The 68,897-nt window shown below is 49.2% G+C and overlaps 5 protein-coding genes and 1 pseudogene across 8 annotated transcripts; 3 read left to right on the top strand and 3 right to left on the bottom strand.

The window, feature by feature from the left end:
- Positions 1–1,448: 1,448 nt before the first annotated feature.
- On the bottom strand, positions 1,449–2,323 carry LOC132319380 (feather keratin 1-like; annotated as a pseudogene).
- Positions 2,324–5,722: 3,399 nt separating this feature from the next.
- On the top strand, positions 5,723–7,348 carry LOC132319379 (feather keratin 1-like). The gene is made up of 3 exons (XM_059830191.1): positions 5,723–5,749; positions 6,527–6,679; positions 7,022–7,348. Exons 1-3 carry the CDS (start codon positions 5,723–5,725, stop codon positions 7,346–7,348), a joined length of 507 nt encoding a protein of 168 aa, XP_059686174.1.
- Positions 7,349–19,720: 12,372 nt separating this feature from the next.
- On the top strand, positions 19,721–20,470 carry LOC132319511 (feather beta keratin-like). The gene is made up of 2 exons (XM_059830469.1): positions 19,721–19,756; positions 20,144–20,470. The coding sequence occupies exon 2, from the start codon at positions 20,165–20,167 to the stop codon at positions 20,468–20,470; it is 306 nt and encodes a 101-aa protein (XP_059686452.1). The 5' UTR covers positions 19,721–19,756; positions 20,144–20,164.
- Positions 20,471–26,243: 5,773 nt separating this feature from the next.
- On the bottom strand, positions 26,244–33,459 carry LOC132319378 (feather beta keratin-like). Its single transcript, XM_059830190.1, has 4 exons — positions 33,372–33,459; positions 32,737–32,795; positions 26,967–27,068; positions 26,244–26,579 (listed from the first exon to the last, which is right to left on the bottom strand). Exons 1-4 carry the CDS (start codon positions 33,457–33,459, stop codon positions 26,244–26,246), a joined length of 585 nt encoding a protein of 194 aa, XP_059686173.1.
- A 2,263-nt stretch (positions 33,460–35,722) lies between these two features.
- On the top strand, positions 35,723–41,614 carry LOC104263449 (gametocyte-specific factor 1). The gene is made up of 6 exons (XM_059830189.1): positions 35,723–35,741; positions 36,535–36,632; positions 38,854–38,980; positions 39,966–40,052; positions 40,496–40,556; positions 41,467–41,614. Exons 1-6 carry the CDS (start codon positions 35,723–35,725, stop codon positions 41,612–41,614), a joined length of 540 nt encoding a protein of 179 aa, XP_059686172.1.
- Positions 41,615–51,735: 10,121 nt separating this feature from the next.
- GOSR2 (golgi SNAP receptor complex member 2) lies at positions 51,736–67,456 on the bottom strand. Of its 4 annotated transcripts, none has more exons than XM_059830418.1 (6): positions 67,424–67,456; positions 64,544–64,608; positions 61,663–61,771; positions 60,495–60,627; positions 57,520–57,660; positions 51,736–53,917 (listed from the first exon to the last, which is right to left on the bottom strand). In XM_059830418.1, exons 1-6 carry the CDS (start codon positions 67,450–67,452, stop codon positions 53,756–53,758), a joined length of 639 nt encoding a protein of 212 aa, XP_059686401.1. In that variant the 5' UTR covers positions 67,453–67,456; the 3' UTR covers positions 51,736–53,755. The 4 variants fall into 4 exon arrangements, with proteins under 4 accessions (XP_059686401.1, XP_059686402.1, XP_059686403.1 ...); XM_059830419.1 differs by having other exon boundaries at positions 61,663–61,768; XM_059830420.1 differs by lacking the exon at positions 57,520–57,660.
- Positions 67,457–68,897: the final 1,441 nt, after the last annotated feature.

Here is a 68,897-nt window from a genome sequence, read left to right as displayed (position 1 = left end):
GGGCTGCAGTGAAAGAAGCGTGGCCAGCAGGTCGAGGGAGGTGATTCTCCGCTTCTAGTCTGCTCCCGTTAGATTCCACCTGGAACACTGCATGCAGTGTGGGGTCCCCAGTACAAAAAAGACATGGACCTGTTAGAGCAGGTCCAGAGTAGGCCTACAAAAAAGATCAGAGGGCTATGCCACCCCTCCTATGAAGAAAGGCTGAGGACGTTGAGGAGAAGACTTCTCAGCCTGGAGAAGACATGGCTCTGGGGAGACAGCATTGCAGCCATTCAACATATAAAGGGGACTTACAAGGAAGTCAGAGAGGGACTTTTTATCAAGGTCTGTAGTGATAGCACAAAGAGCAACAGTCGTAAACTCAAGTAGGGTAGACGTTGATCGGACATAAGGAAGACATTTATTATGAACAGGTTAGAGCGACACTGGAAAAGGTTGCCCAGAGAATGATGGGATGCCCCATCAGTGAAAGTGTTCAAGGTCAGGTTTGATGGAACTTTGAATAACGTGCTCTAGTGACAGATATCCCTGCCCATGGCCGGGGGGGTTGGACTGCATGATCTTTAACGGTCTCTTCCAACCCAAACCATTCTACGATTCTGTGCTACTATGGGTCTACGATAAGGCAGCCCACTGCACTGTGTCCCTCCCTTTGAGAACGCTGTGGTTAGGATGGCTTCGCCTGGCCTCTCCTGGGAAGCTAGCGCCTATGTCTTGCCAATACCACCTTCCCTCCTGACTACTTGCATCACAGTGTTGAGCTCACCGAGGAAAAAGAAAAGGTGTGCACAACAAAGTGGATGGGAGGCACTGAACTATGTCGGGTCATTCTATCCAGACCCAAATAGGGAGAAAGCTTTAGAAAGCATAGGGTCACCTGATGCATCACTAAGCATACTCAATGCAAGCCTGTGTTCACAATCAGTGCAAAACCATCCCCAGCAGCACCCTCCCAGAACCATCCCTGAGCAACATCTCTCTCCCTGGGCATCATGCGACAGGGTCTGCAGAGAAAACGATAAGACAGAGGCATGGGCTGGGATGCAGCACAACTTTAATGAGTCAAAGAGGAAAACGAGGTTGATGCGAGTGGAGGCCCCAGACCAGGGAGCACCAGGGGCACAGCTGTGGCGGAGATCCCGACAACTGTCCCTCTGCCGGACCCACAGCGGGACCAGGGCCAGCAGGATCTCCCTAGGCTGCCTTTGTGGGGCAGACAGCCCAGTGGAGCACAAGAGAACGAGGACACGGGCGGGAAAGGAGAGAGTGCAAGAGGGGAAAGGCAGGCATGGGCTGTGCTTTTGGAGAGCTCAGGCTGGCCCCGTCTTTTTGCAAGGGCTGCTGGGCTTGCTCAGACCCTCGGGAAGCAACAAGCCGATGCTCCGTCCCCAGTCCAGTACCTTCTTGTGGGTCCCTGGGTGGCTTCCCCAGGGCCATCGCCAGCAGCTTTAGCAGGGGAGGCACCTCCTGCCGCAGTAGCGGCTGCCAAAGCCAGAGAGGCCAAAGCCCCCGGAGGAGATGGGCACTCCCTCAGAGCTGAGGATGCTGCCAACGGCAGCGGAGGTGGAGGATCCCACGGCGGTGCTCTGCGGGAAGGAGCTGAGGATGGGTCCGGGCAGGGTCACCACCACGGGGGAGGGCTGGATGACGACGGTGGAGTCCTGGCACTGCCTGACACAGGGCTCATTGCAGCTGTTGGCCAGCGGGGTGGGGCCGCAGGGCTGGCATGGCAGGCACTGGTTGTAGCAGGACATGACTTGTGGCTGGAGGAGCACCTGGGAGAGAGGGCAGGGGGAAGCAGAGCATGAGGGCGGGGTGAGGAGCTCCCTGTCACCCCACTCTGATTGATACAAACCACCAGCTAGACATGAGAGCTGGAGGCTCTGTAGCTTCTCCTTCCACTCACGCCAGAAGAGCCCTGCCATGTGCGACCAAGCTCAAGGAGGTCCCTTCCTAGCCATATCTCAAGAGAGCCTGCAGCCAAGCGCCAGCCACTCTCCATGCCACAACTTCTACCCCTTTTCCTCTACCATGATTAGCGGCTCCAAGACCCCGCATGGGACACAGGGGACGGTATGGGCTGAGAAATCCCAAATGCGGGAGGAGGAGAAAGAGCGTCAGTCTCACCTTGTTCCCAAGGAGATGGAGGCGAGAGGAGTGGATGAGAGAGTGAGCAGAAGGGCCCGCTTTTATACTGCTCCTGCACCGCCCCAGGCCCACAGTCACTGCACACGGGCAGTAACTTTCCAAACGACTCACCTCCAACGCAAAAAAACCTTCCTAATGGCACAGGTTGTGTTTTGGTTTTCGTCAACACCGTCATTTCATTTCCTCATTGCTGACATGACCATTAGGCCACAGAGGCTCTTTTGAAGTATCGGGATGAGAGGCCCAAGGATTTCCTGAGCAGGATCGTCTCAGTACAGGCAGAAGATGTGCTCCCGAGTGCTGGAGGGGTCTGTGCAGACCGAGGACATCGCTCTCAGGAAATCTGGGGAGGTTGTTTCCAAACCTCTGTGCAGGAAGGTGGGCATGTCTTCCCACCAACGCAGTCCTCTCCTGGGTGCACCAAGGCTTCTGCCAATGAGGACATGCAGCATCCTTCTCCCTCCGTGACTGCCTCCCTGAGCGCTCCAGCAGTCACTGGTCATTGCCTCTATAGGCAGGTGGGTTGTGCTACTGATTTCAAATGCCTTCGCCCAAGGAAAGCTTCTCTTTCCTGGAGACATTTGCTAGTTTCTTTGGCAAAGTCGTCCCCTCTCATGGCAGTCTCTGGGGGTCCCCAGACAATGCCATCAACAGGCTTGCAGAAGGAGAACGTTGCCCTCCCAAAATCCCTGATTCCTCAACAAGCCCTCAACAAGTCGGGTCCCTCCTCACTGCCGGAGGGATGTGTTGGGGCTTGGGACAGTGCCTGCTCTCCTCACACCACCATGCAATTTGGCTGCACGTGTTCGACCCTCACCTGCAGGAAACACAATGGCCTGGCCTGGAGCTGTGTACTCAGGTACAGCCCAGTGCTCAGAGCTCGTTTTCCCTGGGCAGGGATGGAGCTGCCCTGGCCGCAGGGAATTCAGCCCTGTGTGGGACATGGGCCTGCAGACAGCACGCACTCCTGACTTGGCCTCACACCAAAAGGCTGACACACGGCTAATCCAAAATTAGAGTGTGACTCGCCATGGGTAGGGAGAGTCTATCCCAGGAAGCTTGCCTACTCAAGGCATTCCATTGCCTTCCTGGGACGCGTCCTAGCTGTCTCCATGTCTGCAGGGCAGGGAAGTACATCGCCTCCTCGATGGAGTCTGAGAGCTGGTTTTGTACCCAGGGCCCTTCTGAGCACATCCCATCCCTGAGCATCCCCAGGCACCGGGCTCTGCGGGGTCCTGCCAGCCCTCACTCCTTGGGGACTTGGGGGAAGTTTCCTTGCCTCTCCAAGGGTGCTGGGTTGTGCTGCAGGCTGAGGAGGCCTTTGGGGCATGGGAAAGAAGGCGTGCAGAAGCACAAACGCCAGGAGAAGACATAGCGCCTGGGACCCAGGGATGAGTCGCAAGCAGTGGGGAGAGGTTTTCTGCAACCCTTTCTTTCCCTCCATGGAGCATTCAGGAGAGCTCCTCACTGCAGCCGGGTCTCTTTGGGCAGGAAGATGAGGCCTGTGTGTCCGTTCCCTTCCACCCTCCAAGGCTCTCCCCAGGGCTGATTCTGAAGCCGAGGGTCAGGTCTACCCAGAGGAAGTTTCAGGGCTCTAAGATCCTAGCATAGCTCAGTCCCCAGTCCATACTGAAGCAATAGGTTCTTCCTTTCCAGGTGCAGGACTTGCCATTTGTCCTTCTTGATGCCATGGAGGTTCCTGTGGGCCCAGTCCTCCAGCAGGTCTAGGTCTCCCTTCCCTTTACAGCAGCCCTGCCCTGGAGCACATCAGCTGGCGTGTACGGGTCAACATTTCTCAGGCAGTCCTTGACTTGGTGCCCACCTACTACTGGGAGGGCACCCCCTCCTTCCTTCAACTCTTTCAGAGAGCACAGCAGCCTGGGAGACCTTGTAGGTGAAGACTGAGAGAGACAAGCCATTGACTCCCCGCAACCTGCTCTCTGACCACTCTTCAGGAAATCAGCCACCCCAGTCAGCAGCGGGCCCACATTGTCCTCCATCAGTCTTCAGCTACTCTTGTAGGGGTCGATGTTGTTCTTGATGCTTGTTGCCTGTTGCTCTTCTTGCCCCTTGCAAGACTCAAGGCAGGCTGAGCTTTGGCTTTCCTAACAGCATCCCAACATGCCTGGGAATTATTTCCGAATTCCTCTTTCACAGCTCATCCCTACTTCACCTCCGGGATGCGGCCTTTTGCATTGCTGCTCCGCTGTAGTACCCCGCTTAGCCAAAGCTGATCTGCTGACACGTCTGCCTGTTTTCCCAGGTACTGGGCTGGACCGTTCTTGCTCTTGGACCATGAGGTGCCTAAGGCACTGCCAGCTTTTCTGAGCTCCTTTGCCCTTCACAGCTGCCTCCATGGCATCCTACCTACCAGCTGCCTGTCTGGGCCAAGGCAGCATGCCTGAAGTCCAGGGGCTCTACTCTGCCACTCAATTTCCTTCCTGTCTTCAGGTCTTAAACTCCAGTGTTTCTCAGGTGTGAGAGCCAAGGCTGCCCTTGATTCCAACATTCCCAACCAGTTCTTCCTTCTTAAGGGGCAGCTGTGCATCACCCATCTTTTGCCCATCTTTTGCCCATGACAGAATTGCAGCATCCTTGATGTTGGAAGGGACCTCTGGAGACCGGCTAGTCCAACCGTCCCTGCTAAAAGCACGGTCAGACTTTGGAGGACACTCAGGGCCAAGACCTGTCAAGCTCTGAATGCCTACACGGGTGGAGAAGCCACAAGCTGTCTGGGCACCCCTAGCTGCTACTTTACCACTCTCACATTAACAAAGACTTTTCTTATGTTTCCGTGGAATTTCCCGTACTTCGACATGTGCCTATTACCTCTTGTCCCTTCACTGGATAAGACTCAGCACAGTCTGGCTCTATGTTCGTGACGCCCTCCCGTCAGCTCTTACCCATTGCTAGGAAGCGTGCCCCAGGGCCTTCTCTTCTCCAGGGTGAACAACCCCTCCTCTCGAAGGCCCTCCTGCCTCAGGGGCTCCAGGCGCTTCAGGGGCTCCCTGGCCCTTTGCTGGACTCGCACCAGCATGGCTCTGCCTCTCTCTCATACTGGGGAGCTGCTGTTTGTGGCAGCTGTTGTCTCAGCAGTGTTGAGCAGAGAAGAGGGATCACCTTCCCTGATCTGATAGAAACCCCCTTCCTAATGCAGCCCAGGATGCTGTCGGACGCCATTTCTGCAAGGGTGCCGGCTGCCTCATGGTGTCCACCAGGACCCAGGTCCTCTGCTGCAAAGCTGTTTGGCAGCCCCTCGGCCCCAGACTGTAGCGATGCAGAAGGCTCTTCCTGCCCCACTGCAGGACTTTGCGTAAAGGGGTTAAAAACTATTGGCCCCAGTCTGGACCCCTGCCGTGACCCAGGAGTGAGGGGCCGCCAGACAGCCTTCATGCCACTCATTACAACCCTTGGAGAGCAGCAGCCATGCCAAATTGCCATCCCATGCGCCGCCCTCTTCCCCAGCCTGTATTCTGTCAGTTGCTCTGTAAGGATTGTTACAGGAGACAGCGTCAAAAGCCTTGGTTAGGTGAGGTTAACAACTTTTGCTGCACTTCCCTCACTCACCGGAGCCATGCACATCATCAAAGAAGGCCGTGAGGTTGGTCAGGCCTGCTTTCCCCTCCATAAATCCATGCTGACCACTCAGAATCACCTTCTTGTCCTTTCGTCGTGCAAAATGGCTTCCAGGATGATTTGCTCCATCACCTTTGCAGGCATCGAGTGAGGCTGACCAGCCCGTGCCTTCCTTCGTGCCCTTCCTGAAGACAGGAGGCCCATTGGCTTTCTTCCAGTCCTCAGATGCACCCCCTGACTGCTGTCACTTTAAAGCGAGTTGAGAGCAGCTTTGTAGTGACACCAACCAGTTCCCTCGGGTGCATGGCATCAGGTCACTTGCACTCATGTCAGGCCAATCTGTTTAAATGTTCACGGACCTGATCCTCCTCTACTGTGGGTAGATCTTCCCTGCTCCAGACATTCTGAGGAGCGTCTGGAGCCCGTACTCTCGACAGCAAATCCTGACAGTGAAGACCAAGACCAAAACCCTTGAAGTACCATGAAGTGTTGCATGTAACCCCTGTCCGCAGCAAAGCTGCCCAGTTCAGCGCTGTGGCTGTCTTTGACCAAGCCTCGCTACTGACCTGCCTGGAAGAAGACCTTCTTCTTGACCTCCACATGATTTGCCTGATGGACCAGGCAGACCCCTCCAGCACTTAGGAGACATCTTGCGCCCTCACTGACACGACCCTGTCCGGGATATCCTTGGGCCTCTCATCTCAGCACATGAAAAGAGCCTGCATGGCAGACCAGGCATGCCAGAAATGAGGAAATGAAATGGCAACGTTGATGGAAACCAAAACACAACCTGTGCCACTAGGTAGGATATTTTGCTTTGGAGGTGAGTCGTTTGGAAAATTACGGCCTGCGTGCAGTGACTGTGGGCCTGGGGCGGTGCAGGAGCAGTATAAAAGCGGGCCCTTCTGCTCACTCTCTCATCCACTCCTCTCGCCTCCATCTCCTTGGGAACAAGGTGAGTCTGAAGCCCTTTCTCCCCCTCCTCGTTTTCCTTTGGGATTTCTCAGCACATACCTGCTCTTTGTCCTACACTGGCTCATGGGGCTACTTATGGTGAGAGAGGAAAGGGGGCAGAGGGTGCGCCATGGAGACAGGCTGAGGGTTGCCTCAAGTGAGCGATGGGCTAGGAGCCTCTTGGCAGGGGTCTTTTGGGATGAAGGGAAGGTGAAGCCTGTGGCGCTCCCTAAAATGCCTCCAGCTCTCATCTCCAGCTCATGGTTTTTCTCCCTCGTGGGGGGGTCACAGGCGTCTCCTCAGCCCCCCCTCATGCTCTGCTTCCCCCTGCCCTCTCTCCCAGGTGCTCCTCCAGCCACAAGTCATGTCCTGCTACAACCAGTGCCTGCCATGCCAGCCCTGCGGCCCCACCCCGCTGGCCAACAGCTGCAATGAGCCCTGTGTCAGGCAGTGCCAGGACTCCACTGTCGTCATCCAGCCCTCCCCCGTGGTGGTGACCCTGCCCGGACCCATCCTCAGCTCCTTCCCGCAGAGCACCGCTGTGGGATCCTCCACCTCCGCTGCCGTTGGCAGCATCCTCAGCTCTGAGGGAGTGCCCATCTCCTCTGGGGGCTTTGGCCTCTCTGGCTTTGGCAGCCGCTACTGCGGCAGGAGGTGCCTCCCCTGCTAAAGCTGCTGGCGATGGCCCTGGGGAAGCCACCCAGGGACCCACAAGAAGGTACTGGACTGGGGACGGAGCATCGGCTTGTTGCTTCCCGAGGGTCTGAGCAAGCCCAGCAGCCCTTGCAAAAAGACGGGGCCAGCCTGAGCTCTCCAAAAGCACAGCCCATGCCTGCCTTTCCCCTCTTGCAATCTCTCCTTTCCCGCCCGTGTCCTCGTTCTCTTGTGCTCCCCTGGGCTGTCTGCCCCACAAAGACAGCCTAGGGAGATCCTGCTGGCCCTGGTCCCGCTGTGGGGCAGGCAGAGGGACACCTGTCGGGATCTCCGCCACAGCTGTGCCCCTGGTGCTCCCTGGTCTGGGGCCTCCACTCGCATCAACCTCGTTTTCCTCTTTGACTCATTAAAGTTGTGCTGCATCCCAGCCCATGCCTCTGTCTTATCGTTTTCTCTGCAGACCCTGTCGCATGATGCCCAGGGAGAGAGATGTTGCTCAGGGATGGTTCTGGGAGGGTGCTGCTGGGGATGGTTTTGCACTGATTGTGAACACAGGCTTGCATTGAGTATGCTTAGTGATGCATCAGGTGACCCTATGCTTTCTAAAGCTTTCTCCCTATTTGGGTCTGGATAGAATGACCCGACATAGTTCAGTGCCTCCCATCCACTTTGTTGTGCACACCTTTTCTTTTTCCTCGGTGAGCTCAACACTGTGATGCAAGTAGTCAGGAGGGAAGGTGGTATTGGCAAGACATAGGCGCTAGCTTCCCAGGAGAGGCCAGGCGAAGCCATCCTAACCATAGCGTTCTCAAAGGGAGGGACACAGTGCAGTGGGCTGCCTTATCGTAGACCCATAGTAGCACAGAATCGTAGAATGGTTTGGGTTGGAAGAGACCGTTAAAGATCATGCAGTCCAACCCCCCCGGCCATGGGCAGGGATATCTGTCACTAGAGCACGTTATTCAAAGTTCCATCAAACCTGACCTTGAACACTTTCACTGATGGGGCATCCCATCATTCTCTGGGCAACCTTTTCCAGTGTCGCTCTAACCTGTTCATAATAAATGTCTTCCTTATGTCCGATCAACGTCTACCCTACTTGAGTTTACGACTGTTGCTCTTTGTGCTATCACTACAGACCTTGATAAAAAGTCCCTCTCTGACTTCCTTGTAAGTCCCCTTTATATGTTGAATGGCTGCAATGCTGTCTCCCCAGAGCCATGTCTTCTCCAGGCTGAGAAGTCTTCTCCTCAACGTCTTCAGCCTTTCTTCATAGGAGGGGTGGCACAGCCCTCTGATCTTTTTTGTAGGCCTACTCTGGACCTGCTCTAACAGGTCCATGTCTTTTTTGTACTGGGGACCCCACACTGCATGCAGTGTTCCAGGTGGAATCTAACGGGAGCAGACCAGAAGCGGAGAATCACCTCCCTCGACCTGCTGGCCACGCTTCTTTCACTGCAGCCCAGGATACGATTGGCTTTGTGGGCTGCAAGCGCACATTAGCTGGCGCATGTCCAGTTTTTCATTTTCCAGTATCTGCAAGGCCCTTGCACTTGGCCTTGCTTAAATGTCTTCTTGAAGTTCCTGAGTTTCACATGAGACCATTCCTCAAGCCTGTCAAGGTCCCTCTGGACAGCATCCTTTCCCTCAGGCGTATCAGTTGTGCCCCTCGGCTTGGTGCCACGCACAAACGTGCAGAGGGTGCAATCAGTCCCACTATCATCTATGTCATTGATGAAGATATGAGATAGTATTCGTCCCAGTACGGACCCCTGAAGGACACTACTCACCACTGGTTTCCACTTGGACCTTAAGCCGCTGACTATAACTCTTTGGATGCAGCCAAAGTGCCCTTGGGGCACTGTCAGTTGCAGGTGAGGAAGGCATCCATGACTCCACCAGAGCCCCTGGCCATCAGGCCCAGCTTTGCTGAGCCTCTGCCCAGACGTGCCCTCTCGGCCTTCGTGCACATGCTGTGGAAGGAGCGTGTGGCCACTGCTGACGTCGGTTGAGGAGCCTGGGCTGTGGTAGGCGCTGGGAGGGCAGCAGCCCCACAGGCTCCTAGGAAGCAGACAGGAGGGGAGAGGAAGAGCGAGGAGAGAAGGGGCGGCAACTCCTCTTGCTGTGGCTGCCACTATGCTGGGGGAGGAGGCTCGAGCAGAAAATGGCCCCAGAGGGCAACAGGAGAGGGAACGGGGGAATCAGGCTGTACCAGAGGTAATTGTCTTCATAGCAGCCCATATGGTGCTGTGCTTCAAATGTGTGGCTGAAACACCACGGAAGACACACCAACGCTTTAGCTATCGCTGCGCAGTGCTTGCACACCATCAAGGCCGTCTCTCTTTCTCACTCTGCACCCCCCGCAGTGGAGGCTGGGGGTGGGCAAGCAGCTGGGAGTTGACACAGCCAGGACGGCTGACCTGAATTGACCAAAGAGCTATTCCATGTCGTGTAACATCACGATCAGCAATAAAACTGTGGGCATTGGCCTGCTGGTGCTCGGTAGTGCACGACTGCCTTTGCATCACTTACACTTGCCTTTCCCTCTTAGACTGTCCTGGTCTTGACTCAAGGGTATCTTGCTCTCTTGCTCTTCGAATTCCCTCCCCGATCCCAGTGTCTGTGCCTAGGTCTTCCCGGGGAAGTGTCTGGAGAGAGGGAGGCAGGGAGAGACTCAGGGCAGGAAGAGAGGTAGCGGGTGCAGCCAGACTGCTGCTGACGAAAGAGAGCTGCTGAACTGCTGCAGGACACAGCTGGGCATGATGATACACATCGTCCCAGAGCTCAGATCAACAGCTGGCTTGGTAGCAACCAGCCCTGCCTCCCCACACATCCTTCAGCCCCTGACAAGCAACAGCCCAAAAGCAGGGCCAGGGAAAGGTGCTTTTGCACTAACCCCACCAAACCAGGTGTGACTCCCAGGAATGTTTTCCGGGACACCAAGGACTGTCATCAAGAACCTGGGCTATCAGAGCAGGAGCATAGCCAGGAGATCGATGGGAGCAACGATCCCAGTTTGTTCAGCACTCCCCTGATGGCATCTAGAACACCGTGCCGAGTTTTGGGCTCTAATGTTAGAAAGACCTTGAGCAAGTGGTGCGACTTCAGTGGACAATGAGCAGGATGGTGAGAGGGCTGGAGCACTTGGTTGGGCAGGTAAGGCTGAGGGTGCGGGGCTTGCTGAGCGTGGAGAAGCGAATGCTCTGGTGCAAGACCTTAAATCATCTTTGGAGCAGCTACGGTCATAGAACTGCTTTGGGTGATTCTCTCCAGCCCCTGATAGGCAGAGAAGTTCAGAAAGCAGCTGGTCACGCTAAGCATGTCTATAGATACCGAAAGCAAGCCTGTCTTAAAAATCACGGCATAACCATCACCAACACCCCGCTTCCTGAACCACCCCTGAGCAACATCTCTCTCCCTGGGCATCGTGGGAGAGGGTGTGCAGGGGAAAGGATGAAACGGAGGCGTGGGCTGGGATGCAGCAGAACTTTAATGAGTCAAAAGAGGGAAACGAGGTCGCTCTGAGTGGAGGTCCCTGTGCAGGGAGCACCAGGGCCATATAAGAATCTGAGCCATACGGCTGTGATGGAGATCCCGACAGGTGTACACCTCCCTGCCCCATAGATGGAGCAGAGCCAGCAGGTCGTCACTAGGCTGGCTTTGTGGTCTTCACAGTCCCGGGGAGCACAAGAGAACGAGGACACGGGAGGGAAAGGAGAGATTGCAAGAGGAGAAAGACAGGCATGGGCCATGCTTTTGGAGAGCCCAGGCTGGCCCCGTCTTTTGCAAGGGGTGCTGAGCTTGCTCAGACCCTCTGAAAACAAAAAGCCGATGCTCCGTCCCCAGTCCGGTACCTTCTTGTGGGTCCCTGGGGGACTTCCCCAGGGCCATCGCCAGCAGCTTTAGCAGGGGAGGCACCTCCTGCCGCAGTAGCGGCTGCCAAAGCCAGAGAGGCCAAAGCCCCCGGAGGAGATGGGCACTCCCTCAGAGCTGAGGATGCTGCCAACGGCAGCGGAGGTGGAGGATCCCACGGCGGTGCTCTGTGGGAAGGAGCTGAGGATGGGTCCGGGCAGGGTCACCACCACGGGGGAGGGCTGGGATGACGACGGTGGAGTCCTGGCACTGCCTGACACAGGGCTCATTGCAGCTGTTGGCCAGCGGGGTGGGGCCGCAGGGCTGGCATGGCAGGCACTGGTTGTAGCAGGACATGACTTGTGGCTGGAGGAGCACCTGGGAGAGAGGGCAGGGGGAAGCAGAGCATGAGGGGGGGCTGAGGAGACGCCTGTCTTCCCCCACGAGGGAGAAAAACCATGAGCTGGAGATGAGAGCTGGAGGCATTTTAGGGAGCGCCACAGGCTTCACCTTCCCTTCATCCCAAAAGACCCCTGCCAAGAGGCTCCTAGCCCATCGCTCACTTGAGGCAACCCTCAGCCTGTCTCCATGGCGCACCCTCTACCCCCTTCCCTCCCTCACCATAAGTAGCCCCATGAGCCAGTGTAGGACAAAGAGCAGGTATGTGCTGAGAAATCCCAAAGAAAACGAGGAGGGGAGAAAGGGCTTCAGACTCACCTTGTTCCCAAGGAGATGGAGGCGAGAGGAAGTGGATTGAATGGTAGAGAGTGAGCAGAAGGGCCCGCTTTTATACTGCTCCTGCACCGCCCCAGGCCCACAGTCACTGCACGCAGGCCGTAATTTTCCAAACGACTCACCTCCAAAGCAAAATATCCTACCTAATGGCACAGGTTGTGTTCTGGTTTCCATCAACGTTGCCATTTCATTTCCTCATTTCTGGCATGCCTGGTCTGCCATGCAGGCTCTTTTCATGTGCTGAGATGAGAGGCCCAAGGATATCCCGGACAGGGTTGTGTCAGTGAGGGCGCAAGATGTCTCCTAAGTGCTGGAGGGGTCTGCCTGGTCCATCAGGCAAATCATGTGGAGGTCAAGAAGAAGGTCTTCTTCCAGGCAGGTCAGTAGCGAGGCTTGGTCAAAGACAGCCACAGCGCTGAACTGGGCAGCTTTGCTGCGGACAGGGGTTACATGCAACACTTCATGGTACTTCAAGGGTTTTGGTCTTGGTCTTCACTGTCAGGATTTGCTGTCGAGAGTACGGGCTCCAGACGCTCCTCAGAATGTCTGGAGCAGGGAAGATCTACCCACAGTAGAGGAGGATCAGGTCCGTGAACATTTAAACAGACTGCCTGACATGAGTGCAATTGACCTGATGCCATGCACCCGAGGGAACTGGTTGGTGTCACTACAAAGCTGCTCTCAACTCGCTTTAAAGTGACAGCAGTCAGGGAGGTGCATCTGAGGACTGGAAGAAAGCCAATGGGCCTCCTGTCTTCAGGAAGGGCACGAAGGAGGGCACGGGCTGGTCAGCCTCACCTCGATGCCTGCAAAGGTGATGGAGCAAATCATCCTGGAAGCCATTTTGCATGACGAAAGGACAAGAAGGTGATTCTGAGTGGTCAGCATGGATTTATGGAGGGGAAAGCAGGCCTGACCAACCTCACGGCCTTCTTTGATGATGTGCATGGCTCCGGTGGGTGAGGGAAGTGCAGCAAAAGTTGTTAACCTCACCTAACCAAGGCTTTTGACGCTGTCTCCTGTAACAATCCTTACAGAGCAACTGACAGAATACAGGCTGGGGAAGAGGGCGGCGCATGGGATGGCAATTTGGCATGGCTGCTGCTCTCCAAGGGTTGTAATGAGTGGCATGAAGGCTGTCTGGCGGCCCCTCACTCCTGGGTCACGGCAGGGGTCCAGACTGGGGCCAATAGTTTTTAACCCCTTTACGCAAAGTCCTGCAGTGGGGCAGGAAGAGCCTTCTGCATCGCTACAGTCTGGGGCCGAGGGGCTGCCAAACAGCTTTGCAGCAGAGGACCTGGGTCCTGGTGGACACCATGAGGCAGCCGGCACCCTTGCAGAAATGGCGTCCGACAGCATCCTGGGCTGCATTAGGAAGGGGGTTTCTATCAGATCAGGGAAGGTGATCCCTCTTCTCTGCTCAACACTGCTGAGACAACAGCTGCCACAAACAGCAGCTCCCCAGTATGAGAGAGAGGCAGAGCCATGCTGGTGCGAGTCCAGCAAAGGGCCAGGGAGCCCCTGAAGCGCCTGGAGCCCCTGAGGCAGGAGGGCCTTCAAGAGGAGGGGTTGTTCACCCTGCAGAAGAGAAGGCCCTGGGGCACACTTCCTAGCAATGGGTAAAAGAGCTGACGGGAGGGCGTCACGAACATAGAGCCAGACTGTGCTGAGTCTTATCCAGTGAAGGGACAAGAGGTAATAGGCACATGTCGAAGTACGGGAAATTCCACGGAAACATAAGAAAAGTCTTTGTTAATGTGAGAGTGGTAAAGTAGCAGCTAGGGGTGCCCAGACAGCTTGTGGCTTCTCCACCCATGTAGGCATTCAGAGCTTGACAGGTCTTGGCCCTGAGCGTCCTCCAAAGTCTGACCGTGCTTTTAGCAGGGACGGTTGGACTAGCCGGTCTCCAGAGGTCCCTTCCAACATCAAGGATGCTGCAATTCTGTCATGGGCAAAAGATGGGCAAAAGATGGGTGATGCACAGCTGCCCCTTAAGAAGGAAGAACTGGTTGGGAATGTTGGAATCAAGGGCAGCCTTGGCTCTCACACCTGAGAAACACTGGAGTTTAAGACCTGAAGACAGGAAGGAAATTGAGTGGCAGAGTAGAGCCCCTGGACTTCAGGCATGCTGCCTTGGCCCAGACAGGCAGCTGGTAGGTAGGATGCCATGGAGGCAGCTGTGAAGGGCAAAGGAGCTCAGAAAAGCTGGCAGTGCCTTAGGCACCTCATGGTCCAAGAGCAAGAACGGTCCAGCCCAGTACCTGGGAAAACAGGCAGACGTGTCAGCAGATCAGCTTTGGCTAAGCGGGGTACTACAGCGGAGCAGCAATGCAAAAGGCCGCATCCCGGAGGTGAAGTAGGGATGAGCTGTGAAAGAGGAATTCGGAAATAATTCCCAGGCATGTTGGGATGCTGTTAGGAAAGCCAAAGCTCAGCCTGCCTTGAGTCTTGCAAGGGGCAAGAAGAGCAACAGGCAACAAGCATCAAGAACAACATCGACCCCTACAAGAGTAGCTGAAGACTGATGGAAGACAATGTGGGCCCGCTGCTGACTGGGGTGGCTGATTTCCTGAAGAGTGGTCAGAGAGCAGGTTGCGGGGAGTCAATGGCTTGTCTCTCTCAGCCTTCACCTACAAGGTCTCCCAGTCCGCTGTGCTCGCTGAAAGAGTTGAAGGAAGGAGGGGGTGCCCTCCCAGCAGTAGGTGGGCACCAAGTCAAGGACTGCCTGAGAAATGTTGACCCGTACACGCCAGCTGATGTGCTCCAGGGCAGGGCTGCTGTAAAGGGAAGGGAGACCTAGACCTGCTGGAGGACTGGGCCCACAGGAACCTCCATGGCATCAAGAAGGACAAATGGCAAGTCCTGCACCTGGAAAGGAAGAACCTCTTGCTTAGGATCTTAGAGCCCTGAAACTTCCTCTGGGTAGACCTGACCCTCGCTTCAGAATCAGCCCTGGGGAGAGCCTTGGAGGGTGGAAGGGAACGGACACACAGGCCTCATCTTCCTGCCCAAAGAGACCCGGCTGCAGTGAGGAGCTCTCCTGAATGCTCCATGGAGGGAAAGAAAGGGTTGCAGAAAACCTCTCCCCACTGCTTGCGACTCATCCCTGGGTCCCAGGCGCTATGTCTTCTCCTGGCGTTTGTGCTTCTGCACGCCTTCTTTCCCATGCCCCAAAGGCCTCCTCAGCCTGCAGCACAACCCAGCACCATTGGAGAGGCAAGGAAACTTCCCCCAAGTCCCCAAGGAGTGAGGGCTGGCAGGACCCCGCAGAGCCCGGTGCCTGGGGATGCTCAGGGATGGGATGTGCTCAGAAGGGCCCTGGGTACAAAACCAGCTCTCAGACTCCATCGAGGAGGCGATGTACTTCCCTGCCCTGCAGACATGGAGACAGCTAGGACGCGTCCCAGGAAGGCAATGGAATGCCTTGAGTAGGCAAGCTTCCTGGGATAGACTCTCCCTACCCATGGCGAGTCACACTCTAATTTTGGATTAGCCGTGTGTCAGCCTTTTGGTGTGAGGCCAAGTCAGGAGTGCGTGCTGTCTGCAGGCCCATGACCCACACAGGGCTGAATTCCCTGCGGCCAGGGCAGCTCCATCCCTGCCCAGGGAAAACGAGCTCTGAGCACTGGGCTGTATATGAGTACACAGCTCCAGGATGCCCTAATGGCGATTGCCCTCAGTGTGACCTTCTTGTCGGAGCTCCCACAGCTCGGGGTGCTCACAGAATTATCAGTGTGTTTGTAAAAGTGGCCAGGCCTTTGTGTCTCTTGCTGGTCATTGTCAAAATCGTGTGGCCAAAGTGCATGGTGGTGTGATGAGAGAGGGAGGAATGAGGTGCTGTCCCAAATCCCAAAATACCCTTCAGGCAGTCAGGAAGAACCCAACTCCATGGGGCTTCACTTGGGGCTTGTCTTCTGCCCATACTGATTTCCTGCACAGGAAATCTCATCCCAGTACTTGAAAGGATCTTCATGGCCTAGTGAGCATGTCAAAAATGAGGAAATGAAATGGCAACGTTGGCAGAAACCAAAACAGAACATATGACATTAGGTAGGATATCTTGCTTTGGCGGTGAGTGTGTCAGAAAATTACTGCACATGGTGGTGCAGGAGCAGTATAAGAGGTGTCCCTTCTCACTCTCTCATCCACCCCTCACACTTCCACCTCCTTGGGAACAAGGTGAGTCTGAAAGCTCTTTCTCCTCATTCTCCTCCTCCTCCTTTGGGATTTCTCAGCATATACATGCCCCTTTGGCCAGTGTGCAGTCTTGGAAATGCTTGCTGTGGGAGAGGGAAGGGATCAAAAGGTGTAGGATGGAGACAGACTGGGTCTTGACTGAGGTGTCTGCTGAGTTATGGGCTAGGTGGGGATCTCCTTAGGCTTGGTTGCTCTTGGCAGGGTTCTTCTGAGGGAATGGAGTAGCCTGTGGGCCTCCCTACACAGCCAACTCTTGTCTGCAGTTCATGCCCTTGGTCCCACATGGTTTTTCCTAATATCCAGCCTAAACCTTCCCTGGCACAACTTGAGGCCATTTCCTCTTGTCCTGTCACTTGTCACTTGGGAGAAGAGACCAGCACCCACCTCTCTACAACCTCCTTTCAGGTAGTTGTAGAGAGTGATAAGGTCTCCCCGAGCCTCCTCTTCACCAGACTAAACAACCCCAGCTCTCTCAACCGCTCCTCATAAGACTTGTGCGCCAGACCCTTCACCAGCTTCGTTGCTCCTATTTGGACACACACAAGAACCTCAATGTCTTTCTTGTAGTGAGGGGCCCAAAACTGAACACAGTATTCGAGGTGCAGCCTCACCAGTGCTGAGTACAAGGGTACAATCACTTCCCTAGTCCTCTTGGCCACACTATTTCTGATACAGGCCAGGATGCCACTGGCCTTCTTGGCCACCTGGGCACACTGCTGGCTCATATTCAGCCAGCTGTCAATCAACACCCCCACATCCTTTTCCACTGGGCAGCTTTCCAGCCACTCCTCCCCAAGCCTGTAGCATTGCATGGGGTTGTTGTGACTCAAGTGTGGGACTCGGCACTTGGCCTTGTTGAACCTCACACAGTTGGCCTCGGCCCATCCATCCAGCCTGTCCAAATCCCTCTGAAGAGCCTTCCTACCCTCAAGCAGATCAACACACCTGCTCAACTTGGTGTCATCTGCAAACTTACTGAGGGTGCACTCGATCCCCTCGTCGAGATCATTGATAAAGACATTAAACAAGACCGGCCCCAATACTGAGCCCTGGGGAACACCACGTGTGACCAGCCACCAGCTGGATTTAAATCCATTCACCACAACCCTTTGGGCCCGGCCATCCAGCCAGTTTTTTACCCAGCAAAGAGTGCACCTGTCCAAGCCATGAACAGTCAGTTTCTCCAGGAGAATGCTGTGGAAAACGGTGTCAAAGGCTTTACTAAAGTCCAGGTAAACAACACCCACAGCCTTTCCCTCATCCACTAAGCGGGTCACTTTGTCATAGAAGGAGATCAGGTTAGTCAGGCAGGACCTGCCTTTCATAAACCCATGAACTTTCCCTCAGAGTCTCTCCAGAAACTTTCCGCAGGAAACCCACAACATAGATGGAAGTAGGACGACATGCACTGTGAGCCTATTCACCTCATTCTCACTCCTTCTTTTATCTGGGACCATTTTCTACCTGAGCCTTTCTGCCCCAGCACAGAGGCATCCAGAACAAGAGGTATTCCCTTTGCTACCCTCCTCAAGACCTTGTGGGGTTGCTGCCCTCCCAGCGCCTTCCACAGCCCAGGCTCCTCAACCAATGTCAGCAGTGGCCACACGCTCCTTCTGCAGCATGTGCACCGAAGCCAAGAGGGCACGTCTGGGCAGAGGCTCAACAAAGCTGGGCCTGATGGCCAGGGGCTCAGGAGGAGTCACGCATGCCTCCTTCACCTGCAAGTGACAGTGTCTGAAGGGAGCCCACTGCACTATGTCCCACCCTCACCCCCCTTTGGGAATGGTGAAGCCTCTCCATGTGCCCCACGCACCCCTAACTTCCCCAGAGAAACGCCCTTCCTCCTGACTGTGTGTGTCTGGAGTGTCCAAAGAAGGAAGGACCATGCAGCGACAGTTAACAATCATTGTGTTAACAACCACTGCAAAACCATCTCCAAAAACCGCTTCCCAAAAACCACCCCTGAGCAACATCTCTCTCCCTGGGCATCACAGGAGAGGGTCTGCAGGGGAAAGGATGACACAGAGGCATGGGCTGGGATGCAGCAGAAATTTAATGAGGCAAAAGAAGGAAACGAGGTTGCGCCGAGTGGAGATCCTGGTGCAGGGAGTAACAGGGGCAGAAAGGAGTCTGCGCGCCATGGCTGTGGTGGATACCTGCCCTGCTCCCCGCCGCGCCCCGCCCCCACCCCACCCCCCCCCCCTCCACCCCCCCCCCCCCCCCCCCCCCGGCTCCCCGAGAGAGCAGGGCCAGCAGGTCTTCCCTAGGCTGGCTTTGTGGGCCAGATGACCTAGTGTCACTGTGCTTTGAGAGGAAGGACAGACCGTCTAGGCTGCAAAGGGACAGCCAAACAGCTGACAACCCGTTTGGTCTTCAGCCACACAGAGCTTTTATGTCCTGCACCGAAATCCTATTCTGCCAGGAAGTGCCTGGGACAGAAGGATTGTCTGACTCATGGCCACACTCCCCAAATGCTGCTGCTATCCTATGAGGAGTGTCAGGAGAAAAACTCTTTCCTTCAGAAACTGTTGGCAGTGAAAGGAAGGGCACTGCAGGAGAGGGGGAAATGCTCTCCCTACTGGGAACTGCTTCTGCAAGAAACTTCTCCTTTGTGTTTTACCTTGGGCTGTTCTTCTCAGTAACCACCTTCCTCTCTTCCAGCCAGGCTTTCCATGTCTCTAATCACTGCACAGTGGTGCTTGCTGGTGGGGAATGGGGTGTGCAACAGCAGAGACAAATTCTTTACCTGTGACTGAATCCCCTCTTGCCCCATTCCTCCATGTTCCCTGAACACTCCTGGGCACAATTCTGCTCACACCCCCTTTACCTTGACACAGGTAAGGAGCATTGTCTTTGGGCTGCTGAGAGGCTCCAAGAGGCAGGCTCTCACTCTGCTGATTCCATTCCCAAGACGTTTTACCCAGTCCCTGAGATACGGAAGTGGGAATCCTGTCACCTCTGGGTGCTACAGCCACTTAGATGTCCCAGGCTGGGTTGCACACATAGAGAGAGACTGGACAGGAGAGGAGGCTGAGAACGTGGGGAAATTTCTCCTCAAACCAAGCAGTATAAGGAGAAAGAGAGCTGAAACCAGAAGTACAGCCCACCAGCCTGAGAAGTGACTACCACTGACTGTCAGAGTGAGCTGGGATAGAGCGAGACGGAAGGACGGAGCAAGTCCTTGTGCATGGGAACCTGTGGGTGTACAACTGAGGACTGCAACACTTGGAGTACCTGGACCCTTACTGAAAAAAGAGTTGAAAATGAGCCCACCAGGGAACCCCAAGATGGTATCCCCTGCCTGTGTGGGACCTCTTCAGCACGTGAGTTCTCTCCTCAGCACTGTTGCATTCCTGCCCCAGAAGTTCTTGGGCCTCCCATTCCAGCATTTGACAGAAGCGTCTCTGGCACAAAGGGCATTTCAGAAATGGGGAAGTGAAAAGGAGGCAATGAAGGAAACCAAATTACAAGCTGTGTGATTAGGAAGGGTATTCTCCATTTAAGATGAGTCTCTTGGAAAATTACTGCCCGCGCAGAGACAGCCTCATGGCCTGGGGTGGGGCAGGAGCAGTATATAAAAGTAAACCCAAAGCCTTGTTCTCTCATCCACTTCTCTTGCCTTACTCTTCTTGGGAACCAGGTGAGTCTGCAGGCCTTTCTGCTTCTCATCCTTGCCCAGGCTGAGGTCTCACACCAATGGACACTTCAGCCGATGCCTGCTCCATCATGCCACAGCAGGACGTGGAGGTCCTTGTCATAGAAGTAGGAAGGAGGGAGAACGTCTAGCATGGAGAGACACTGGGTCTTGGCTGAGGTGTCTCCTGAGCTATGGGCTAGGTGGGGACCTCCCTGGGCTTGGCTGCTCTTGGTGGGGTACTTTGGGGCTGAGGGGAAGGAGAAGCCCGTGGGTATCTCTATGGAAACTCCAGCTTTCCACCCAATGTGTGCCTTGGCTCTCTCAGAGTGGGGTGACAGGCTGCTCCTCACCCATGTCCACTCCTCTGCTTTCCCCTGCCCTCTCTCCCAGGTGCTCCTCCAGCCACAGGACATGTCCTGCTACAACCAGTGCCTGCCATGCCAGCCCTGCGGCCCCACCCCACTAGCCAACAGCTGCAATGAGCCCTGTGTCAGGCAGTGCCAGGACTCCACTGTTGTCATCGAGCCCCCTCCTGTGGTGGTGACCCTACCCGGACCCATCCTCAGCTCCTTCCCGCAGAGCACCGCCGTGGGATCCTCCACCTCCGCTGCCGTTGGCAGCATCCTCAGCTCTGAGGGAGTGCCCATCTCCTCCGGGGGCTTTGGCCTCTCTGGCTTTGGCAGCCGCTACTGTGGCAGACCATGCCTCCCCTGCTAAAGCTGCTGGCGATGGCCCTGGGGAAGGCCCTCAGGGACCCACAAGATGGTACCGGACTGGGGACGGAGCATCGGCTTGTTGCTTCCAGAGGGGCTGAGCAGCCCAGGCACCCCTTGCAAAAGATGGGGCCAGCCTGAGCTCTCCAAAAGCACAGCCCATGCCTGCTTTCCCCTCTCTCACTCTCTCCTTTCCCTCCCATGTCCTTCTCTTGTGCTCCCCCGGGCTGTGAGACCTGCTGGCCCTGCTCTCTCGGGGAGCGGGGTGGTGGGGGGGGGGGGGGCGGCAGCAGATGAACACCTGGCATTATGTCCGCCACAGCCAATGGGGCGCAGACTCCTTTCTGCCCCTGTTACTCCCTGCACCAGGATCTCCACTCGGAGCAACCTCGTTTCCTTCTTTTGCCTCATTAAATTTCTGCTGCATCCCAGCCCATGCCTCTGTCTTATCGTTTTCTCTGCAGACCCTCTCCTGTGATGTCCAGGGAGAGAGATGTTCCTTGGGGTGATTCTGGGAGGGAGTTTTTGGAGATGGTTGTGCACTGTTTGTTAACAATTGTTAACTGAAAGACTGTGGGCAGTTTTTCCAAAATAGTTGTTCTTCAGAGCCTGTCTGGGCATTGGTCTGCTGGTGTGAGGTGGTGGGTGATTGCCTTTGCATCAATTGTTTTTTTCTCTTTTTTCCCTTCCGCTCTCAGACTGTCCTGATCTCAACCCAGTGGTGTTTTGCTCTCTTGCTCTTCCAGTTCTCCCCCCCCCATCCCACTGAGTCAGTAGAGTGAGAGAACAGCTGGTGGGTACTTAGTACTTGCCAGGGTCAACACACCACACAGGCCCAAAGGCAGTGCATGTCCTCCTTGCCCTGCTCCTTCCCTGTGTGTGCCCAGGGCTTCCTGGGAAAGTTTCTGGGGAGAGGGATGCAGGGAGAGACTCAGGGCAAGAAGAGGGGCAGTGGGTGTGAGCTGAGTATCTCAAAGGACTGTCCAGGAGCTGTCCAAGGCAGTGTGGTGACCAGCAGCAAAGGCTGCAGAGAGGGTTGCAGTTCATGAAGAGCAGCTGCTGAATTGCTGCAGGACACAGCTGGGGAAGATAACACATGTTCACCCAGAGCCACGAATGGCAGATGCCTTCATACCAACCAGCCCTGTCTCCTCACAATCTTTCAGCCCCCAAGAAGCAGCAGCCCAAAAGCAGGGCCAGGGAAAGGTGCTTTTGCACCTGCATCAAAGGTGCTTTTTGCACCTGCATCAAACCAGGCATGACTCCCAGTACTGTTCCTGGACACCAAGGGCTTTCATCAGCATCCTGGGCAATGTGAGCAGGACCTGAGCTAGGAGATAGAGCATAGTGACTATCCCACTCTGCTCAGCAAGCACTTGATGGTATCTAGAACACTGGTCTAATACAAGAAAGATGTAATGGAAGAGACGTGGACCAAGCGGAGTGAGTTCAGCAGAGGGTGTCCATGATGGTGAGGAGCTGGAACACTTGTTTGGGGAGGAGAGGCTGAGGGCACAGGGCTTACTGAGCGTGAAGAGAAGACTTTGGGGAGAGACCTAAGAGCAGCTTTGGACTAGGTACGGTGAGGTCCCCCAGAACACAGATCCGGGCTCAACACTGTGGCAGTGCATGGTTGGAGGACTAGAGACAATGGGCTCACATTGAATGATGAGAGATTTGGACTCCATAGGAATAAAATGGTTTTCACCAAGAGGAGAGTCAAGCAGTGGAACAGGTTGCCTGGGAAGATTGTGCAGTAACCCCCTTGGACGCTCGTGGCTGACTGAGCTTGGAGCAATGGGTTGGGCCTGATGACCTCTGTCCTTTCCAACTTGATTATGCTATGATCCTATGGTCCCAGGGCACTTTTTTGTGCTTCTGCCCACTGGGGGTAGGGCCAGCAATGAGGAGCAGGGGCTCAGCTTCCTGGCTGAGGAGACAGGCAATAGGCAGGAGCTCTCCTGAATGCTCTGTGGAAGGAAACAAAAGATTGCAAAAGGCATCTCTGCACAAGCTAGAAGACCACAAGACCTGTGGACACCAGCTGTTGGGACAATGTTTTCCCCAAGATGCTGCGGCAGCATGTTCCTTTACTGTTCTCATGCTTTTATTTTCCACCTAGTCTTCTACTCACCCCACACCTCTAAACCTCAATACTGTAGTTAAGACAGGTTCTCCTGGGGTCTCTGGGAAGCTATTGCCTCTGCCTTGTCAATAACACATTCATCCTTCTCCTCCTGACTACTTGCATCGCAATGTTCAGCACACCAAGGAAAAAGAAAAGATGTACACAACGAAGTGATGGTAGAGGCTGAACTACATTGGGTCATTGTGCTGGTTTTGGCTGGGATAGAGTTAATTTTCTTCTTCATAGTAGCTAGTATGGGGGCATGTTTTGGATTTGTGCTGAAAACAGTGTTGATAAAGCAGGGATGTTTTAGTTACTGCTGAGCAGTGCTTACACAGAGTCAAGGCCTTTCTGTTTCTCACACCACCCCACCATCGAGTAGGCTGGGGGTGCACAAGAAGTTGGGAGGGGACACAGCTGGGACAGCTGACCCCAACTGACCAAAGGGATATTCTATACCATATGATGTCATGCTCAGTATATAAACTAGGGGGAAAGCTGGCCGGGGGGACCACTGCTTGGGCTGGGCATCGGTCGGAGGGTAGTGAGCAATTGTTTTCATTTGCATCACTTCCCTTTCTTGTTTGTTGTTGTTGTTGTTCTTCTTCTTATTTTCCTTCTCATTACAATTTTTATTATTATTATTATCATTATTATTTTATTTTATTTCATTTCACTTATTAAACTGTTCTTATTGTCATGGGCCCATCAAGCTATAAATAGCTCACCCTTATGTTCCCAATCCAGATCCACCTGAACCACTTCAATTCTAGCAGCCTGGTCCACCTGCTCATTTTTTTTATGTTCTTCAGTAGCACAACCCTTGGGTATGTGAGTATCTACGTGACATACTTTTACAACCAGGTTCTCTACCTGAGCAGCAATATCTTGCCATAATTCAGCAGCCCAGATGGGTTCACCTCTGCGCTGCCAGCTGCTCTGCTTCCATTGCTGTAGCCACCCCCACAGAGCATTTGCCACCATCCACGAGTCAGTATAGAGATAAAGGACTGGCCATTTTTCTCGTTCAGCAATATCCGAAGCCAGCTGAATGGCTTTCAGCTCTGCAAACTGACTCGATTCACCTTGTCCTTCAGCAGTTTCTGTGACTTGTCGTGTAGGACTCCACACAGCAGCTTTCCACCTTCAATGTTTTCCCGCAAGACGACAGGATCCATCTGTAAACAGGGCATATTGCTTCTCATTCTCTGATAATTTATTATACAGAGGGGCCTCTTCAGCACGAGTCACCTCCTCTGGCGACACTCCGAATTTTTGGCCCTCTGGCCAGTCCATTATCACTTCCAGGATTCCCAGGCGATCAGGGTTTCCCATCAGAGCCCGTTGTGTTATCAGTGCGACCCATTTACTCCATGTAGCATCAGTTGCATGATGCATAGAGGGGACCCTCCCTTTGAACATCCAGCCCAGCACAGGCAATCAAGGGGCCAAAAGGAGCTGTGCTTCAGTACCAACTACTTCTGCAGCAGCTCGAATTCCTTCATATGCTGCTAATAGTTCTTTTTCAGTTGGAGTGTAACAGGCTTCTGATCCCCTATATCCCCAGCTCCAAAACCCCAATGGTCGACCTCGAGTCTCTCCAGGCGCTTTGTGCCAGAGGCTCCAGGTGCGGCCGTTATCCCCGGCTGAGGTGTAAAGCACATTTTTCACATCTTGTCCTGTCCAGACTGGCCCAAGCGCTACTGCACAAACTATCTCCCGTTTAATTTGTTCACAGGCTTGCTGCTGCTCAGGGCCCCATTCAAAGTCGCTCTTTTTCTGGGTCACTCGATAGAGAGGGCTTACGATCGGACTATAGCCTGGAATACGCATTCTCCAGAAACCCACAACACCTAAGAAAGCTTGTGTTTCCTTTTTGTTAGTTGGTGAAGACATAGCTGTTATTTTATTGATCACATGCATTGGGATATGATGACACCCATCTTGCCATTTTATTCCTCAAAACTGAATTTCCTGTGCAGGCCCTTTGACCTTACTTTGTTTTAGAGCAAGACCAGCTTTCAGGAGAATCTGGATTACTCTTCTCTGCTTCTCAAACACTTCTTCTGCTGTGTCACCCCACACAATGATGTCATCAATATACTGCAGGTGTTTGGGAGCTTCACCTTGTTCCAGTGCAGTCTGTATCAATCCATGACAAAAGGTAGGACTATGTTTCCACCCCTGGGGCAGTTGATTCCAGGCATACTGGATACCCCTCCATGTAAAAGCAAATTGTGGCCTGCACTCTGCTGCCAGAGGGATCGAGAAAAAAGCATTGGCGATATCTATTGTTGCATACCATTTGGCAGCCTTTGACTCCAGTTCATATTGAAGTTCTAGCACGTCTGGTACAGTGGCACTCAGCGGTGGTGTGACTTCGTTCAGGCCTCAATAGTCCACTGTTAGCCTCCACTCTCCGTTAGATTTTTGCATGGGCCTTATGGGACTATTAAAGGGTGAATGAGTCTTACTGATCACTCTTTGACTTTCCAGTTGATGGATCAACTTATGGATGGGAACCAGGGAGTCTCGATTGGTGCAATATTGTCGCCAGTGCACTGTCATGGTAGCAACTGGCACCTGCTGTTCTTTAACTTGCAGCAACCCCACTACAGATGGATCCTCTGAGAGACCAGGCAAGCTAGACAGCTGTTTAATCTCCTCCATACTCAAAGCAGCTATACCAAAAGCCCACCGGTACCCTTTTGGGTCTTTGAAGTACCCTCTCTTGAGATAGTCTATGCCAAGGATGCATGAAGCCTCTGGACCCTCACACTGGGGTGCTTTTGCCACTCATTCCCAGGCTTACTTCAGCCTCCAACACAGACAGTTCTTGGGATCTTGGGATCTCCCTGTCACCCCAGAAATACAGATGGATTCTGCCCCCTTGTAATCTGATGGTATTAGAGTACACTGTGCACCAGTGTCCACCAGAGCTTTATACTCCCCTGGGGCTGATGTGCCAGGCCATCCAATCCACACAGTCCAGTAAACCTGTTTGTCCCTTTCCTCTGCCTGACCAAAGGCAGGGCCCCTCTATTCCTGGTCTGAGTCTTCATTACTTGGTTTTTGTAAATGCAAAACAGAAATTCTTCCATCAAGATCAAACAGTGCACAACCATCTCCAAAAACTCCCTCCCAGAATCACCCCAAGGAACATCTCTCTCCCTGGGCATCACAGGAGAGGGTCTGCAGAGAAAACGATAAGACAGAGGCATGGGCTGGGATGCAGCAGAAATTTAATGAGGCAAAAGAAGGAAACGAGGTTGCTCCGAGTGGAGATCCTGGTGCAGGGAGTAACAGGGGCAGAAAGGAGTCTGCGCCCCATTGGCTGTGGCGGACATAATGCCAGGTGTTCATCTGCTGCCGCCCCCCCCCCCCCCACCCCGCTCCCCGAGAGAGCAGGGCCAGCAGGTCTCACAGCCCGGGGGAGCACAAGAGAAGGACATGGGAGGGAAAGGAGAGAGTGAGAGAGGGGAAAGCAGGCATGGGCCATGCTTTCGGAGAGCCCAGGCTGGCCCCGTCTTTTGCAAGGGGTGCCTGGGCTGCTCAGCCCCTCTGGAAGCAACAAGCCGATGCTCCGTCCCCAGTCCGGTACCATCTTGTGGGTCCCTGAGGGCCTTCCCCAGGGCCATCGCCAGCAGCTTTAGCAGGGGAGGCATGGTCTGCCACAGTAGCGGCTGCCAAAGCCAGAGAGGCCAAAGCCCCCGGAGGAGATGGGCACTCCCTCAGAGCTGAGGATGCTGCCAACGGCAGCGGAGGTGGAGGATCCCACGGCGGTGCTCTGCGGGAAGGAGCTGAGGATGGGTCCGGGTAGGGTCACCACCACAGGAGGGGGCTCGATGACAACAGTGGAGTCCTGGCACTGCCTGACACAGGGCTCATTGCAGCTGTTGGCCAGTGGGGTGGGGCCGCAGGGCTGGCATGGCAGGCATGGCAGGCACTGGTTGTAGCAGGACATGTCCTGTGGCTGGAGGAGCACCTGGGAGAGAGGGCAGGGGAAAGCAGAGGAGGGGACATGGGTGAGGAGCAGCCTGTCACCCCACTCTGAGAGAGCCAAGGCACACATTGGGTGGAAAGCTGGAGTTTCCATAGAGATACCCACGGGCTTCTCCTTCCCCTCAGCCCCAAAGTACCCCACCAAGAGCAGCCAAGCCCAGGGAGGTCCCCACCTAGCCCATAGCTCAGGAGACACCTCAGCCAAGACCCAGTGTCTCTCCATGCTAGACGTTCTCCCTCCTTCCTACTTCTATGACAAGGACCTCCACGTCCTGCTGTGGCATGATGGAGCAGGCATCGGCTGAAGTGTCCATTGGTGTGAGACCTCAGCCTGGGCAAGGATGAGAAGCAGAAAGGCCTGCAGACTCACCTGGTTCCCAAGAAGAGTAAGGCAAGAGAAGTGGATGAGAGAACAAGGCTTTGGGTTTACTTTTATACTGCTCCTGCCCCACCCCAGGCCATGAGGCTGTCTCTGCGCGGGCAGTAATTTTCCAAGAGACTCATCTTAAATGGAGAATACCCTTCCTAATCACACAGCTTGTAATTTGGTTTCCTTCATTGCCTCCTTTTCACTTCCCCATTTCTGAAATGCCCTTTGTGCCAGAGACGCTTCTGTCAAATGCTGGAATGGGAGGCCCAAGAACTTCTGGGGCAGGAATGCAACAGTGCTGAGGAGAGAACTCACGTGCTGAAGAGGTCCCACACAGGCAGGGGATACCATCTTGGGGTTCCCTGGTGGGCTCATTTTCAACTCTTTTTTCAGTAAGGGTCCAGGTACTCCAAGTGTTGCAGTCCTCAGTTGTACACCCACAGGTTCCCATGCACAAGGACTTGCTCCGTCCTTCCGTCTCGCTCTATCCCAGCTCACTCTGACAGTCAGTGGTAGTCACTCCTCAGGCTGGTGGGCTGTACTTCTGGTTTCAGCTCTCTTTCTCCTTATACTGCTTGGTTTGAGGAGAAATTTCCCCACGTTCTCAGCCTCCTCTCCTGTCCAGTCTCTCTCTATGTGTGCAACCCAGCCTGGGACATCTAAGTGGCTGTAGCACCCAGAGGTGACAGGATTCCCACTTCCGTATCTCAGGGACTGGGTAAAACGTCTTGGGAATGGAATCAGCAGAGTGAGAGCCTGCCTCTTGGAGCCTCTCAGCAGCCCAAAGACAATGCTCCTTACCTGTGTCAAGGTAAAGGGGGTGTGAGCAGAATTGTGCCCAGGAGTGTTCAGGGAACATGGAGGAATGGGGCAAGAGGGGATTCAGTCACAGGTAAAGAATTTGTCTCTGCTGTTGCACACCCCATTCCCCACCAGCAAGCACCACTGTGCAGTGATTAGAGACATGGAAAGCCTGGCTGGAAGAGAGGAAGGTGGTTACTGAGAAGAACAGCCCAAGGTAAAACACAAAGGAGAAGTTTCTTGCAGAAGCAGTTCCCAGTAGGGAGAGCATTTCCCCCTCTCCTGCAGTGCCCTTCCTTTCACTGCCAACAGTTTCTGAAGGAAAGAGTTTTTCTCCTGACACTCCTCATAGGATAGCAGCAGCATTTGGGGAGTGTGGCCATAAGTCAGACAATCCTTCTGTCCCAGGCACTTCCTGGCAGAATAGGATTTCGGTGCAGGACATAAAAGCTCTGTGTGGCTGAAGACCAAACGGGTTGTCAGCTGTTTGGCTGTCCCTTTGCAGCCTAGACGGTCTGTCCTTCCTCTCAAAGCACAGTGACACTAGGTCATCTGGCCCACAAAGCCAGCCTAGGGAAGACCTGCTGGCCCTGCTCTCTCGGGGAGCCGGGGGGGGGGGGGGGGGGGGGGGGGGGTGGAGGGGGGGGGGTGGGTGGGGGCGGGGCGCGGCGGGGAGCAGGGCAGGTATCCGCCACAGCCATGGCGCGCAGACTCCTTTCTGCCCCTGTTACTCCCTGCACCAGGATCTCCACTCGGCGCAACCTCGTTTCCTTCTTTTGCCTCATTAAATTTCTGCTGCATCCCAGCCCATGCCTCTGTGTCATCCTTTCCCCTGCAGACCCTCTCCTGTGATGCCCAGGGAGAGAGATGTTGCTCAGGGGTGGTTTTTGGGAAGCGGTTTTTGGAGATGGTTTTGCAGTGGTTGTTAACACAATGATTGTTAACTGTCGCTGCATGGTCCTTCCTTCTTTGGACACTCCAGACACACACAGTCAGGAGGAAGGGCGTTTCTCTGGGGAAGTTAGGGGTGCGTGGGGCACATGGAGAGGCTTCACCATTCCCAAAGGGGGGTGAGGGTGGGACATAGTGCAGTGGGCTCCCTTCAGACACTGTCACTTGCAGGTGAAGGAGGCATGCGTGACTCCTCCTGAGCCCCTGGCCATCAGGCCCAGCTTTGTTGAGCCTCTGCCCAGACGTGCCCTCTTGGCTTCGGTGCACATGCTGCAGAAGGAGCGTGTGGCCACTGCTGACATTGGTTGAGGAGCCTGGGCTGTGGAAGGCGCTGGGAGGGCAGCAACCCCACAAGGTCTTGAGGAGGGTAGCAAAGGGAATACCTCTTGTTCTGGATGCCTCTGTGCTGGGGCAGAAAGGCTCAGGTAGAAAATGGTCCCAGATAAAAGAAGGAGTGAGAATGAGGTGAATAGGCTCACAGTGCATGTCGTCCTACTTCCATCTATGTTGTGGGTTTCCTGCGGAAAGTTTCTGGAGAGACTCTGAGGGAAAGTTCATGGGTTTATGAAAGGCAGGTCCTGCCTGACTAACCTGATCTCCTTCTATGACAAAGTGACCCGCTTAGTGGATGAGGGAAAGGCTGTGGGTGTTGTTTACCTGGACTTTAGTAAAGCCTTTGACACCGTTTTCCACAGCATTCTCCTGGAGAAACTGACTGTTCATGGCTTGGACAGGTGCACTCTTTGCTGGGTAAAAAACTGGCTGGATGGCCGGGCCCAAAGGGTTGTGGTGAATGGATTTAAATCCAGCTGGTGGCTGGTCACACGTGGTGTTCCCCAGGGCTCAGTATTGGGGCCGGTCTTGTTTAATGTCTTTATCAATGATCTCGACGAGGGGATCGAGTGCACCCTCAGTAAGTTTGCAGATGACACCAAGTTGAGCAGGTGTGTTGATCTGCTTGAGGGTAGGAAGGCTCTTCAGAGGGATTTGGACAGGCTGGATGGATGGGCCGAGGCCAACTGTGTGAGGTTCAACAAGGCCAAGTGCCGAGTCCCACACTTGAGTCACAACAACCCCATGCAATGCTACAGGCTTGGGGAGGAGTGGCTGGAAAGCTGCCCAGTGGAAAAGGATGTGGGGGTGTTGATTGACAGCTGGCTGAATATGAGCCAGCAGTGTGCCCAGGTGGCCAAGAAGGCCAGTGGCATCCTGGCCTGTATCAGAAATAGTGTGGCCAAGAGGACTAGGGAAGTGATTGTACCCTTGTACTCAGCACTGGTGAGGCTGCACCTCGAATACTGTGTTCAGTTTTGGGCCCCTCACTACAAGAAAGACATTGAGGTTCTTGTGTGTGTCCAAATAGGAGCAACGAAGCTGGTGAAGGGTCTGGCGCACAAGTCTTATGAGGAGCGGTTGAGAGAGCTGGGGTTGTTTAGTCTGGTGAAGAGGAGGCTCGGGGAGACCTTATCACTCTCTACAACTACCTGAAAGGAGGTTGTAGAGAGGTGGGTGCTGGTCTCTTCTCCCAAGTGACAAGTGACAGGACAAGAGGAAATGGCCTCAAGTTGTGCCAGGGAAGGTTTAGGCTGGATATTAGGAAAAACTTCTTCCCTGAAAGGGTTGTCAGGCATTGGAAAAGGTTGCCCAGGGAAGTGGTTGAGTCACCATCCCTGGTGGTATTTAAAAGACATGTGGATGAGGTGCTTAGGGACATGGTTTAGTGGTGGACTCAGCAGTGTTAGGTTAACGGTTGGACTTGATGATCTTAAAGCTCTTTTCCAACCTAAACAATTCTATGATTCTATGATTCAAGGAGAGAGGCAGGGGGTTGTGGCCATCCATTCTTTAAGGGGAGTCCAGAATCTCTCCAAAGCAGTGCTGTCACCAGCAGGAAAGACTGCATAGAGGGTTGCAGCTGAGGAAGGGGAGCTGCTGAATTGCTTCAGGACATTCCTGAGCACAATGATGCAGGAACCTCCCAGAGCCCTAATCAGAAGTTGGCTTGGTAGCAGAGACACTGCCAACTTTCTCCACACACATCTTCCAGCCCCTTTGCAAGTAAAAGCTCAAATGCGAGTCAGGAGAATGTGTTCTGCTGGAAAACTCCATCAATATAAACATGTCCTCCACTGGAGAGATCTTCCCACTGTGGGCAAGGTCTGCTGTGGGAGCAGGTGCTAATCAGTCTAAGAAGGGAACAGACACACATGGCTCAGCTTCCTTGACAAAGAGGCTGGCTGTGTTCACGTTATTTCTTGAATTCACAACAACACGTACCCCTGAATTTGGGAGAGTCTTTTCACTAACCCCACAGCTGGAGAGCAGCACATAGCATTCAGCACTTCAAGGCTTGTTGGGACAGGCTGTCAGCAAGCAAGAAGCTGCTTTCCCTTCTGCTTGCCTTTTCTTCAAGAAAAAAGAAGAGGTGAATATCAAATGTGGAAACAAGAAAGGACAAGACAAGGCAAGATGCCAAGAACTCAGGGTGAGTTTTGCAGAAGTCACGTGTGCTCTGTCACCGAGTGACCTGTGACTATGACGAGACAATTTCCTATCAGAAGTTCTCCCAGTCGCTTTGAGAAGGGAGCATAGCCCATCCTTGTACCAGCAATGGCTGCCTGAGATTCTGCAGCCCAACAGACAGCTCAGGACAGGCATGTCAGAAACATGTCAATCATTCCTTGACTAGGCAACATTCTGGAAATGGGGATAAAAAGGGTCATTCCTGTGTGTAAACCCTTGGGTTTACATAATGGTCAGAGTTGTTTTATGATCTGCATTAGTGCACTGCAAGATCATGTATGCAGGGAGACATCTCAATCCTTTGACAGATTTAGTCCACCACAGGCTCCCGGAAGCTGTTTAAGATTTTACATACTTTTTGCAGCTAAAAGGACAGGAAGAGGCAAGCCTCTCTGTGCTTGAAAATGTCCTTTGTTAATATTTCCATTCAAGGGAAGCCTACACTGTTCTCCTGATCTACTGTTATGATTCTATAAACACACTATCTCTTCTACCTTAAGATGACTCTGGTGTTGCTACTACCAGAGAGCATTGGTAAATATTCAGCTACCTCCTGGAATTAAATTAGGCAGGGCAGGACCTACTGCCGGAAAACCTTGTCCAGTGACTTCTAACTAAAACAGTGGGAAACCCTCTAGTGTATCTTTTTCCCCTCAAGGAAATCAGGGGATTGAAGGCCAGCTCCTTTTGCTCACATCCATATGAGTATCCTCATTTGAAGTCAGTTCCGAGGAAGGGCTATTGCCTTGAGGAGATGTGGGCCATGAGCATATATTGTCCAGGGAGGACAGAAGTAAAGGCAGAATGATGGAGGAGAAGATAATATTTTCAGCTTTACAGCGAATGCTTCCCAAAATCTCATTCAGAGGGAGAAAATTAAAAAGTGTTGTTTTCTCTGCAGAAAAACTACTTAGGTTCTAAATCAGAAGCCATCCACCCTCCCATTCCTTGCCTGTCTCAATGCTGAGAAAACCTGCTCAGCTGCAACAGGAAGACACTTTAGATGGAGTGGGGATGTATAGGAGGACATAGCAATGTAAAGCAAGTTTTGTAAGAAAATGCTGGCCATGATGCTGGCCAGGCTTGTGTGTTGGTGCAGCACATGGCAGAGCAGTGATATGTGTATCACTGTCATGGACATAATCTTCACAGCATGATGAATGTCAGGAAGACTATGCAGTAATAATATTCAGTCTGTGTGACCCACCCAGCAGGGCAAGCATAACTCAACTTTCTCTGTAGGTTCTGTAATTTCTTGGTTTGCCCTTTGTCCTGAATTACTTGTACCTGATCAGAGTAGCTGCGTCCCCTAACTTGGCATCTACAGCAGATTTGCTGCAGTCAGATAATGCAGCAGAGGAGTTTGTTTTCTCATGGACAACCAAATGGAAGATGAAAAGGCATCTCAGCAATGCAAGCCCAGAGGGGACAGTCAGCCAGAAAGTAAACAATGGCTTCAGTGGGCCTTAGGTGCATCAGCACGGCAGTGACTCACCTTCAGCAGGGACTCCAGATCCTTCAGCTCTAGGGAATGCTCGTCAGGCTCTGACAGTGCTGAAAAGAGACAGTGGCAGGAGACTTTCCAGTATCCAAGAGGAACCAGGATGGGGATGTGTTTCAGCTGACAATCTCCCTCCAGGCTTGCTAATTCACATGCATAGGAGAAGAGATTTGGGGGCACCCCACTGGGATCCTGGGAAACCAACAACTTGCTTGGGGCAGTGATGAGACCCCTTGAATGTCCAGGCATCCTGGAGAGATTTCACAACACCTATAGGGAGTGTTCCTTGTGTGAGAGTGGGCAGCGTAAGGGGGACAGAGTGCCAGCCTAACAGCAGGCCTTTCCATGGATATGTCTTCAGTTCATTGGTCCTACATTCACCTGAACTAGCTGCAAATGCATCCCTCTGAAAGGGGCTTTCCAGCTCAGAGCCCCACTGGAACCAGTGAAAGGTCATGGCAGAGATGCAGCCCTGGAAGCCAAATTGCTCCAGAAGTGCTTCTTGAGCAGTATCAAAGTCTGTGTGGTGAATGGGAATGGATGAGGGCCGTGCAACCATATTGTGATGCTCTTGGCCTGTTTTTACCGGAAACTTTACAATGGAGCAACACACTGGAGTCTACACTGACCTCCAAAGAGCAGCAAACTCTTTTCAGATGTTCGTTGTTTCTTTTTGCCCTGGGAAAAGGGGGGACTGGAGGGAGAAGGTAAGACCATGCTGCAGTGGAAAACACACCTCTTCCTCCAGTCGTTCAGGTTTCCTTCCCTCGTCCTTGACACTACGTCCTTGAAAGACACTACGTAACATCAGGACAGGGATGCCCTCATGGAGCAGAGCATGCCCATGCCCCTGAGGAGCTCATGAACCCTGTAACCAGCCATCTTCCACGCACATCCATGCTCTCCAGGCCTGTGTGCTCCACAGCAGCACAGGCAGGCCTGAGACCTGCTCTTGAGCCCAGTCCACACAAGTCAGCGCTCAGGAAGATGCTGTGCTCTAACCACTGCGCTGCACCCCCGTCCTGCAGCTGAAAGGACCTGGATGGTGGTTTGCAGAATCCAGGCCCCTGCATCGCCAACCTTCTGCTTTGAAAAAGTATCTCTCCGTTCATTTCTGCATCCACTGAACATTTATATTTTGGTTGCAAAATGAGGCAACCATGAGGCAAAAGTGAGTGTTTTTGAACTCGGCAATATGAGAAGCAGCAGCAGGGCTCTCTGATTTCATTTGACAGGAAAACCTCAGCTTTCTTTCCTCCCATGTTGCATGTGCCTGAAAGCAGGGTGTAAAAATGAGGCCTTCATTTGAGGCTGGCTCTTTTCTCTGAGCCTTTGAGGTAGGAGATCTGTGGGGTGAGAAATCAAGCGGGGCAACCAAGTCACCTTGCTCCAAACGGCTGGAAACAGCCCAGCAGGTCAGGCCACCCACCAGGCTGCATGGTGCATGGCCCCATAATGCCCTCAGCTGCCTGTCTGCTCCTTCTCAGCGGCAGCCTCCTGCAGGACTTCCAGGGCAGGGACAAACTCTCCCTACCTTGGGAAAGGGTTTCGGGTTTTCAGTCCCCATCTTGGGCACCGGTGGCGAGGAGGACCCTGGCATCCGGCCGGCGTTACTCGAAGCGTTGTTTGGTCCGGTGGAACCGGGCTCCCGCGCACGGGTAGGGGCGGGGAAGATGGCGCCCGACAGAAACTCAGACCGCGGCGTTGCCCCGGCAACTACTCCACGGCCGGAGGGGCCTCGCGCGGGGACGGGGCGGTTGCTAAGAAACAGCCGCGCAGGCGCAAAGTCGCTGAGCGGCACGCGGCCACCGCTACCGGAGGAGTAGTGGCTGCCTCGGCCCCGGCCCGGCAGGGTCAGCGCGCTCAGCGGAGCCCTTCTCCGCCATGGAGTTGGAGGATGACGACTTCGGTGAGGCGAGGGGTGGAGTCTCGCGGGGAGAAGGGGAAGGGGAAGGGGAAGGGGAAGGGGAAGGGGGCCGCCTTCTGCTGCAGGCAGGCCCCGGCCCGGCCCGGCCCGGCCCCGGCCCCGGCCCGGCCCGGGCCCGGCCCGCGACGGTAGGTCTGGGTCTGTCTCTGTGTCTGAGCCAAGAAGGCTCCGGTGGTTGCTGGTTATTGTAACTAGGCCAGTCTTATATGTGGTTACCACACCAGGCATGTGCTTCTGGTGCGGATGGGGTGTGGCCTTTAGGAAGTGTCTGAATAACGTGATTTAATTTGGTTAAAGCGTTGCCTCCGCCTGTTGTCTCAGCCAACTCCACACATACGTTGTTAGGGTTGTTGTGGAGTTGTGTTTGTGTGGCTAGGGACAGGGATCTCATTTGCATGTGGCATTGCCGTGGTGCCCCAGAGGCTTTGCTCATTGCGGCCTTGTGTTAACTGCATCCATCTACCTGATCAAGCCAGCTCCTGTGATTTTTGTTTGCTGTTTTATGTACTGCCGTGAGGGCTTTCCTCGTCCTCTGGTACTCATCTCTGTCTCCGTTTCAGTGGTAATGCACTTGGTCTGACCTTGTGTTGAGCCAGTTCACAGAGAGAAACCACTTGTGATTGCTCTTCCAGGGGCAGCTGAACCAGTACAAAGCTTGTCAATCCCTCTTAATGATGAAGTCTTCAGTTTGCAGCTGTACTAATAACCCAACCTGGCTGACGGAGGCAAGAGGTGCTCACAGGTGGCAGAGATGACAGTAGCAGCACTGCACGGCTGAGATGGAAAGAAGGATTAGGTCCCTCCTTCCTTCCTAGTGGCTCACAGCATGAAGTCTGCTCAATGTGACTTGTGGAACGACTTACTAACTAGCTGTCAGTGCGTGAGCTGATACAGCTCCCTGACCTGGCTGTTGAGACAACTGAGCACCAATGCGTGTGTAAGAGAAGGGGTTGTGATGGCAGGGGAGAGGCTAAACAGCACCAGCCCATACTGCATTTGTTTAAGCTACTGTGTAATCAAATCCAAAATGTGCTAAAAGCCCATGCAGAAGGGATGAAAGAAGCCTGGACTGGTTCCCTTGTGTGTACCCCACAAACAGACCCGCAGGCAGCAGAGGGGACCTGTGCCTCTTTCTGGCTGCTTCTGTTCCTCACTAAGAATATGGAAATATGGGGGCTTTTTAACAGGTATATTAATATTTATATTTTAATATATTTTATCTACAGACAGATTAAAAAATTTATATCATGTATGCATGCACCTATGCTGCTTTACTGTTCAGTGTCTAGATTCTTCGGTTGTTTTAGCCAGTTTACTAACTCCTCAGCTCCTAAATAATTGTATGACTTATGAAAAATTTCACTTAGAAGTCACGTGCACCATGTTAGGCATGTTGCTTCCTCAGAAATGAAACTAAATTGTCTGGCATTCTTCCTCCAGCAAAGCTAGCTCTTGATCAAAAAAAGCTTTGGTTCAGACTGACAATGCTCCGGAGGGCCCTGGTGGGTGTGTCACCATCCCACTGATTCTCCTCTAAGTGCAGTCCTCATTCACTTTGAGTAAGTGTGGTTACCTACCTGACGTGGTAACTTAAAGAGTTATTATGCTCAGTGCTACTGACTATTCTCTGTCTGTTTTGACTAACATCCCAGTCACTGCAGACTTCAAAATGAATGTGTTTCATTAGGCAAAACAGGTGCCTGCCTTAATGAATAGTTTCAAACTAAGAACAACTGGTTTAACTCCCTAAGATCACAGCCCTGATGTGGTGGTATGGTTTTTTTCCCACTTCTCTGTGTTAGTGATGCTACATCTTGTCTTTCTAACTAGTTTTTTTTTTTCTCTCTGTTCTTCTGTTCTACTAGATGTTTTGGACCCAGAGAGATTAATACAATGTCCATATAATAAACATCATCGAATCAGAGCATGTCGGTTTCCCTATCACCTTGTAAAGTGTAGGAAGGTAAGCTGGACTGCCAAACGAGGCACTGAATGGGAGTAATTCTGTGCATGTAAATACGACATGCATGTTCTCATTCTTGTTGCATTTTCTGGATGGCTGGAGTAAGTTCCTGACAAATAGCCTTGTTTAGCCTTTATTTCATATAACTTTATTATTTGTTTAGTAATAGCTTCAAGCACATGTTAATTCACCAAGGCCAGTGTGGCTCTGTTGAAAGGACATATAGGTTCTCCATGGTTAGGTCAGGGAGAAAATTCTGGTCCCTTCCAGCAGCTCACACAGAGGTAAGATACATTTTTCCACTTTAAGTTGGAGAACTCATTCCGAGTTATGTGCACCCCTTCTGGCTAGTCAGAGTAGAAGTGTCATGATGTTGCAATTCATTCTTTAAGTGCTGGGAATGCAGCTGCACAGCAGGGTTTGGGGTTTTTTGTTTTGCTAATAACTATTTAATGGGCGTCTGGCAGAAACTGTTCATCCTGGGCTCAGCACATACAGGAGAGGTTTTTTTCCCCTCTCCATCTTTTATCCAGAATTTGAATACAAATCATTTGATAGGAAGCACTCCTTCCTTTCTTCTCCTCTGTTGTCTTCATGGTTTGTTTTCTTTAAACCTGTCAAGTGGTAGCATCTGATTGAGCTTTGGGGTTTTGCTGAGGCATTTTGAAAACCAATTGTCCCTCTTTAAGTTTGGCAATATGTTTTTAAAATAGTATAGCAATGCTGTGCCTTCTAGTTAAGATGCTGTTGTAGGGTGTGTGTCCTGGTATCAGCACTTATAAACAATTCATTTTGGTGGAACTAGTGCCTTAAAAAAAAATTAAGAAACAGGTGAAAGTGATGAGCAGAGCTAAGTTGCAAGTACCTCCATCTTTCCAGCATTCAAGAGGGCTGAAATTTTCCTTGTTGACCCCCTGCAAATTTTGGCAAGAATGTGCATGTGAGCCGGGTGAACAATGTTGGCAAGTAAACTTTTAACCATGTTGGTTTTGTCCTTGGGTTGCATAACTGATGACCAGACAGTTTTGGCAAGCTTAACTAGTTAGGTGGATGAGGTGAGATAGTGGTCACCAGTCAGACTATCAGACTCAGTTGCTGTTTGTAAGTAATTAGCAGAAGAAGGGCTCAGGGATTATTATCTGATCCATCTGAAGATGCTGCCGTGTGATTATTTGCAGTGGCAAGTGTCTGGGCAGAGATTGTTCTTCTTGCTTGACAGTTTGTTGAATTCCCTTGGCATATCCTATGCATAAAATACAATTAAAAAGCTTCCACCTGCCTCAGCTTCCCATTGCTTTGTGCAAAATGCAGCCGTGCCACACAAACGCGGACACTGCAAGCAGAACAAGTTGAATCCTCTCAGCTTGAACTGCGTTAGCATTGAAAAGCTGCTGCTACACGGCCATAATAGCTTGCTCAAGCTAGTTGAAGCAAGTGATGGACACATGAGGACACAGCAACCCTGGCTGTATAGACTGCATAATGACTGCTGCCTTGGATGTGCCTGCAGCCTGTGCTGCTGTCACCTATCAGTGGTAGTGGAGGGAAGACTTCCTCGAGCAATGTCTGTACAAGCCACTTCTACATCTGCAAGCACTGCAGAACCAGGCAGGCACTGGGACAGTGGCAAAGTTGTCCTTTTCCCAATTAAGGCTCTATCATTTGCAGGGGATGGACTGATTTACCATAGTGACAGCAGGGCACTGTCAGTAGAACCTGTGTCTATGATAAGAGGGTTTTACTAAAACGGTAATCCTGTAGTACCAAAGTCTGCAGGTGGAATGCTACCAACTCCCTAGCTGTTTTGAAAAGTTTAAGGAATTTCTCTGCCTTTGTACCTGCTTATTTAAAAAATACCTGAATGGTTTAGATTTGCCTAACATCTCTCCCCTTTTGTTTTCAAAATAGTTTCATCTGTGATTTAAATGATGCAGCCATATTGCCAGTGTTGCAGCAAATTGTAGGGAGTTTAGTGGAGGGTATGTTTCATTTCAGTCAACTCAAGGGTGGCTCAGTTTCTCAGTGAATTGTGTTTTAAAGAACAGTCCTGTTTGTTTCCCCTTGCATTTTTAGTAAGTGTCTGAACAATATATCGCCATTCCTTGTTTAGTCTGTTTTTTAAAGCAACATCACAAATATCCGTGCATTTTTTTCTATAGATTAGCAGGAGATAAGTGAACTTGAGAGATATGGCACATGATTTTGGTTTTCCCTTGTCTAGAGCTACCCTGAAGTTGCAAAGGAATTGGCCACATGCCCCTTCAACGCTCGCCATCTGGTTCCTCGGGCTGACCTCAGTGATCATATAATGAAGTGCAATGACAAAGGGTTCATTGAGCAAGATATAGGTAAGAGAACCACCCGTGCTCAGAGATGTTTGTTCACCCTGGGGACTGAGGTCTCCTGTTTGTAAGGATAGCTCATAGAACAACCGAAAAGTGGGAGTCAAATTATTGTCTATAGTTTTGTGTGACACAGCAGCTTTGGGGAAACTCGAGTCTTATTTGCTTTGATTTATTGGGTAGGTTAATAAGAATATTGTAGATGCTCCTGGTAGGCCTTGCACATATTCAAAAAGCCTGGTAACAAAATAAAAAGACTGTACCCTAGATGGTGCACATTGAAGTACCTCCAGCAGAAGCTGGGATGCTTTAATGACCAGAAGGACAGGCCTTTCTTTTTATAGACCTAATCTCTCTTTGTTGAGGCTTGACCCACTGGTCCCATGCGAAAAGTTGATTTCTACCAAACGGGTGTCTAAGCTGTGGAAGCCCTGAGCTGTTCTGCTCCAGGGCAACCTGACTAGTTCACTCCCCTCAAGAGATGGGGCAGTTCCTCTTCTAGGCTGCTCTGCTGCTGAACTTGCTTCATCTGCCATACAATTAAGATTTCAGTCTCCTGCCCAATGAGACATGGTGAGGGGGCTGCCCAAAACCCCCAAAATATTTAGGAAGGCATCCTGTGCTATGCAGTATCTTTTCCATTCCCTGCAGTGGCTCTTTTAACTATTGCCACACTACGGAGTAGATAGATGGGTTTCAACCATCTTCTGTAGAGTTGCACTGAGGCTAGCAGTGGTGCCTGCATTCATGTAAGCAGGTTTCGTCTTCACTCGAGCATTCCTGCTACAACGTTCCAGGGGGCAGAGTCTTTTCCTGTTCATTGAAAAAGGCTATTTCGGAGTTGCTTGATTTCAGATCAGTGTACCTAACCTGTTTGCATTGTGCGGGCTTTCCTCTAAAGTCAAGAACTGTTTTACAGCTTGATCCAAAGCACTTAATGCCTCTGAAGCAGGATTGACTGCTAGTCACTGAGTTTTCTCTCTTCCTGAAGTGAATCAGTCCTCTGGCTTCCAGAGAGAGCAGATGAATGCTGTGAGCACGTGGCAGGCACCTCCATGTGATGAAGACTGGGAAACAGGTGAGGAACTTCTCTGCCACACTGCTGCCTTCTCCCCAGTCCTGTCCTCCAACTCCACTTGGGACAGTGTGAGCTCAGGGATGCTGTTCATGTAGGTCTCACTTGTCGGATGCCCTGCTTATGCTCATTCCTGAAAACATGCATCTCTCCACCCAGCAGGCTATTCTTGGTATAGAGAACTACTCCACACGCCTGCCATAATGGAGATACATTTCCAAGCATTTGCTCCTTCCCATATAAGCTTTTGTACCTTATGTGCAACGATGACAATGAAAACATAAAATTTATGTTCCTCAGTTAAACAACAGTGAAGCAGACACATTTATCATTAGATCAACTTTTACTCCCTCTTGAACATGTAGAAATATGACAAATATTCCTGATCTGATGGTGGTGGCTGGAGTTTCTTAGTTCTGAGCCACAACATCTGTTTCCTTTTGCAGAGTCACTGGAGCAGTCAGATTCTCCTTTTGTTTGGGGCATGACCAATTCTGGCATAAACAGGTAGCGAATGCGAGTTTGATTCCTTACAACAATGTTTTCTATAGAGGAATATTGCAGCCTACTCCCAACCCAGCCTCCATGGCTGGGCGTGGGCCAACTTCGCTGCTGTGCAAACCCTGGGAGGAGGGATCCTGATTAACAGTGAACATTCTTAGGGTGCTGGCCTGTACAAGAGAAGGAAGCCCTTAGGAGCACAGATACTCTGTGCTCTTGTGTGCATGTGGCAGGGTGCTCTTCTTGCCCGTGGCCTATGTTCAGTTCCTGCTGGATGTCTGGCCAATGTGCAGGGGAGAAAGGTGCTGAGCCTTTATGCTGACTTTGGAAATGTGGCCAGGTGCCTCCCTTTGGAGCCTTCTCAAACAGTTACTGAGCTTCTGTTGAGCTAATGGTTAGCTAGCAGTCCCTTGTGACCTCCTGTCACCTTAGACTTGGCAGATGTGCTGGCTTTAGGGCCCTATGTTAGCAGAATTTCCCCCCCTCTTGCCCTTTGCAAAGTGCAATCACAGTGTGGGTTTGAGGGAGTGAGGAGCTTAATGGCCAGCTGTGAACTGAATGGAGCTGTCTTGACTGGTTTCATTGATCCAACAGTGGATCGTGATTGCAGGCTGTGTACGAGATGTGGTGACACCACCAGAGTTGCCAAAGCGTGTTTTAAGGTTGATCCGAGCAGTTCTGTATGAGCTCAACCATGATATACCTCTTTTTCCATAAAAACAGTGACATCTGGTTTCACTTGTTACACATTTTTGAAAACTTTCTAGTGTTTAGAGCATACATAACTCTTCCAAGCACCACCACCTCTAAGTGGCAAAGTACCATCCCCTTATGTCCCTGCTTTCCTCCATGCTATAGCAAAGTGCATAAATTTGAGCAAGGGCATTTGTCAGGAGAAGTAACTGAGGTCTTTCAGTTCCAGTACCACCTTTGAACAAAAGAATTGCTTGCCTTCAAGAGTACGTGCCCCTGAGTCCTTCCCATACGCCGTATCGTGGAAAGGATGTAAGTACTATGCATGTGGTTTTGGCGCTGTGACTTCTGTAGATGGTGACAGCTACTGAAATCTCTGGCTGCAGCAATGCTTTATGGCCACTGCTGCATGGACAGGAGGGGTGGTATATAACACCTGCCTCCTTGAGAGCAGCTTCTGAGGGAATCTGCTTGGATCATCCTCTGTATCCTTTCTTTGAAGCATCCTGTGTATTCTTTATTTCATATTCTTGACAGGCCCTTCTTTACAGTAGTCCAACTCAAGCAGCCCCACTCCCCAGCTGCTTGGGCTCTGTCTCTAAACAAGTCCTTCCACACTGTCTGCACTAACCCCTTTCACCCCCCACTTAAACCAAATTATTTCCTTGCTTTGTGCAGCTCTGCTCACTGTCAGATGCAGCCAAGTCAGAGCAGGGGTAAAACTAGGGCTGCTTAAACTAGCACTACTGGGGAAAAAAACCTATCAAACTACATCTGGGGGAGGGAGGGAGGGAGCTTCCCCTGTTGAAGCGTCTGATGCTGAAATCACAGACCGTTATTTGCTGTTAGCAGCAAAGCAAAAGCTTAAAGGTGCTTTGAGGAATGACTGTCTTAGTTTCCCACTTGGAGCAAATAAACCCGGTACTCTCAGGGCTTTGCAGGCATGGCTTCTGCACAGTCCATTGCCTGTGCAATTGCCATAGAGTCAGGTTGAATCTGCCAAACCAAATTAAAATGTTGCTTATAGATAAGCGTTGTTGCCAAGGTGACAAGTGCTACTTCAGCAAAGGCTACTCTCACTTGGGGGAGTGGAGGAAATTCTTGTATTTTTCTCCATCTCGTGCCAAAAATGTGTCTTACCCTCTTCGGAGTTCAGAGTATCAGTGTCTTTTCCCCCTGGAAGTTCGTTCCCTCCCAGCACTAAATGGCTCCCTTTCTAGGACCATGAAGCTCCTGCAGACGGTAGATACTCCCTGGAGCTGATGCCAGGACTCTGTAGACTTGGCTGTTGCTGCATGACGTGTTTTTGCAACACCTGAGGTTTTAAAACTACCCTTGGATGCCAAATCTTTTTCCCAAGCATTTGTTTCATAAGTTAACCTCATCTTCGTTTGGTGATCTTTGTTACTGTTATTGAGTAAATGGACTGATAAATTTACACAGCACCAACTCAGAAACCCTCCCTCCTTAGATAGGAATTAGCAAGCCTCTGTTGGTTCACTTGTCAAATCGCAGTGCTGGTGATCTCTGAAGTTGTTCTATTTGCTCCAGAGATTTGGAAACAGGAGGAGAACTCTTTTGAAGCAGTGATCAGTTTTAAGTGGCGGAAGCGGGGAAGGGGGGCAATTTTAAGTAGAGGAGGTAGGGTCTGGTTAGGTTCCTAATCACAGAAGTGATAGTGGGAAACGGAAGAGCATGGGGGCTTGCACATACCACTAAAATCTTGTCCCTTGTTTTAAGGCATCAGGATAAGTGTGTGCATTTGCAAAAAAGGCCCCTTCAGAGTTGGGTACTTACAATGTTTTGTGCTAACTGTAAATGAAGGGATGCAGTTAACCTTAGGGGGAGAGGGGGGAGGAAATGCCCATGCAGATTTGTGTGAATTGAGGCCTTGGTGTAGTAGGAACTATTGTAGTCCCATTTCAGTGGAAGTCAGGAACTATACAACAGAGCAATTTCCAGGAATTTCTACCCTGTACCATAAGCATGTGTCTTGCATCTGCAAAGCAACACTACATATTACTGTTTTCAGGATTATATGGTGTCTAGAGTTATTTCTGTGGAACTTTTACTGGACATACATGAGAATGTTTGGTTGTTCGCTGAGGAGGTGCAGAAAACTTTCTCTGCAGTAAGCTGTGGTCATAAAATCTGTAGCTAGTGAACTCATATTTGAGGGCCTGTTACAGCCTGGAGAGCATAAAGTAAGTTCTGAGAGTTCCTCCAGCCTGTAAAGAGACTGAGACTTCCTACTGCATAATATTTAATTTAAATCATCTGGGTCAGCCAAACATAGAAGTATTTTTATGTGCATGTACTTTTTGCTTTTTATCTTGTCAGAGTTTGTCCACACAGGGTAGGTAAAGTGGACAGTTTTAGTTTTAAACTACATTGTCATTTACAGAGACTTCTGACTTCTTCCTAGAAAGCATCCTCCGCACCTTTGCAGCTTCAAGCCTTAAACTCTGACTTTGTCACGTGAGTGCGTGCTGCTTCAAGCCATACGATAATGGGGAATCCTCTGCGAATTCCTTACAATATGCATAATATCAAACAGGTGAAGTTTAAAGAGTACACTTAAGTACTTGTCTAGTTTTCATTAGGGTTTTGTAATTTTCTAACACTTTAAAACAAGTTTCAGAGCTCTGACGTAACTGTTCTTTGTTGGGGGAGAGAGGAGTGGGGTGTGGGGAGGCAGGAATGGTTTAAATGACTAAAAATACATGTTTAGGACTGTGTAAATGTTTGGATCAAGCAGTATATTTCTAAAAATGGATGCAAAGTACAAAGTGAGATCTAAATATACAAACACAAAGAATTAAGAAACCAGACATGGTATTTGTCTAGAAAGAAATTAATGCCTTTCACATTTTGAAAAGAATGTTCCTCAAAATACTGAATTTTCACCATTTGTATTACTACCAATGAAAATAATACATGTTGACTAGACTGTGCAAAATTAGGATTATTTTGAAGTTCAGTTCTGTCAAGGTTTTTGTTGGCAATTCAGAATAAAAAGGTTATGAATACTCTTGGACCCATTTTATATTTCTAAAAGACATCTGCAGTAATTTGTTATACTCTTGTTCTGTTGAATAAGTAAATGCTTACACAGTAAGCCCTCCACTCAACCTTCATTTGATTTTTTTTTTTGGTCACTTTGAATGAAAGTGGTGACAAATGTCAGCTGTTTGATTGTTTCTGGTTTGACTGCAGTAGCTTATTTGCAGGATTTGTGGCCCAGAGCATTATAATTAATAGATAGATGCCATAATTGGGCCTTATTATCCTAAGCTCATTTAATTGCCAGTTGGTGAAAGACTGGCAATACTTAGTGCAGTAACTACCTGCTTTTTGTTGGGTCTCACCACTTGTCTGCCCTGCAGAGGAGGTGAGCTTTGGGTGCGCCTGCTCCCAGGTGGTACACTATCCAGGCCCCAGCTCTTTGTCAGGGTGAGTCCTGGGAGAGCACTGTTCTCCAATAGCCCTGCTTTCTTGGAAAGGACCAGATGGGCTTGGAAGGTCATGGTTGTGACTTGAAAACATCCTGTGGCCACAATAATAGGGACCACAAGAAGTGGGTTTGTCTTGTAGGGTAGGTGCAGCCAACACATGACAGAGCTCTCGGATCTGAAATCGTGTATCCTTCTGGGCAGCTTCCTCAAGCACGTCCTGCACATTCCACTGCCTGTGAAGAGCAGGAAACCCGTAATTTTACTGTTCCCTGCAGTGATTTGGGAACGCAAGATTAACAGGCTGTAAGGATGTAAAACACAAAGATGACCCTCCTCCAGTATTATGACTATTTAAAATCCCAGTATCATCTATCATTAGGCTGTTGGCTCCCCCTGATTGTTTTGTATTTACCAGAGGACAAGGAATATTTTAAAAAGTAGGCCAAATGGCACCTACTCCAAGGCGGCAGAGTGAGGACTTCCATGTGACTATCACTGCGGTCACAGCCAAATATTCCTGTATTAAATCCTCGGTCTTTTTTGTGGTGGGCAGGCTGTGCGTTGCTGGAGCCTTCACCCCCTTCCCTAGAGGCTGGATGTGTCCCTTGCCAGGAGAAGCTGACAGGATGTAGGGAAAATCAGCCCCTTCTGTTTGGCCTGCCAGGGAGGGTTTCAGAGCACATGCCTGGGTGACTCTCCCCCAGCCTGAGTTTCTTGGTAGTTCAATAGTGCCTGTGCTCATTCTGTCTAGTCCTGTGGGTGCACCCTGCCTGTGGGGCCTCTTCTGCCTTGTCTGAGCTACCAGTTCTGCAGCAGTAGGACTGGTCTGACTAGAAATGCCTATGGAAATTTGGGATAGAAATGCCTGTGTCTGCAGTTGTAACTGGTGACGCAGGAGGGAGGAGAGGAGGCAGCATTTACCTTTAGGCACAGATTCCTCTGTGTTGGGGCACCTGGACATGCTGGAGTTCCTTGTTCCTCCTGGTGCCCACAGCCCTGTGTGGTGTCTGGTGGGTCTCCTGGCCCCTGGTTTGCACCTGGCCACAGAGGTGCAGCAGCTCTGCTGAGTGGTGATGTGCACCCATGCTGTTGGTGCAACTCCTGGACCCACAGATGTCTAGTGCTCTGCTTTGTCCCTGTGGCTCACTGCAGGGTTCTGCACAGACTTTCTCCCACTGAAGGGCTGAGCCTGCATTGCAGGACACCCCCATGCTGTTGCTGTGCCCCACTGGCACTGGACTACAGTGAGGTGCACAGGCCTCACGGATCAGGGGGGAACCAGATCGCTTCCTCTTTGTGGGCTCTGTGTTCTCCCGAGCTGTGATCTGGTCAGCACAGCCAGCTCCCTACAGTTCCCCTGTGGGGGCCCTTGCTTGCTGGATCCTTGTTGTGTCAGATCCTCCTCCACACCTTGGTGGTCTGGTCTAGACTGCCCAGCTCCCCTCTGCTTGGCCACCAGCTGGAGCAGGGACACCATGAGCAGGGCCTTCTGCCACTTCCTGTGCTGTTCCTGCTGTTCTCATCTGCACGATGCAGCACATGCTTTTCCTCAGCAGAGCTGCAGTCCACTGGCACAGGAAAGACATGTCTTTTCTCCAACCTTCCCTCTTGCCACCAGTTCCAGAGCAACGAGGAAGGGCTAAGCCCCTTTCCTCCCCACTCGTATGGCCAGAGCCAGGCCTGCATACAGATTCATTTATTTTTCACTTCACTGTGTTGGGGGAAGAAGTGGGGTGCTCTGCCTTCAGCCACACATCTCTTCAGGGTCAAGGTCTGGATGGATGACTGGTTCTTACAGACTGCCCTTCTGGTGCTCAGTGGTTTGCACTGCCAAGGGCTCTGGGCCCTTTGTTGCTGACTCCAGAAGTCCATGCAATCCTCTTGTCACAGCCAGTGGCACCCCTTTCTCCTTCTGTCCCCTGCACTTTCCCCATGATCTAGAGATGAGCACAGGGTGCCTGTAATCCCACAGAGATGCACTCGCATCTGTGGTGTGTCCATATGTATGGTTCACATCTAGTAGCATAGCCCTGGAAAAACGCGCTCCCCTGTCTCTCCCTCGCCCAGCAGTTCAGACTGTGCTCTTTCCTCAGTGCTGTCTTCAGCTAATTGGGATTTGGGGTACTTGCATTTGCTTCCAGCCAATATCCAGGAGACGAGCACTGTCAAAGGGGGCAGGGATCCTTGTTACTGCAAATAAGCAGTTTTGAATCTGATCAGTTAAATCCTGCTTAGTCACTCTTGCAACCTAATCATCATGCATAAATATGGGGTCCTGAATTATACTGGCTCCTACCCAGTGCAGAAGGGAAGAGGGTGAGAGAAAGGGAATAAGGAAGACATTCCATCATGGGGGTGTTTGCAAGCAAACATAAAGTGCTGGAGGGGGGAGAGAGAGGAGGGAACAGATCTACCTGGCAGGGCAAGGAAACACCAGCTGCAAAAATGCCCCTTCACACTTGTCCCGGAAGGTGAAGAAGCTCCTGGTATTGTTTTGCCTTTGGAGTTCAGTGCCCAGCTCCTTTGTTTGTGCTGTGGTCAGGAAGGCTGGAGGAGAAGAGCTGGGTGGTGGTGGGGACCACACTGTCCAGAGACTCTCTCCAGACTGCAGCCTTCATGTTCTGGGTATACCCCTCACTTTGCAGCACCAGTTCAGCCTGAGTTATGCTGATTAGTTACATGCAGTGTTTCCTTTAACTCCCCAGGGAACCACCTCCTGCTTCTGAGCTTCAGGTTCCAACAAGTGAGACTGCCTGGGGTTACTGAAGGCGGCACAAAGTCTCCTTTTTCTGGCAGATCAGGCTCTGGCCCCGGATCTCAATTTTACAACCAAACCACATTTAAGAAGTCATTTCCCCTTTCCTGGCTTTTAGTCCAGGTTATAACTCACAGAACCAAAAGCATGGTTTCAGCCTGGAGATCATTTACAAGTGCTTGCTCATCAATAGGCTGGAAATCAAAGCAGTGGCTGCCTGGGCTGCCCACACAGCTGCAGAGCTGAGCGTATTTCTCTCAAACCATTAGCCAAACCATGCAGACATGGTGTCTCCTTATGCAGGTCTGACATGCATGTTCCAGAGCAGGTAGATTGAAACGGGCCCATGTACCTCCTATCCAGTGTCTGGGAAGGACCTTCCTACACAGAGCTCCCAGCCCTGCTGATGTCTGGGTGCCTCGTGGCAGCTGTTCGTCTTCCCTGGAGTGCACAGGTCAGTGTGGGAAGGACCATGGCCATCACGTCTCACCCTTGCTGCTGTGATGTCCCTGTCTTGGGAATGCTGCCATGAGCCACTGGGATCGCAGGCATCACCTGCTCCATGGGCAGCTGTCCCTATTGCTCCCAGCTAGCCCCTGCCACTTGGGCTCCAGAGGTAGACAGGCATTTGCACACTCATCCCAGAGCCATTGCCAAACTAGGCAGGATCCCAGGCTCTGCAGGCGAAGTCCCTGAGGATTTCCATAGGGCTTTTCCCACCTGCCACTGGCCAGCCTGGCTGTGCCCTCCTCCCTGCCCATAAGGAAGGGATGCACTAAGCCAGCATCTGAGTTACTCGGGAGATACCATGATGGCCAAGGGCAGCAGCACTCCTTTACTGTGTCCAGTACAACTGACGTCTCTGACAATATACCAGCCCTGTATTTTGGAAATCTGATATCATCTGAAGTCTAGCTGGGTTGTCATTTCTACTGCCCATTTTCAGAACGTTGCCATCACTGTTTGTCTCTGGTACCCAGTCACTGTTTTATTCACCACCACCACCTTTGCTCTTAGCTTTTCACCTCCCTAAATCAAGGCATAAAGATTGCCAAGAGTGATAGAAGAACAAGAGCCAAATGATTTCCTGGGGAGGAAGAGGGCAGATTGCTGCCAAGAATCCACCCAGGAGTGCAGCAGCTCGTGCTTGCTGGGTACAGGGAGAGCTGCAGTTGGGCTGAGGGGCTGGCGGGCAGGGGGGTGGGGAGGTGCACAGGGAAAGGCTTCATCACCCAATGGCCTTGGGCAAGACAAAACAGAGCAAGGCAGGAGCACCCTCTGCAGAGCAACTATAACAATTGTTATATTTACACTGATACTGTGAAAACATGGTATCATCACCTTTGGATTGTGTTACAGCTCATTAATTTTTTCTTCTGCAGTTGAGGCAGTCAGTATTGCTACAGTAGTCATAGGTAGTGTTAACTTTGGTTTTGTTTTACTCTAGAGGAGGTGTTGATTTTTAACACTAATCCGTTGCCATCACGCATTATAGTGTTAACATTTGGAAACAGTATACGTATATAGGCATACATATTAAGCTTTGGTTACTAGACAAGTATGAACATCCTCTGGTACTTATCTGTACTCTCTTCCTTCTAAATTAATTCTATCCTGTCCAATCATAATGTCTTATTATTTATTATCTTCCCCTCCAATCTGCATATACGTTAAACAATTCACTGCTTTTAACTGCTAAAATACTGACTGTACTTAGTCTCTTTTTGTTTCAAAACTTTTAACTCTTTCTTCTATACACACAGTCACACCTTAAATCATGCTGCTGAAGCAACAATACTAGTTCTACACTTGAGCTGCTCCTTATCATGTTGAAGTCCTTCAGGGGACCACCCTAGAAGATAAACCGTGAAGACCTGTCTCAGCAGACTGCCAAAGGCTGATCTGATCTATGGATCTACATCTACATCACTAGATGACTTTTTAACTTTTTGCATTCTTTGCTGGATATTTTCTGATTTAATAAGTGTTTTGTAGCTGTGGGGAACTTGAATTACTGCAAAACAAAACATAATTGCAAAAGAAAGATAATCTAACCCCTTGATCTCACATTTTAAATCCACAGTCTCTTTATCAAGAGCCACATTTTGCCCTGCCAGGTCCTTCCTTTGCTATCCTGCATTAGAACCTAGAAGGAAGGTTGAGCAGGACACCAGGACTCCAGCCCCCACCACCTGCATCATTAGCAGGTGGAGAGCAGGAGAGAAGAAGGTCTGGCCCTCTCCAGTGCCAAAGAGGGAGCAGGCGGAGCACACTGAGGTCCTGCATGTCTTTCTTCCCCACAGCGCAGCTCCCACCTGCATCCTGCTCCCCCCAACCCAGCTGCCCCCACAATTCTGTTCCACCATCCAGCCAGCAGAGACTACCACCGCCATTTCTACCACCCTTCTGAGCCACCACCAGTTCCAGGGCCATACAAGCCTGCCATGTCACCACCAGTCTCACCAGTGAGAGCCATTGCTGGGACCGCCTGCTCTGGACCCAGCACACAAACACTCCCACACCTTCCAGCCCCACCGTGCGGTGGGACCCACTTCCTAGTGAAAGATAGACTGGGCTACTCCACAGCATCCCTGTGACCATCTCCCTGCTGGTGCCTTCTCCTCTGCAGAACCCTCCTCCTCTCTCCACCCATTCTCAGTGAACTGGGAAGAAAATCCACCCCACATTTCCCCATCTTCTTTCTCCTCATTGCATTTTCTCCCTCCATATGCACGACTTCCCTAGTCTGTGCCTCCCTGCTTCCTTCCATCTGGCTCTGCACTCCCCCGCTTCACAGAAGCCTAAGGTGCCAAGTCCTCCTCCCATCCAGCACTGCTTCCAACTCAGGTGGGGCATCTGCCACCACACACCTTCCTGGGTGGGCAGACAGCAGGAAAGGCTGCAGGAGGAAAGACTGTCACCCAGATGCCTCCTGTAGTGGCCCCTTCCCTTGGGCCGGTGGCTTCGGTTCCTTTTGCTACCAGTGCATTTATACAAGCCCTTCTCACCCCTCCCTGGTTTCAATGCCAGCTGAGCTTGGCTTTGACCCTGGAGTAACATCCATCCGTTCCTCAGAGGTAGCTGACCCCTGCTTCCACTCTCTGCCAACTTCCTTTCCGCAGCTGAGCACCGGCAGGGCTTCGCCCTTTGGCCAAGCCAGCCTTCTGCCTCACCTGCATCAATATTTAGAATACTGGAATTTCTCCAGCTTGTTGAAGGATTTGGAACCTTACGTGTCAGTCAAAGTGAAAAACTTCATTTTGGTTGAAAAATCTTTATTCACGTAACACATCACATGAATCACATCATGTCCCACCCTTCCCCTTTATGTATAAAATACTGGTAAAAAGTTGTTTTTCCAGAGGCAAGTTAGTTTCCACAGTGTCCTTGCATGAGAGAGCAGTTCATCCAACAGCTGGAACACTTGCTGTCGCACAGAAGTTCAGAAGCAAAACAGCTCTGTGAAGAAAATGTAGTCTTTAGTAAGACAGGAAGCTTTACAGAGAGCTGAGCGGCAACATGTGCAAAGCCACCAGGGTTTCAGCTCTGTCTCATTTCACAGTAGCAGGGATCTTGAGCCCACCTGTGCTCCTGCTGTGGCACACTGTAATGACAGTGGCTTTGAGGGTTTTACACGAACTGTCTGAGATAGCACAGATGCTCTGGTATATCACTCTGGACTTAACATGTAGTACAAATTTGAAGTTGCATGTCATCAAATCCAGTTACCTACATGGTTCCTCGAGCCCCACATCTCACCTTCAGACACAGTGAACAGCAAGGACACTTTGTTTACAAAAGGGAAATTAGCCTACACAAGGAGACTCTAAAAGGGCAAAATAAATGAACAGAGAAACATGTATTAAAATGCCAAGCTAGTCTCAAAAACAGAAAAGAAATCCAGTTCCAATTATTTTACGGCTCCTACCACAAGCCAAAAAAGGAGACAAATTGACTAGAGTCCCACCTCGGTATAAGACAAATCCTGCTACACCGGGTCACAACAGTATAAACTTTAAACACGTCAAATTACATCCTTTAAACACTAAACCATGAAGTTGCAAAATAAAGGTGGAATTGGACCAGTATATCAGAACAGAAAAAGATTTGCCAGGGATCCCTTACAAGGTGCCCAACTGATCTCATAGAAGATGATCTCACAAGTGCATAGCATAGTATGCTAAATCTATCAGATTTTGTATTTAAAATAAATTTAAGGTAAATTTAGATTTAAGGTTTAGATTAAAGATACAGTAAGACAGATGATCTATCACTGCAGACTTCCTCTTTTCCATTTAATTCCCTGTCCCTCAGGCTCAAATGAAAACCGATTCTGTACTTGGTCTGCTAATGTGTTTCCTCGGGAAACCCCAGCAGACTGAGGAACATGAAGAGCACAGAACACTTGAGAGGCATCAAACACACTGAGAAGCACAAAATGCACAGCCTGACGGCATGCAGCATGCAGGACATTCAACAAGCACTGAGGTTTCCCTGCTTTCTTCCGCTGAACCATCCAATAGGATTATCCAGGCACTGCTGGCATCTTGGCCTCTGCTCCTGCGTCTGCAGTGCAGCCAGCTGGCACTGCGACTGCCGCCTCTTCCCTTGCCCTGGGTTCCAGGTGTGAAGCTGACTGGTCTGTGACAGCTGATCAAAGCAGGTGCTCTCATCTGGGCTTTACAGCTATGCCACAGCACACAGGTCACTCCATACTTCAGTTATGCAACTGTAAACAAGCACAGCTAAAGCCCATATTAACTGAAATTCATTTTTTACAGTTATTAATACCATTTCTCCAAGTTTGCAACAGGCTACATAATAAAAGCAAAGCTTATTGCAGCAAAGATAGGCTGCAGAACTTGTAATCTGTTACTAATTAAAAGACCCACAACCATTCCAGACAGAAAAAAAATGAAAGCATTTCCAGCATTATGCCACATCAGCTGAGTATGACACACTCTGCCACCATCAGACATTGGAAATGCTCCAGACTTGTACAGAAATTGGGATGGGAATGTATCTGAAGGCTGATTGAAATGGATGATGCCCAAAATCTCAGGATGGCCATTCTAACAGAGCCCCCCCAGTCTGCAGGGAAAGGAGTACCGTATTTAAACAATGAGGCATTTCGTAACTGTGAATGTTTAAATGTGGACAGATACCTACAACCAAGGAGGTATGTCTAAACTGGCTATCATCTCTGTGAGATGGTATGTATGAGAATGTACAAGAATGTCTTTCACAGTAATTTTGCAGGTACAAAGGATAACACAAAGAACACCCTTCCCAAGGACAAGGGATGTTTACCATCCCAAGGCACGTAACTTCAGGAAATTCTTCTGATGACAACTGATTTTAAGTGAAAGGTCTGTTGCCCTGATCCCACTGTTACTCTGAAGGTGAAAAACAGCAGAGAGCCCATTCGAGCTCTGTGAACATAAAAATCACAAATCTGAATTCGAGCCGAGCCCATTCGAGCTCTGTGAACATAAAAATCACAAATCTGAATTCGAGCCGAGCAAGGACTTGGCTGCTTCACCAATTCAAGAAATACCAGCTATAGAGCACAAAACCCCAACCAACCACCTCAGAAAATGAATACAACTCACGGGAAGCAGCAGGGCATAAAGAGGTACCAAAACATACCTCAAGTAAGAAGAGAAGCATTTCAACCTAAAACGGGAAGATTTGTGCTGGTTAATACTGTATGCCTAAACAAAAAAGTTAGCTGAGGTTACAACCGTGCTTTAACACCCTTCCCCATAAACCCTTCTCCCTCCAAGCAAAATGGTGAGTTTGCAGATGGGAACCTTGCACTTCCCACCTCTTTTTGCACACTTACTCCGCAGGAGCATGCCCACAAACCATGTGAAATTCTCCTAAGTGGCATTCTTTCATTGCAAAATACAGTGATCAGGGTCACTTCTCATCTCACTACATCTTACGCTTTGCCTTTGCATCCTGTTATCCGTATCTACTCAAAAGGATGCTCCTACCTTGCAATACAGCTGGGCAAAATCACTTCTGCTTCCTAATTAACCAGATTCTTAAACTTGCAGACAGTAAGGTGAGAACCGTAAAGGCTAGGGGTATTTTTATAGGGCCATTCTCAACTACAGCGTCCCCAGAGAAATTTGTTTCCCTACATGCTTTCCACATGATATGTGTCTGAGTGTGATTTGTCAACTCTGAAGTTCACAGGAGGGGCTCATCCAAAGCAGCACTCAGAGGAAAGTACAGTTTGGAGTACTGTCCATCTTGCTCCAAAAGACGATCTCCTCTGGCAATAGTTCCGTAGCTCATGTCAGATACTGCACGACGAGAAACATAATTACACAAGTCAAAATCATTCCCCCAATCATGAAGTATTTATCCTGAAAGGCTCGCTTCTCAATCAGCCGCATTACTGTATTGGATAAGCCCAACATATTGGCAACGTCCAGGATCTTCTTGTGAGTACCCTAAGAATAAAAAGACAGCAAAGAAACAATTACCCTCATGGTCCAACACTTCTTATTCCACAGTCCAAGAATTTCATCATGGGTGGCAATTCTGATCGATGGAACTTGCTATCAGCCAACAGTTCCTACAATTTAAGAGGAGATGGCCACAGGACCTTGGAGATAGCTGGATGATGAGACTAATTAATTCACACATGAACAGGAATGTGGTTAAAGATACAAAACAATCTGTCCAAACAGAGACATCATAAAGACTGGCTCAGAGAAAATGTACTCCCTACAGAGGCATTAAGAGTTTTTCCAGTCCTTTTTCAGACACACAGTCTAATAAGAGCTTGAAGCTTCTTGATCAGACAATCTTTCTTGCAGAACTTCCCTCCTGCTGAAGGACAGTTCATACCAACAAGAGATTGAAAAGGACATCCAGAACCCTGTAAGGCTAATGGTATAATGCAAGGCATGTAAAAGTGTAAATAATGCAATTTCAAGAAATCCTTCAGGAGAAAAGCACTGAACAAAGGCTGCTAGCAGGTGCATGAAGGCAGGCCCACACCTCAGTTTTGTTTCACTGCTGAAGCAGTTGGTAGTATTAAGAATGTGGATCCCACCAGTTACCACACCAGCAGTAAGCACCTGACAGATAAAGACAGGGAGCTGCAGAAGTGGAGGTACCAGGAAGCAGGAGTACTCCTACTTTATTTCAGGGCAACGGTCAAAGGAAACTGTATGAAATACAGGCACGTAGATGTACTCTGGGCACAGTTCAGAGCTGGCTCATCCCCTCTGGGAACTCACAGCTGCAGAGTCATGAAGGTACAGGTAGGTGAGAAGCACCTTTCTGAATAAGCTAGGCAAATGGGTAGCATAGCAATGGGCAGGCAGGGATGCTGCACTGAGCACCACAGCTCAGCTCACAGCACGCCATCAGAGACACACTGGCCCGGACCAGCCTCCATCGCACCTGCGTGGCCACAAAGATGGGTACTGCTAGAGAGCAGCCTTGTCACACTGTGGTGATGATAATGGACCTAGCCTCTCAAACTGAAGTCTGGGTCCAAGTCCTTAACAGAACACCCTGCTTCAGAAAGCTGCAAGGCTTCAGTTATTTCTTCTCTGAGCAAGGTCAATAGCACAGATTCCCATCACAATGCTCTACTACCACGCTGTAAAATAAAAACTCTCTAGTTTCTGTTCTCTCAGTCCACCGTATCTTTGGTCTCAAAAGAATAAAAAGGTGAAATTTGGGAATTATTTTGAATATCAACCTGACTTAAGATCAGAAAAGCTCTCTTGAGGACAGAATTTATATCAACTGTATTAGACATACATGCACAAACAGTTTCTCAACCCATAAAATGTACAAATTTGCAATACCAAATGAGGTAATCAGTTTCTTCTGTAGAAGGCCATGTAGGTATTCAGGCCCTTTGCTGAAATCAGTTTATGTCTCAGCTGGTAAAACATAATCACATTTTTCACCTCATTTCATACACCTTGCATTAAACCCCTGCATACTACACTTTAAAGTTCAGCAATTTTCCTGTCTCTGGAGCAATCTTTTCATACTACTTCAGAAGAAAAGAAAAGCCTGCCTGGAGAAGAGAAACCAAAAATGAAGCTTTAAAATGAAAGCAAGCAATGGGAAAGTGAAGACTCTTCAATTCTTGCAGTCCATGGAACCGTGGACTAGTACAACTTGGAACAGTTAAAGCCTTGCGGCAATTTGGGAATACTTGGTTCATACCTGTCTTTATATCCAATACCCAAGAAGTTACATAGATTAACATGCTTCCAAATTAACGCATTTATCTTGATAAGCTGTCTCTATGCTAGCTGCTTCTCCCAGATTTGTTAACGAGCAAAGTCTTTGATAGTGTAAGAAAAGCTAAGCTAAGGGGAAAAGGAATATGAACAGATGTTTCCTCACGTGTGAGTAAGAAGAAAGATCCCCTGAAAACATAAGAACATGATGCTCCCAAAATTACAGACTATTAGTAGCAGGGGACAGAGACACACTAATAACTTTACTATTACAGTTCTGACCTGAAGTATCCTTGACTTGCCATAAGTTGGCAGCTGAGGCAAGGCATGCTTACATTTGCAGAAGGCCCATCACGATCTAGTAAGAATCCAGGCACGTTACTGCAACCTAACTAGCAAAAGCAGCAAGACAGGACTATTGACTGCAACAATAAACAGTATTTCCTCTCAATCTCTTTGAGGCAGCAAGTGTTCCTTTATCATACTTGCCAACCATGGTTAACTTTTCCTGACTTGTGATGTATGCACTTCCTTCTCAGGAACCCTCCAGAAACCAAGTGCTTCAGTCACTCATCAGAGATTACCTTGAATCAGTGACCTCAAATTCCCTGTGTGAAGCACAGGTACACTCGTGCACTTTAATGACAATGCCCCAAGCCAATGTGATCAGCCACCAAAACCATCCAGAGCTGAACACAGAGGACAAATGTCCTCTGCCATTACACCTTGCGGTGGTCCTGTCCAGGGCTTTGGGAATATAAGCCAGCCTGGACCTCTGTGATCAGGATAGGAAGTAGCTGGCTTGTGAACTGCAACAGACATTGGGATTAAAATGAGCACCTAGCAACTCTGCCCCGTGGAGATGCCCAGCTCTGGTAACTCCTAGGAAACGGGAGCCACAGGCACTAAAAGTTGCTCCAGCAAAATGCCTATGCACATTAAGGGTGAGACCCATACATGTGTACAGCTCAGCTACCTGTATGTAAGTTGGCTAGACTGCCTCTACAGCCAGGGAAACCCTAGTCTAGCAATCCATGGAGCTTGAGGTGTGCTTCTTCTGACCAAATGTAGGGATTTATGTTAGCAATTAAAATGCCTAAATCCTCTGGCAGATACATCCCAAAACAAAGCAATGTCACAAAACAGACAACAATAGTTATCCCCATCATAAGATGAATACAACAGAGACAGGAATTTCCCCACATTTTTCAGAAATCCAGCTTTCCCCCAACACACACTTGTTATTAAAAAGCTTTTTGTATCTTGGAGCTATTTGCTCAAAATTTAACACCACTTTGAACGGCTTTTAAAGTAAAATATTTGTTCTTAAGAGATATGAAGAAATACACCTGTCATTAACGGTATTCAGGGAAAGATAATATTGTGGAGGTGCATTAGACCTGGGAGAGTATTATCTTTATTACTAAACACAAGTACTTTATGCCAGCTTTGTGGTTGCTCTGAGTGATGTTCATCTGAATCAACATCTATTTGCGAGCTAGCCATTACTTCATGTTCTTCATTTGAACAAAAAAAACCCAACCAACCAACCAAAAAAAAAATAACAGAACAAAACATAACATTCAGCACTCCAGATACTAACTACTGCGCAGGTGAAGACTGCTAGGCAGTCCAGCCACAAAAAGAGCTTCAAGGTGTTCCTAATAAGATAAAAAAACCGTAAAGATTTCAGGTTTAGTTAAAATGGAGTTTGGGCCTTTCCCAGCATACTCAGCCTGAAGCAGTGTACTAAAACAAACTCATGTATTTATTTTACTTAGCCTGGTCATCACAAACGCAGAAAAACGTGGGGTCTTTTCGGTAAAAAATAATGCCCCCACCTTTAATGTCACTCTCTGGTCCCTCAGCCCCTGAAGGATGTTGGTCCCACTGCCAATAAGATCATCCATGCCACGATGGGCATTCTGGAGGGATTCATTAAACTGTAATGTTTCGTCGATCGGTATGGTGGTGTCAGAGTCCTGTGGGGGAAATGCAGGGTCTTGGTTACCTTGCCTGCTCACTCACACTGCCCATACATAGTTAGATCCAGAAAAAGAACACGCAGAAACAAATGTAGCAAAAACTTGAGAGGACTTGAAGGATTATGTTTTAAACATTTTTTCCATAGGGATATTAAATACAACATTAATATCTGAGTGAAAAAAGTAATTTAGAGAAGCCTATAGGAAGCAAGCCAAAAGGCAAAGCTGATCAGCTGTTCAACTGCAATTAGATCTCGAAGGATAAAAAAATCAGATTAAAAGTGGAGAATTTTTTATTATCTCAGTTTATGATATATGTAGGAAAGGCTATTACACGAGAGAACATCAAAACTAACAAAAGGTGTTTAACATGCAGTCATTTGATCATTGCAAGTGAAAGACTTTTGAAAGATTTAATATCACATTTCTAAGCGACAAAAGGCCAGCAAAACAATGTCTGGGAGATGACATACTATAAATTTAAAACATGGTGCAAATTTCTGATAGTGAGGGCAAACAGACATGAATCTAGTTCCCTGAAGGGCTGACTCATTCAACGCCCAAAACCAAAATGTTTTTTCAGAAAAGATGAATCTTGAAATGGAAATAACTGGATAAAATCCTGTAACCTGGGTTGCACAAGAGATCAGAGGATGTGATCACTTTTGTCTTTCAAAGGCTTCCAGTTTAATCTTCTCTGGACACCATTCCATCAAGAGAGTCAAGACAATAGCTCATCGCTCCCACACTGTTTTACAAACAGGGATCATATTGCTAAGAGGTAAGTGTGGAAACACTGGCTTTCCTGCTTCCATGTACTCAGAACTAGAACTACCAAAATGCAGAATTCATATTTAGGGCAGAAGATGGTTAATACCCTACATCTGACTGTCAGCTGTAGGTTACATGCATGTAACAATACCAAACGTGCTCTGGGGAGACTCGGGTGATTATTGTAAAAAATTTTAACACAGGAATGACATGTAAAATCCAGTGTTAGGTGCTGTACTGCCGAGGTGGCTGTTCTGCTTACTGTAAAAGAATGAAGAATAAAGGGCAGAGCTGTTAGCAGTTGCAGAGTCAAAGCTACTGGATGAAGAAGCTGCAACGGCATGCCTATCTCTCTCATCAAATGTTAACGAAGCACTAAGGTTGAAACAAGCGTCTTGTCTTACATGAGTCTGCACCGCAGAAGCAGTTGGAGTTGCACCTGAATGGCTATTATTTCAGGTATTTATTAAACTTCAAATCGGCAGGGATTCTATTTCGTACACAAGGAGTTTGCAGAGGTGTTTTTATACACCACAAGGCAGCAAGAAAAATATCGAAGTAGATTTTTGACCCTCCTCATGGGGAGACTAGATGGCATCGCATCTTTCACTTGCTGTTAGTGATTTTCTCCAGAACGGTACAAGGGAATGCTTGAAAGATAAAGACCACATTTATCTTTGAATTAAGCAAAATGTTCAGAACACTGCTACAGCTTTCAAAAGGTGTCATGTACGTTACAGTGATTTATTCAGGATGCTTACACATTCAGCTGACATTTCTATTTAACCGAATAGGGTAGTATATAAATAGAAACTGTGTAAACTTCTAACCAAAACAGATAGGCCAATAACTGACAAATAAATAATCATTTTCCTATTAAAGGGACATTGTACTTTAAAGGTCACATTTTTGTAACACTGAGTTAAAAGAAGTTAAAAAAAAAGCATAATTATTTTGTATCTTGAGACACCTTTCAGCATCTAAAGGAGAAAAAAATAACTTGCCATTTATTTTGCATTTGCAAGCCTGCTACTGCTCTTCAAAATTGTTCCACTTACACATGTTTTATTTCTGGATTTTCCTATAGGAAAATTTCTCTGTATTTGCAGAGGAACACCACACTGTTTTGAAAACAAATTAGGTTTCAAATTTCAGCATTCCTTTCAAGTCTTATTTATAATTTCAAAATAGCCATCTTTATGTCAGGCTTTGAGAAGCAGATCAAACTTCCCAAATCTCAAGAAAACAGGACCTATCACATTCACTCTTCCTTGCCCTAACAGTGAATGACAACACAGAAAATGAATGGTAGGGTATATGCCTTAAAAAAAAAAAACAAACCAACAAAAAACCAAGAAAACCCAAACAAAACCAACCCCCTCTTCCCCTGCCCCACCCCCCCCCACCCACCCCCCACCCCCCCCCCCCCAAAAAAAAAAGACTAGCTTTTGAGTTACAGAGAAGAGAAATCTGAAAGCAAACCTACACTATTCAGAGCAAAATTCTTTTAGGAATTTGCACTGGGGGGACTTCCCAGTGGAGGAACTGAAAATTAACAAGAACAGGTGGAAACACCTTCTTGTCATTAAAAACTTTTAAATCATTTACAGGTAAAAAGCAAGGGGGTTTTCCCCAGCTGTGTGATTTCTACCTGCACATATGAAAGCTTGTTGACATCTACTGACAGCAGCGTATATAAAAGCCAGACATTTTACAAATCTCAGGATTTGAAAAAGATATTTGACACAAATCCGAGTAAAATGTATAGTTTGGTACCTACCTCATTCACACTTTTGAAACTGCTATATAAAGTCAGGTAGAACTGCACTGGATAAAACAGGAGCAGCAGCTTCTGGAGTCTTTTACGACTGCCTCTTAATAAACCACCTTTTCCTCATGAGACAGTTGTACTTTTTCAACACTTATTGCTATTCTTTTCTATCTTTATTCCATTTGGATCTCACGGCAGCAATCTAATAGTCATGCCTACATCTTGCCTGCAACGTCTCTGAAAGACTACAGCTTCTAGAACAGAGAGATCTAAAATAAAGAATATTTACATTAGTAGTGAATGTACGTGCAAGCAACTCCTCTCGCTGTCTCTCCTGCTGCTCCCGGATGTAGCGGCGATGTTGAAAGTTCCTCAGAGCTGTCTGCAGATGCTGAATGTCATACTTCAGTTGGTCAACTCGGCTAGAAAGGATCAACAACAGGAAGACATTCCCAGGGATAAAAATACCATTCTTTTCTGCCATTTTTTGTATGAACAATGGAGCATTATAAATTAACAGTGACAAATAATAAAGAATGATGGGTTCTACTTATCTATAATATAAAGGACATTCAATGTTAGGCTTATATTCCTTGTTTTTCTACTAAACAGGTGATTATTTAACTGGAGGCTAACGACAGAATGTGAAGCAGAATTCTTGAGCTGTCTTAGACATCCTATCCCATGACTAGTCTCTTCAGGAGTTTTTTATATATATATTCCTCATTTAACACAGATTTGGAAAGATGGTAGGATTTGAGCAGTTTCTATTTTATGACCCTCATGCACATAAAAGATTAAGCTTTCAAGTTTCATTAATGCGCACCACGTTCTTAAATGTGAGTATTTATTAAAAGGCGTTTAAAAGTCAGTGGGTAATACAGGAGACATCTCTACTGGGCTAAAACAAGTAAAACCCAGGACTCCATGGTCTCTGATTAAATGTTTGATGACTGTAACAAAGAAAGCCTAGATGACTATTTCAGATACTGACCTCTATTACATAGGTGACGTGAATCCCACCCCTAGTATCTACAAAGGTATTTTGGGACTAAACCTGAATAGTAGAGTCACAGAATAAATTAGAACAGAAAGTCTTGAGGTCTCTGTTCCAACCTCCTGCTCAAACCAGTGCTAACTTTAATTTTACTCCGTACCTCCACAAATGCTATTAAAAGCAAATGCCATATAGAGTAGAATTTTTTTCAAGCATTTAAGTGCCATGTTCTGCTCATCTCAGAACAGAGCCACAAATGCAATTCTATCACCAGTCTGTGGTTAAATGCAAGAAAGTGCTTTTGCCTCTGTGCCTCAATTTTGCAACTGTAGAGCACAGACATAAGTTATGCAAACTGTAAACATTTCACTCAAATCAAAAGGCAATGGGCTTCAATAAATTTAATGAAAATAATTACAAAGACTACACTACACTATCATAGGAAAGAAGGTGAACTTACAGTTTAGCATTCTGTCGCTTATTGGGAGGTTCTTTGCTGGACAGGATTTCCAGGCGCTCCAAGTTGCTGAATATATTGTCTATTCTTGCCTGAATCTCATTTTCTACTACTGTAAGGAAGCAAAAACGTGATTTGATGTGAATTAAAGAACTGCAATCTGAGTGAAGGTCAAAGCTAAAAAGCATTCAAACCAGTATTTAAAACCATACAGATGCAAATCCTTACTGGATGAAAAAAAGTCAGGTAACTAAGAACTATACATGCCATGAAAAGCCACTTCTTTAACTCAATAATTTAAGACTCTTGCCTTTCCCTCTGCCTCTGAGAAACGAGCTAGGAAAGCCCCAGCTCTTACAAGATATCTGAGCCCCTTTCCCTATCAGCTCCATGGGTTAGGATTTAAAGCTCCCACACTTCCCCCTGCAGCCCTTTCATGTTTCCTCAGCAGGATTTGCTCACACAAGCTAATAACCAAGATGATTATCACAACAATGGCAATTTAAACCTCTGAAAACTGTTAACACAGAGTTAATATACACCATCCATACCTATAGCCGGGGAGATTGACAGAGCATGGGAAGGATTCAGAGTTGACAGGAATTGGCAGACTGGACAAACAGCTCAGAAAGACATGGCCAAAACAGGGCTGAAGCCCTTGCAAGTGGGAAAACAAGACCACAAAGCGATTGCCTCTGTAATCATCTACGTTGCAATTGCTTCTGATAATCTGCGTAGAAATAGCAAAGGGGCAATAGTACAGAATGCAAACTCATATACTTGTACTTTAATGAGGTGGGAAACTGATACAACTGGGGAAAGAGTCATATGCTTTCAGTTACTGTAATCATTGTACAGCAAAACTCGGTACAAGCCACAACCCCCTTCCTCATTTGACAACCACGTTTTCTAACCACGTCACAATCCAGCATTTCACAACTTAAAGGACTGCACAGAAGGGTGAAAGACAGGAGCACTATTACTCATCTGACATTCTTGTGTTTGAGGAAGGTGAGCTGTAAGGCTCAAGGTAGGCACCCTCCAGAGCATGTCCACAGACCGATTATTAGAGGAGAGAAGCACCGTCATGTCTGTGCAGCCATGAGGACAGTCCTGAAGTCTCAGACTGCCATGGTCAGGCCTGATACAAATAACCACCAAATCCTACAGACACCATGTGTTCTTATTTTGCGTTTAGACTAAAGAGGCGTACAGAAAAGCATTATTAACCAATGGCTAACTACTCCACAGTATCTCAGGACATTCCAGCAAATCACATTCAGCAAAACCCGGAAAAGCAAACAGCACATACAACCCCTTTTCTTTGCCCTTTGATGTCACACAAACAAAGAGTAACCAACTCACATACATAGATAGAAATCAAGCAAATTGTCCTAATTCCTCTCCCCATCATTTAGTACAGCTAAGCTTAACAGTAACCAGGAGAGCAGACAGACAATTACATCAGTTTTTGCTAGTCCAAACAACAGTATTACTATCTTGGTCATCTTACGCTTTTCTGAGCAAGAAGGGATTATTTGCCCAAAGTTGGAAAAGGAAAGCTGCAACAGAAAGTCTGATTTCCTGGCTCTTATTCCTGTTCTTCAGCTAAAAGGTAATCCTTTTCCCCATAAATTCTGAAATATGCACTGATATCTAAAGCACTTACCTGTATCTTTTTTACATATATATATATATATATATATATATATATATAACCCCAGTATGTTCGTTTATTGACCATGTAATATGGTGCATAATCTTATCTCTTGAAACAGGCTCAAGTAGCAGAGGCAAGGTGGCAAATTATGCTGATTTTCAAGGGGCTCCAAAATCACATCCAGTGAACAGGAGTCCAGGAAGTCTGGAATGGTGCTAGGAGTAGTACAACCACCACAAGAAACAGAACCAGTAGACGATTCATCATTTTTTGATAGGAAAAGTTATCACAGCCCTTTCTACAGCAAAGTCATGGTTCACAAATATATTTGGGGTGAAAGAAGTCAGTCAACAGGAATTAAGGCTTCAAACACAGGTCCAAAATACATTTGCCAATTCTGCACTGGGGTAGAAAGTCCTGCCACAATAGGTCATAGATTTTATTACAGTCATTTTATGAGCACAGGGTTATAGTCCAAATTTACTGAAGCAATTTCAGTATGTTCTACATATTTCTCATAAGCAGATGGAATTACAGGTTCTACTTCTGATGCAAGCAGGAACTATCAGAATCATCCTGCTTAAATTCCTGCACACCAAATCATGGCATTTTCCCCAGAAACTGGACTAAGCATCTTTTGGAGCATACTGCCAATTAGTGGATGCTTAAGGAACAGCAAAATAACAGGACAGGTAGACAATGACATTTTTCAGCTTTTGAGCTTCTAACAAACGAAGTGATGTCCTGAATTTGCAGTTCTGCCCAGATCAATGTGTTCATTATACCTCCATGGATGCATGAATGTGGGGTTTTTGAACATGTTTATTGAAGGCCTCCACAGCATACCCTGACAATGAGTTCCAAAATCTAACAGCACCAAAAAATACCTGGCCTTCTCATACCAAGACACTGTAGAAGCATCCACAGTAAGCACTATTTGTCAATTAAAGAATTACAATAGGAAGATGATTTGAAGTAAATTCTTGTTCTGTCTTTTCCGCTCTGTCCTCCGTACAAAACATCATCTTATTGAAGTCAAATAGTAAAATAATTTTTACGCATTCCAAATTGGTCATGTGTCTCACCAGTCGATCACAATGACTGAAGAGCCAAATTTGTTCCAGTAATGATGGTAAATACAATGATAAACCATACAAGGTTAAAGATGCAAGCTAAATCAAATCAGTACTGGAGTGGGACTTTTCTCACTATTTAATTACTTACAGTGTACTGACTCTTTGTCTGAAGTCTCCAGGCGCCCCATGTAAGACTGGACCTCATGGACTTGCCTATCAAAAGACAAAGAGTAAATTAACAGGAGAAGTCAGTTAACAGGTATAAAATCAATCCATTTTTCAATACCTCAATTTTCAGCTTCTTTTAAGTAAAAGTACTTTTTAGAACAGAATGGGAATCAGTAACATGGTATTCAGTGCAGACAGCCCATCACTGAACACCAGTGAAAACCAACCTGATTCTTCAGTATGAAGAAAGCTGTGCTTTCACTCAATATGCATCTACAAAATAACTTTCAGTTTAAAAACAAAAGTCAAGGTGGAAGGGCTTTTTTTTCTTCAGATTTCCAATCCAGTTCTAGCTCCTTTTTTCTATTTATAATAACCTAAACTGGGGCTCTCCCCTGTGCCACACACCTGGCACGCTGGAAGCCATTAAGATCTACCTACTCCGAGACAACCATGGAGACAAGATTTCAGATTCACACTAGGAACTCACAAGTGGTGAGCACAGCAGGGGGAAAATCTGACTGGGAGAAGAGTTGGTGCATGGTGACCCTAGTAATAGATCTGCTGTGAAATACTGCCTATGTACACCACTAAAGCCAAGAGTGCTGATGAGAGACACCATACCTTTATTTCACTGCACAAATGGATAGTTCACATCTTCAACACTAAACACAGGTTTTGTCCCTCCCTTCTCAAAAAGGAAACAGAAGCATCAGCAGAGGTTCAGAGAAGGACAATAAAGTTTATGAAAAGTACAGAGCAGCTTTTATACAAGAAACAGTTGTTCAGTCTGGACTGTAGATGATAACAGGGACAGATCCTACAGCATAAACGGCACAGGAGAAGGTGAATAAGAAATGACTTTCACTGTCTCTTACAACATATGAATTACAAAGGCATCACATGAAATTAAAAGATAGCTTAAAACTGAAGAGGAGGAAGTCTTGATGCTACACAAGCAGTGGCAAACAAAAAAAAAAACCACAAAAAACACTGATAGGGTTGTTAAATTCCTCTATTTCTAAAAGCCCCCATGCCTCAAATTTCTGGGAGGTTGGGACAATATTCAATGAAAGCATCGCATATATTTGCCCATTTCTTACGGTCTGTCCTAGAGATCTGCAGTTAGACAATGCTGAACAGATACTAAGAGAGATGGACCTTTGGCCATACTTCGTGTGAACAATCTGACAGCAGCTGGGATTCAGACTTTAAGAAACACACTTAAAAAGTTACAAAACTATCATGACCATTTTCAAAAAATATTTAAGAGATCATAATTTTGTTCTCATTAATGACTCTTTTTCTGGTATATGTACCATTTGATAACTACAGCACAAATGTTTATGAAGCCAGACCTCTGAAACCAACTTGCCTTACCGAGTAATACAGTATTTATTCTTCAGTTACTATATGAGATTTTTAAATAACTATCAGGGCTACCTTCCAAATCATGACACTGTGCTGCTAAAGATATAACCGAGTATGTCATAAGTACCATATTAGTTGGAATTAACTAGAGAACCAATCAATACCCAGTTTTTGCAACCCATACTTGTTCTATAGTTCTGTTTTCAATCAGTTTCTCTAGGATGCCCCAGAAAGCTTGAGACTCACATTGCTCTTAAAGTGTTCTTAAAATGCCTGTTTAGAAACCCAGGTGTAGAAGCCAAATCAGATCACGTGCAACTGGATCAAAAAAACTACTTCATGCTTACCAGGACTCTTCCCATGACAGAAAATACAGTAAGTCTGGGGAAAAGGGAGTAAGAGAGTTTAAAAGTTCAGAGTATCCCCAGACTGACAACAAACTACAACAAAAACACAGCTCAGTGACTACGACGCCCAGAGAAGCTGTGGATGCCCCATCCCTGGAAGTGTCCCAGGTCAGGTTGGACGGGGCTTTGAGCAACCTCACATAGTGACAGATGTCCCTGACCATCACAGGAGGGTTGGACTGGATGGTCTTTAAAGGTCCCTTCCAACCCAAACCATTCTATGATCACAGAATAAGGCAATATGGAAACAGGAACAAGACCAGATTATTCCTCTTATCAGTAACAGTTATTATTACGGGTATGCATTTCTAGATTAACAGCAAGATTTCCCAATCGTCCCTGCGGGGTCACTCTACATTATTTAACAAAATTCTCTTATTTACCACGCTACCTCCTTCAACAGAGCTCAACAAAGAAACCCATTACCACTGAAGGTTGGAATATTTGGATTAACTGTCTCCTTTGGCTCTTTCCCACAAGCTATTCCATATCACACAGAGCCGCAAGATTTTTTGCCTTATTTTGCCTTATTTTGCAATTTTCATACCACTTCTATCTCACCAGATCAGCATTATCTGTGAAACAGTGTTTTATATCATCAAGGAGTCACACATTTCCCGAGGCGGTTTAACTGCTGTCTGCTAGCGCTCATGAGACCCTGCTGCCATAAAAATCCTACAACATCAATATGCCCTAAAGGTATGTACACCTGGTAAAACAGAATCCCTTGTTCTCAGTGAATACTTGCAATCCTGTGCTTTAAAATCCCCAGGCGAGCAGGCTTAGCTTGCTTTCGGACTGACGTGGCCAACAGCAGGCTGGCACTCCGGACAGACACACGGCCAGCCGGGAGGGACAGGCTTTTGCTTCCTCCCGCGGCTGAAACACAGTCCTCACGCAAGGCTCCGGGGTGGAAGATGAGAATTTGTATGAGAGAAAACCTTCTGAAGGGTGCTGAGAGCGTGCTGGGCCGCAGGCAGGATGTCCGCCCTCAAACTCTTCCCCCACACCCCCTCCAGCAGACCGCTACGGTCGGGCCCGACCCCGGGTTACAGCCCCCCGCCCCTCATCGCCTCACGCACTTGTTGGTCTGGTGGTAGAGCCCCTCCATGACGGCGGCGCGGCCCGCCCGCCTCCGCGCCACCGCCCACGTCGCCGCCGTCCACTTCCGGCCCGGCCGACTTCCGCTTCCGCTGGCCGCGGACACCCCCACCCCCCACCCCGCCCGCCTTCAGGCCCCTGCTCTGCTCGCAGCGCCAGGCGGGGCCGCCAGGGGGCGCTGCCGGATCGCCGTCCCGCCGCCCGGCTGCGGGGCGTCGGGGCGGGGGGGGGTGGACGGAACGTTACATCCCAGCCCCGCAGCCTGTGTGGGAAGACTTCCGTGCCTTTGTTCGCAGCCTGGCACCGACCGGGTTTTCTCGGCGGCCGGGTGAAGCGGGCGGTTGTCCCCTGCTCGCGTTCCCCACGCCGGCTCTCATTTGCCTCCACATCCCCTCATGGTCACCTCTTCCAGGCTCGAGGCCGTCAGGAGAGAGGGATCAGCCACGCGTGGGTGTCTGAAGTGCACCCCCACCATTCTATCACTCTATCAGAGAAGCTGTGGGTGCCCCATCCCTGGAAGGGTCCCAGGTCAGGTTGGACGGGGCTTTGAGCAACCTGACGTAGTGAGAGATGTCCCTGGCACGGGATTGGGACTAGGTGATCTTTAAAGGTCCCTTCCAACCCAAACCAATCCATGAGACTGTCAGATACGCACCCTGTGAAGCAGTTCTTTTAGATTCCCATGATGGTCAGTGAAGATGTTGTCACCTAAGACAGCAGCCTTTGGTCACATGAAGGGCATCCACTTCATGGAATGAGAGAATGGTTTGGGTCGGAAGGGACCTTCAAGACCATCCAGTCCAACCCCCAACCCCCCATCCATGGCAGGGACACCTTCCACTAGACCAGGTTGCTCAAAGCCCCGTCCAACCTGACCTTGGACACTTCCAGGGTTGGGGCATCCACTGCTTCTCTGGGCAACCTGTTCCAGTGTCTCACCACCCTCATGGTAAAATATTTCTTCCTAATGCCCAATCTAAGCCTGCCCTCCTTCAGTTTAAAACCGTTACCCCTCATCCTATCACTACATTCCCTGATAAAGAGTCCCTCCCCATCTTTCCTGCAGGCCCCCTTTAAGTACTGGAAGGCTGCTATAAGGTCTCCCTGGAACCTTCTCTTCTCCAGGCTAAAAAACCCTGACTCTCTCAGCCTGTCCTTATAGGGGAGGTGCTCCAATCCCCTGATCATCTTCGTGGCCTCCTCTGGACCCACTCAAGCAGGTCCGTGTCTTTCTTATGCTGAGGGCCCCGCAGCTGAACACTACTGGTGGGCTCTCTAGAAGTCAGGTCATCTCTAGAAGTCTAGGTGACTAGTGCACATGGAGATGCAGATACCGAGCAGAAAGTAAGATGAATCCTGCATCTAGGCATCCCTTCTAAAATAGCAGTTCCATCTCTTTGATCATCATTACCATCTTCTCTGAACCTTGCCTAGCTGTTCCGTTTAGTCTTTCAT

The sequence above is a fragment of the Gavia stellata genome, chromosome 28 (assembly GCF_030936135.1).
Source record: "Gavia stellata isolate bGavSte3 chromosome 28, bGavSte3.hap2, whole genome shotgun sequence".
NCBI lineage: Eukaryota > Metazoa > Chordata > Aves > Gaviiformes > Gaviidae > Gavia > Gavia stellata.
Note: the sequence above shows the minus strand (reverse complement) of the source record. Positions and strands in the feature narration are given on the sequence as shown.

Coding starts and splice junctions, on each gene's coding strand:
- LOC132319379 (XM_059830191.1), top strand. CDS start 5,723: ATGCACATCATCAAAGAAGGCCGTGAG. Junction 5,750..6,526: donor TCATCAAAGAAGGCCGTGAG/GTTGGTCAGGCC, acceptor CTGTGCCACTAG/GTAGGATATTTTGCTTTGGA. Junction 6,680..7,021: donor TCCATCTCCTTGGGAACAAG/GTGAGTCTGAAG, acceptor CCTCTCTCCCAG/GTGCTCCTCCAGCCACAAGT.
- LOC132319511 (XM_059830469.1), top strand. CDS start 20,165: ATGTCCTGCTACAACCAGTGCCTGCCATGCCAGCCCTGCGGCCCCACC.
- LOC132319378 (XM_059830190.1), bottom strand. CDS start 33,459: ATGGTCTTACCTTCTCCCTCCAGTCCCCCCTTTTCCCAGGGCAAAAAG. Junction 27,069..32,736: donor ATCTGGAGTCCCTGCTGAAG/GTGAGTCACTGC, acceptor CTGCCCGCGCAG/AGACAGCCTCATGGCCTGGG. Junction 26,580..26,966: donor TTACTCTTCTTGGGAACCAG/GTGAGTCTGCAG, acceptor CCTCTCTCCCAG/GTGCTCCTCCAGCCACAGGA.
- LOC104263449 (XM_059830189.1), top strand. Junction 36,633..38,853: donor ACCTTGTAAAGTGTAGGAAG/GTAAGCTGGACT, acceptor TCCCTTGTCTAG/AGCTACCCTGAAGTTGCAAA. Junction 40,053..40,495: donor TGATGAAGACTGGGAAACAG/GTGAGGAACTTC, acceptor TTCCTTTTGCAG/AGTCACTGGAGCAGTCAGAT.
- GOSR2 (XM_059830418.1), bottom strand. CDS start 67,452: ATGGAGGGGCTCTACCACCAGACCAACAA. Junction 60,628..61,662: donor AAGCGACAGAATGCTAAACT/GTAAGTTCACCT, acceptor GATCCTTTCTAG/CCGAGTTGACCAACTGAAGT. Junction 53,918..57,519: donor ACCAGAGAGTGACATTAAAG/GTGGGGGCATTA, acceptor TTTTATTCTTAG/GGTACTCACAAGAAGATCCT.